The sequence below is a fragment of the Amblyomma americanum genome, chromosome 2 (assembly GCF_052857255.1).
Source record: "Amblyomma americanum isolate KBUSLIRL-KWMA chromosome 2, ASM5285725v1, whole genome shotgun sequence".
In the NCBI taxonomy this organism is placed as follows: domain Eukaryota; kingdom Metazoa; phylum Arthropoda; class Arachnida; order Ixodida; family Ixodidae; genus Amblyomma; species Amblyomma americanum.
Genome location: NC_135498.1, coordinates 181927593 through 181999681, shown reverse-complemented (window position 1 = coordinate 181999681; position 72089 = coordinate 181927593). Strand labels below are relative to the sequence as shown.

At 49.3% G+C, this 72089-nt stretch overlaps 1 pseudogene across 1 annotated transcript; it reads left to right on the top strand.

Moving 5' to 3' along the window:
* The first annotated feature begins 61053 nt into the window (after positions 1 to 61053).
* Positions 61054 to 63157, top strand: LOC144119350 (uncharacterized; annotated as a pseudogene). The gene is made up of 3 exons (XR_013312339.1): positions 61054 to 61490; positions 61559 to 61756; positions 62246 to 63157. The product of XR_013312339.1 is annotated as an uncharacterized LOC144119350 (transcript).
* Positions 63158 to 72089: the final 8932 nt, after the last annotated feature.

Genomic DNA, 72089 nt, shown 5'->3' with positions numbered 1-72089 from the left:
GGATGGGTGCATGGATGCATGGAGGGATGGATGGATGGATGGATGGATGGATGGATGGATGGATGGATGGATGGATGATGGATGGATGGATGGATGGATGGATGGATGGATGGATGGATGGATGGATGGATGGATGGATGGATGGATGGATGGATGGATGGATGGATGGATGGATGGATAAGGCTGAACCCTTTAAATCGGGCGGTGGTTCAAGGCACCTAGCCACGACTTGTGAACTTTGCTCTTGTCTTGATTTTAGCCACCAGTCAGATAACATTTGCTTGGTTACTGCTACCCGCTTAAAATCTAATTTTTCTTCACGGTCCTTAAACCCCAATGCTTTAAATAAATCAGCCCCGCTGCTTTCCACTATAGGGCTTTCCCCTGTACTTTCCCTTTACAGAAAAGTATCAAGTGTTCAGCCGTCTCCTCCTCCTCTCCACACACACCGCACAACGTGTCTATCTCATGGTACCTGACTATGTATTTGTCCACTAGTCTCCCGTCCTGACCTCGAAAAACAAGAAGCTTCCACTACAATTATCGTAGATATTTTCATTGGCAATTTCCTGCTTTAAGTTCCTATACGTTCCCAGGGCTGATTTCGTCATCATCCCTGTTTCAACAGAGCTCCCTCTGTTTCTTTAACCTTTTTCTGAACTGATAATTATCTCATACTTAGCGACAATTAGCTGACGACACGACACGTGCATCCGTGCGCAAGTGGCCCAGTGGTACGGAACATACTGCACATGCGCACTCGCAACCGGCAACGCTCCTGCGTACGTAAGCCCCTTCCGACGGCCAACTAAATGTGTCTATTGGTCTCTTGACGCGCGCTGCACTCCGTAAAGTCTGTCGTTCATTCCATTTTCTGCATATTTCATTTAATTCGTCGCTTTAACACAACAGGGTTAGCTGAATGTGCTCAACCGGCTGTTACTGGCGAATTTTTTCATGAACGGTAGTTTTACATGGATTAAAAAACGCTGAACTCCCTCTTAAAGTGAAGCCACATTCAGCTGCTTCTGATCAAGCTCAGCACGGCGCTAAGGGGTCCCGCACTGCTTGAGCTGTTTCTCGCTCATAGCGGGCCTTTAGCAACACGTTTCGGCACCTTACCACCTTCGTCTTCAGCAATATGAAGCTGCCGATGCGGACATAATCGACTCTTTTTATCTCTTCAAGAGCATTCAGTAGAAATTGAAGTTGGCTTGTGGCCGCCGCGGTAGCTGACTGGATGGTGCTCGGCTGCTGGCCCGAAAGACGCGGGTTCGTTCCCGGCCGCGGCGGTCGAATTTTGATGGAAGCGAAATTCTAGAGGCCCGTGTACTGTGCGATGTCAGTGCACGTTAAAGAACCCCAGGTGTTTGAAATTCTCGCCGCCCTTCACTACGGCGTCTCTCATAGCCTGAGTCGCTTTGCGACGTTAAACCCCCATATACCGAACCAAACCAAATTGGCTTGTATCGATAGAATACCAGCTCATCACAAAAACGCAACTCTTACTAACAACAAAGCTTTTGTAAGGTAGAAAATAGCAAGAAACAAAATACAGGTATCGCCGCCCCAGGCTAATCTCGCAAGTACAAGTGTGATGACGTCATTGGACAAGATACGCCACCTTGGAGGAATTTTCGTTCCTCAATGGAGCCACGAATCTCTGAGGCTGACAAAGGAAGGTTGCGCGGTTCAGTATTGAAGCAAGTTTTGTTTTGAAACCCATAGTGCACTTTCATCACACAAGGACGACAGACAAAAGACAACCTAAATGATGGAAGCAAAGAAAACCGATGATTGGTGGCGCCATAGGTGGCCAGGTGAGTGTCGGTTTTTTATGGCGCTTCGCGTCTATGAGCTTTGCGTGCCCGTTGTGTTGTATTTGACGTGGCTCGATTTACCAGCGCCGAACAGCAGAGGATCTACTAGCGCCGCTTCAAGGGCTGGTTAACCTTTGAAGGAGCCTGTTAAAGCTCGTCAGATGATCGGCACGGTCGATGAAAAACTATGATGGCACGATGGTCGGTGATCGTACAAGCCAGTTGCGAGTATAAAGAGCACTTGTGTCTTCGTATGCTCGCCCGGAGAAACGTTCCCGGCTGTGCCAGTAAACTTCAAACTACTTAACGGAAATCGTTTATTGGGGACGGGAAATAAGATACAAGGCAGTTAAGATGAATAAAGGCAGCCTTCATAAAAACGCAGCTGTCGCGATCGGCTTCGAACCCGGGAACTCCTGATCGGTAGCCGAGCGCGCTAACCACTGAGCCACCGCGGCGGGTGCACGCATTCCTTGAAGACGGGAGTTACGCGTCCGCGGTCAGAGGCTGGCTGGCAGCCCTTGACAGGTGGCGGCCTCTTCCGCCAGATGGTGCGCTGTAGCTCAGAGTCAGGGCGTGTTAGCAAGGTCTCCCAGGGTTCTCTACTGTCATATTTTTGCGTGCCGTGAGATAATTTCGAAAAAAATATATACACAGAATTGCGCATGTCTGTTTAATAATAATAATAATAATAATAATAATAATAATAATAATAATAATAATAATAATAATTTATATTCCATCACCATTAGTTTTGGAGGGGATTGGAATAAAAGCGGTTATCGCTTGATAAGGTCCCCACCCCCTGTACAGCAAGTGGGCAGTGGCATACGACAGCACTTCTGTGAACAAATACTCAACCACAAGTGTGTGTAGAAAATAAATACGGGTTGAAGCAAAAACAATAAAAGCAACAAGAAAAATAAAAAACGCTGTTACAAAGATTATAACAAGAGAACCAATACAAGTAAAAAAATGTTAAATTATGAATACTAGGCAAATGTGTCTTCAGAAACAATGTTGTCGAGGAGGTCACAGCAACTAATGTTTCCTGTGTCAATATTTGCAGCAATTAATCTATTCAGTAGTGAGGCAATTTGGAGTGCTATCATTTGGCGTCGATATTTTGTTCTCACTATAGGTACTACACAGTTTGGTTTTCGACGGCGTGGGCACGAGCACATTTTATAAAATAACTGAATCCGGGTTGTCAGATATATTTGTTATGAATCATATTTGTTCTATTTTGTAGGTCCGCAATAGTTTATAAGCATAGAGATTGAAAACGTTAATAATAATAATAGGCGGAAATGAAAAAGCATTTCCCTTTCCTCTCCTTTAGGCTTAACTATATCGACATCCATGGATGTTGTGACGTCAGTTTCCGAGGCAGGCAAATTAAGTCGACCTTCATCGTGACGCCCGAACGACCTTCGCAGGACTCAAACCCATCACCTTCACGAGACTAGAACCCACGACCTTTCCAGCTATCGCTATGATCATCATTACTATCAACACCACGATCATAATCATCGCTTCACCAACCATCACTATCGCAACTATCACCATCACTATCACACCTATCAGTATCGATATCATGAGGAATATTACTATCTACCATTAGCGTTATCGCTATTTCTAGCTCTAATTATCACTGTCGGCAGCTATCATAATCGCTATCTACCTCTATCACTATTTCTAGCGCTAAATAATTACCGCTATCGGCAGCAATCATTATCAACATCATTGCCACTAACTCAAGCATTAACTTTCACTTTCAGGAGTGATCATTATAACTACCTGTCCCTATTTTTTACAATCTATTTACTATCACTACTGCCATTACTTTATGTTGCTTATCAACTGTTGCTTCATCAACATTTACATTTTATTTTAATAGTCTTGTGATTCACAGTTCGTGCGGACACTTTTGCGGACAACTCCCGTCTACAACTTCCGACTGCGCCAATCATAATACAAGAAACGCGCACGCCTTAAAATGACACAGGGCGTACGGATCGTTATCAAACATGGATGGTGGTGGTGGTAGTGAGTTTATTAAAAATAATAGTAAAAACGGAGGAAAAGATTTTTGCTAGCCCCGGCATCTGCCATCGATACTGAAGCACCTGAGCTGGGGCAGCGGAAATAAAGGACAGCAGGCATAATGGAGAAATGAAATGAAAGAGGTGAGGGGACAGGAATAGAGGATAGGGGGAGAAGTAATATGTACAAACTATTTAAACAATAAGAAATGTGTCCAGGTTGTGCGCGTGATTAGTTCATTTTAGAGGAATTAATTCACACACGCGCACAGCACTGTGTTGGTTACAACTGGAGTTGGGCGTCCAGTTACTAATCGTTCAAGGTAGAACTCGCGGAGCGTTCGGTCACTGCGTGTAACTACCTGACGGAGAACAGACGGGACGTCACGCCCGTGTGTTCGAGGAATGCACAGAGGCTCACCAAAGTTCGCTCACGAGTGGCGCACTGCCCTGCGGCTACAATAGCGTCTTGATGGAGTCTGGTAGTATGCTCTGCGCCCTATAGGCCGCGAGCATATCGCGACTAGCATCGGCGAACGCGGAACTGCGAAGGAGCAGGTCTTCTAGTGTTTCCACTGCACCGCATCCGTCACACACATCACTCGTCGCGATCCGTGACGCACCCGTCGTTCACCGGGCCACACGCAGCCAATGCGCGCGCGGAGGATCATTGCACGTTGTGACCTTGTAAGTGCGCGACAGCCGGTGACACTGTCGATGCGCTCACCTCCCGCGATGCGTGGGTCGGGGTGCTGTTTTCGGAGATGGTCGTGGATGGCCGCACGCACGTCCTCCAGCGAAAGGGGAAGATCGCTGGCAGGTAGTTGGTGTGCAGTGGTCGACGAGGTCGTCAGCTTCTTCGTTGCCGGCGATGCCGCAGTGGCCGGGCACCTACTGCGCGAGGCGCTCGATGCGCGAGCAAATTTCCCGCACTAGTGGAGTACCGCGGCCGTTAGATTGCAGGCCGCTGAGGGCGGCGGGGGAGTCGCACAGCAGAGAACTCCTGGGCGGCGGAGGGCCGAGGGTGAGCAGCAGATCCAGCCAGAGCCCGATCCCCATCAACTCCGCCGTGGTGGAGGAGCCCAGGAAGGTTGCGTGTTGCTGGCTGTGCAGTCGTAGGGCGGGGATAGTAGCCGCCGCAGCAAGGGAGCTGCTGTCGCGGGCCAGTGAGCCGTCGGTGTACACGAGGAGATGGTCCTGCAGCTCCTCGTGTATGACGGCTCTGGCCAGCTGCTGCACTGCGCAGAGGGGTGTGCTCCGCTTTCCCGCAATGCCGACGATCTCTCGCTGTACCTCCGAGGCAGCAGGCCAGGGCGCGCAGGACCCGTAGGGGGTGGGCCTTTTGTCAATTGATCATACTCGAGCAGCACCGCGCCCATTCGTGAGCGCGGGTGCGAGCGCATACGCTGCAGCAGCGAGCCGCCGTCCGGTGCCCGGTGAAGCCGGTCGATGTGATTCAATGCAATGCGCGCTGCTTGGAGCTCAAGTGGCCGCGCTCCGGCCTCGGCCAACGTTGCGGCGCACTGCGAGTTTTTGGGCAGGCCTAGGCACACGCGCAGGGACTTGCGGTGCTGGAGCTCGAGTTTCTTCCAGCACGGCTTGCGCACCGTGACGAGTGGCAGCGCATAGAGCACCGCCCCCAAAGCTGCGGCATTGTATAGCAGCAGCGCGGCTTTGCTTTGAGGTGCCCTAGCCTCGAGCGGTGAGCTTGTGCACGGCGGCGGTGATCCTCTTCATCTGCAGACAGGCCTTGGTCGCCGCGGGGCGGAAGGAAAAGCGCCAGTCGATGTCTAAACCAAGGTACCACACCGATTTACGCCAAGGAATCGGAGTCACGTCCAGTGACAGTGGCGCAACGACGCAGGCCATGGCCACCGATTTGTCCGCGCTCAGCTACAGACCAAGGCCGCGCAGGCTGGCGTCGATTGCGGTCAGGGCTCCCTGAAGGCACCTCCACACGCGTTATGCCTCGCCCGGTGGTCCCGGCACCACAGAGCTATGTCGTCTTCGTACGTGGACATGTACACATGGTCTCGGCCGCTCGTGGGAAGGGAGGCCAGCAGCACCGGCATGGCCACATTAAACAGAAATGGTGATAAGACAGAGCCCTACGGCACGGCCATGTCCACCGGGCGAGGATTGGAGAGCTTACCCCCTACTCGTACGCGCATGGTGCGCCCGCTCAGGAAGCCATGAACGTATCGCAAAAGGCGCCCGCTCACACCGGCCCCCTCAAGCATCGCGAGAATTGGTGCGCCGTGAACGTTGTCAAAAGCGCCCGAGACCTCCAGTAGTAGAAGCAGCGCAACCTGGCCGTTAGGTGGTGGTGGTAGTGGTTTTATTAAAAATAATAGTAAAAAGGAAGGAAAAGATTTTTGCTAGCCCCGGCATCTGCCATCGATACTGAGCACCTGTGCTGGGGCAGCGGAAATAAAGGACAGCAGGCAGAATGGAGAAATGAAATGAAAGAGGTGAGGGGACAGGAATTGAGGACAGGGGGAGAAATAATATGTACAAACTATTTACACAATAAGAAATGTGTCCAGGTTGTGCGCGTGATTAGTTCATTTTAGAGGAATTAAATCACACACGCGCACAGCACTGTGTTGGTTACAACTGGAGTGGGGCGTCCAGTTATTAATCGTTCAAGGTAGAACTCGCGGAGCGTTCGGTCACAGCGTGTAACTACCTGACGGAGAACAGACGGAACGTCAAGCCCGTGTGTTCGAGGAATGCACAGAGGCTCACCAAAGTTCGCTCACGAGTGCGCGCACTGCCCTGCGGCCACAATAGCGTCTTGATGGAGTCTGGTGGTATGCCCTGCGCCCTATAGGCCGCGAGCATATCGCGACGAGCATCGGCGAACGCGAAGCAGCGAAGGAGCAGATGTTCTAGTGTTTCCACTGCACCGCATCCGTCACACACATCACTTGTCGCGATTCCGTGACGCACCCGTCGTTCCCCGGGCCACACGCAGCCAATGCGCGCGCGGAGGATCATTGCACGTTGTGACCGTGTAAGTGCGCGACAGCCGGTGACACTGTCGATGCGCTCACCTCCCGTGATGCGTGGGTCGGGGTGCTGCTTTCGGAGATGGTCGTGCATGGCCGCACGCACGTCCTCCAGCGCAAGGGGCAGATCGCTGGCAGGTAGTTTGGTGTGCAGCGCTCGCGAGGTCGTCAGCTTCTTCGTTGCCGGCGATGCCGCAGTGACCGGGCACCCACTGTGCACGCACGGCACAACCTCTCTGCGCGAGGCGCTCCATGCGCGAGCGAATTTCCCGCACTAGTGGGGTACCGCGGCCGTTAGATTGCAGGCGGCTGAGGGCGGCGCGGGAGTCGCACAGCAGAGCACTCCTGGGCGGCGGAGGGCCGAGGGTGAGCAGCAGGTCCAGCCCGAGCCGAATCCCCATCAACTCCGCCGTGGTGGAGGAGCCCAGGAAGGCTGCGTGTTGCTGGCTGTGCAGTCGCAGGGCGGGGATGGTGGCCGCCGCAGCTAGGGAGCATCTGTCGCGGGCCACTGAGCCGTCGGTGTACTCGAGGAGATGGTCCTGGAGCTCCTGGTGTATGACGGCTCTGGCCAGCTGCTGCACAGCACAGAGGGGTGTGCTCGGCTTTCCCGCGATGCCGACGATTTCTCGCCGTACCTCCGAGGCAGCAGGCCAGGGCGCGCAGGAGCCGTAGGGCGGTGGGCCTTGGGTCAATTGCTCATACTCGAGCAGCGCCGCGCCCATTCGTGAGCGCGGGTGCGAGCGCATACGCTGCAGCAGCGAGCCGCCTTCCGGTGCGCGGTGAAGCCGGTCGATGTGATTCAGTGCCCTGCGCGCTGCTTGGAGCTGAAGGGGCCACGCTCCTGCCCCGGCTAACGTTGCGGCGCACTGCGAGTTTTTGGGCAGGCCTAGGCACACGCGCAGGGACTTGCGGTGCTGAAGCTCGAGCTTCTTCCAGCACGGCTTGCGCACCGTGACGAGCGGCAGCGCATAGAGCACCGCCCCCAAAGCTGCGGCATTGTATAGACGCAGCGCGGCTTGCTGGGAGATGCCCTGGCCTCGAGCGGTGAGCTTGTGCACGGCGGCGGTGATCCTCTTCATCTGCAAACAGGCCTTGGTCGCCGCGGGGCGGAAGGAAAGGCGCCAGTCGATGTCCCGGCCAAGGTACCGCACCGATTTACGCCAAGGAATCGGAGTCCCGTCCAGTGACAGTGGCGCAAAGTGCGCGCGCGAGCGCGAAACGCAGGCCATGGCCACCGATTTGTCCGCGCTCAGCGACAGACCAAGGCCCTGCAAGCTGGCGTCGATTGCGGTCAGGGCTCCCTGAAGGCACCCCCGCACGCGGAACGCCTCGCCCGGTGGTCCCCGGCACCACAGAGCTATGTCGTCTGCATATATGGACATGTACACATGGTGTCGCCCGCTCGTGGGGAGGGAGGCCGGCACCACCGACATGGCCACATTAAACAGAAATGGTGATAGGACAGAGCACTGCGGCACGCTCATGTCGACCGGGCGAGGTTTGGAGAGCTTACCCCCTACTCGTACGTGCATGGTGCGCCCGCTCAGGAAGCCATGAACGTATCGCAAAAGGCGCCCGCTGACACCAGCCCCCTCAAGCACCGCGAGAATTGGTGCGCGGTGAACGTTGTCAAAAGCGCCCGAGACGTCCAGTAGCAGCAGGAGCGCAACCTGGCCTGCCGCCCTGGCATGCTCCAGCGCTGTAACAACGTCCGATATAGAATCAGCCGTGCACCGCATCCCACAGAAACCCGTCTGCCGCTCGTCAAATAAATCAGCCTCCCCAGCCCGCTCGTTCAGACGCTGCCGCCGATGTTAATGCCACTGGCGGTATCCGCTCAGCTCCGTAGGTGGGCGCCCTGCCTTTCGGATGGGACAAACGACCGCGGTTCGCCAATCCTCCGGTAGCTCCCCACGTTCCCACACCAGGTTGATCTGATGCAGGAGGATCTGTCGTTGCTGCGCATCCAGGTTTCGCAGCATCTGGTATGTCACCCCGTCTGGTCTGGGCGCCGAGCGGCGGCGGCAGCGCTGCAGCGCATTGTTCAATTCCGCCGCGGTGAACGGCGCATTACATGGACCTTCCGAGGCGACGGGCGAGGGACTGGCGTCGCTTCTGGTGCTCTCAGGAGCAGCTATGTTAGCGGCGTTTGCGAGGCTGGGCGGCGCGAACCGATCGGCAAACCGCTCTGCCAATTCTACAAAGCTGAGGCCGCTGGAGATTGCGAGGGCGGCCAGCGGTTGACGGTTTGCCTGTGGTTCGGTGATGCGCCGCAGGGTGTCAAACAGCCTCCGCGAGCTGACATCTCCCTCCATCCGTTGGCATAGTGAAGCCCGCTGCCGGCGGTATAGCTTGTTGGCGTGGCGGCGCGCTGCTGCGTCCAAGCGGTTGTAGACAGTCCAGTCGGCGGCTCTGTCAGTCCGTCGCGCCCATCGCTCTGCGCGATCTCTCTTCTCGCGCAGATTGAGCAGCTTCTTATCAGGTGTGGGCTGCCCTGCCCTTACCTCTGCTCGTTGGGTGGCTGCGAGAGCGCTTCGGACTAGACTTGAAAAGAAATCTGCGCCAGTGGCCGCCGCCTCGTCGACCGCCCGCCTGAACGCACTCCAGTTGGTAATGGAGTAGGCACGTTTGGGGCGCGCCTCCATCGCAGTGGGTTCAATTAGGATGGAGTAATGATCCGAGCCCCAGAGAGATGGTGATCGGCGCCATGTCGCCTCGATGCCTCTGGATGCGAAGGCAACGTCGATGCAGGAGCCGGATGTTCCGCGTCGTCGAAAGGTGGGCTCGCCGGTGTGCAAGGGGGTGAGTCCCAGCTGCGTTGCTGCGTCGTGCAGGTCGTCTCCACGCGCGGAGTGGCGCGCACTGCCCCACGCACTATGGTGGGCGTTAAAATCACCACAGATGATTTGGCGCGGGGCACAGCACGAAGACACAGCACGAAAACACAGCGCGTTCCACGCGACAGCTGGACGCACATAAACACTGGCCACCGACGTGTCAACACCACCGACGCGCACTGTCACCACCACGCACTCCTGGGCGTCAGATGTCGCCGCCGCCGAGCCGACGAGGGTGTGCTGGACGTCCTGCCGCACGTATATCGCGCACCTTGATTTCCCGGGGCGATGAGAAGTGACACAACAGGGCACTGCAGCACAGGTGCGTTCCTCGCACGTGGTGGCTGAGTGGTAGCCAATGTAGCCAGGTAGCCGCATCTGGGGCTCCCCGTCATGTGAACGTACGTATGTCTCCTGCAGCGCGATAACTTCCGGCGAATCCTGTGCGATGCGAACTCGCATTTCGGCGTGCCGCGCCGCAAGTTAGCGCACGTTCCACTGCAGGATGGATGGTATGCGGGAGGGAGTCCGGCGGCTAGCCATCATGCTGGCTTATCTGTGCGGGAGCACCCGCTGCTTCTAAGCAAGCCCGGTGTCCATCGGTGCCCTCCGGGAAAAGTGCGCTGAGGGCGCGCAACGCCAGCTTTAGGCGCGCGATCTCCGCGTCCCGTGCGTCAGGGGGCTGGCCGTGAGAAGCGGCCGCAGGCTCTGGCCGCGCTGTACGGGACGCCTGGCAACCGGATCGCCGCTGCCGCTGCCGGCGCTGCCGTTGCTTCTGTGTCTGCTGCTGCTGCTGCTGGAGTGTTCCCCTGACGACCTGCGCATAAGAAAGAGCGCGCGGCGTCTGCTGATGTTGCTGGGCTGGGGCCGCTGTCTCAGCCTGGACGACGGCTCGGACAACCCGCCTGGACATCGGTGCCATGGATGTGGCCATTAAAGTGGCCACGTGACGCTCTCGCTGCCAGTGCGGGCAGGCTGGGTCAATGGCTGCGTGCCGCCCCCCGCAGGTAATGCAGCGGGGCTTGCTCGCGCAGGTACCAGGCTCGTGCGGCCCGCCGCAGCGCGTGCATCGGGCAGGAGCACGACACGCCTCAGTGGCATGCCCCAGGCTGGCGCACTTGGCACACTGTAGCGGCCGGGGACGGCAGGGGCGGACCGCGAGCCTGCGCTTGAATATGGTGATGAACGCCGGGGGTGTCGGCGCCGCAAAACGGAGAGCGAGTGTGCTGCCCGACAGAGACGCCGACACCATCGGTACCGTTGACTCCGCCGCCGCTAGCAGCTCCTCCGCCGTCCTGCGCGCGTCGACACCGAAGACCAGGCCGGAGCTTTGATTCCGAGGACGAGGCTCCTTGGCGCAGACAGGCACGCCGCGGATGACGGCTGTGGCTAGCAGGGCCTGGAGAGCATCGCTGCTCCCCGCGTCCACTGCCACCACATTCCGCCGCATGTTTACCCGGACGGCGAGGACGCCCGGGCGGGATCGGATCTCCTCGGTCAACTCCCAGCCCTGTTCCCTGGTGAAGGCGGTGCCCCGGTTCGCCGGCCGAAACAGCACCGTCCCCACCAGGCTGGACGGGACCTCCACGGCAGCCGCGGCTCGCTCCAGGGCAGCTCTCCGACGCCGCTGCGCCTTCGTAGTGATAATGCGCCACGGGACCAGGCTGGCCCCAGCATCAGCGTCGCCGCTACCTGCGGCGCATTGCTGCGGCGCGCCGCGGAGTTGGGCGCGCTCGCTGCCATCAGACGAAGCCTCAGCCGCAGCCTGGTCTCGTGCGGCGGGATTTGGTGAGGTCACACCCGGTTTTCTTCCGGACGCCGTCGCCCCACCAGCAACAGCAGCAGCATCAGCAGCCGGCTGGAGGTGGGCTCCATGGGGCTCGTGCTGGGAACGCCCTGCTCCTTCGAGTGTGGAGGGAGAGGGAACAGTGACGGTGGGGGGCCTTCGAGCTTGGTGGTGGTGAAAACATTTATTACGGATGAATAGGAGGTATGTTTGGATCAGCCCGTAAGGGACCGATCCGTACAAGCACTAGGTGGAGGTCCCTAGTATGGGACCCCAGTGGCGGTTGCCGCCGCCCGGGCGCGCCCGACTAAGGCTTGTTGGGCCTGTAAGTCGTGGCAGCCGAGCAGGGTCGCCTCCCAGTCCTCCCGGGTTGGGTTGGGGATGGGGGGAATAGCGGGGTTGGAGGGGCAGGCCCAAACCATGTGATAGGTGTCAGAGAACACTGCACTACAGTGTGGGCAGCTGCCACTAAAGGAAGGGTCAAAATGTTTTAGCGCTGCCGGGCACAGCAATGTATTGGTGAGAAGGCGGAGAAGGAGCCGCTCATCCGCCTTCTTCAGGCCTTTACATGGACTAGGGTAAAGGCGATGACAATTTTGATAATATGTTCTAATATCTTTGAATGTATAGACCGGATTAAAATCGGGTTCCTGATCGGATGGGGAGGAGAAAACAGCCCGGTGAGAGAGCGCGCGGGCGGCTGCGTCTGCTGCCTCGTTTCCTGCCAACCCCTGATGAGCAGGGGCCCATATGAGGTAACGGTGTGCGGGGTCCGTATCCCGTATGCAATTTTGGTATATTCGATAGGCTAGGAAGGGAGTGCAGCCTTGTTCGACGTTCCGACAGGCCCCTCGCGAGTCGGTGATTATGTATTTTGAATTGGAATGTGAGGCCGCGAGAGCAATCGCGACCTCTTCTGCTTGTGTTACACTGCGGGCTCTGAAAGTTAGGCCGTTAACTGTGTTGCTGTTGTGAACTACCGCGGCCGTGTACCATCCCCCGTGGTGAGGGCCGGAGGCGTCCACGTAGTAGACACCTGTTTTGTTGCCATAATATCGGGCTAGCGCTTCCGCTCGTGCCAGGCGCCGACCATTATGGTCTTCGTGTGACATGTTTGCTGGAAGAGGCCTCACGTGGAGGGCACGTCTCCACAGTTCCGGGATGCGAAACCTGTCTTCCATTGGAGGGGTGTGTTGGATATGGAGTCGAGCAAGAAGGCGGCGACCCGACTCCGTTAGCGACAGGCGCGTGTACTGGTTTGTAAGGTGCGCCTCCCGGAGCTCCCGGAATGTGTTCACCACCCCAAGAGCCATAAGCCGGCTGTTTGAAGTAGTGATGGGGAGGTCAAGGGCACGTTTAACAATTTTGCGAAGGATGACCTCAACGGCGTCCTCCTCTTGTTTCCGTAGGTGGAGATAAGGAGTCGAATAGAGAATTCGACTAGTTACGAAGGCGTTTGCCAGCCGCAAGGCATCCTTACTTCGTAACCCTCCGCGTTTGTTGGAAACCCGGCGGACCATGCGGCCCACCTGGTCCCCCACCTTACGGAGTTTGGCCAATGTAGTGTCTGGCCGCCTGTGTTTGTGGATGTAGAGTCCGAGTACCCGTATCTCATCACTTTCGCGTATGGGACCGCTCTCAAGAGAGAGAGATATTTTAGTTGTGCACTTCTGTGAGGGGCGGAGGAGCACAAATTCCGATTTTTGAGGGGAACATTGAAGACCGCAGCGGCGGGCGTAGCGGTCTACTATCGTCGCCGCTGTTTGCAGGCTGGTTTCAATGTCTCCTGTGCTGCCCTGTGTGGCCCACAGAGTGATGTCATCGGCGTACAGGGCGTGCTGCACGCCGGCGACACCACTCAGCTGGGCCGGCAGGTGCATCATGGCCAGATTAAAGAGCAGCGGGGAAAGTACCGCGCCTTGAGGGGTTCCCCGCGTGCTGAGTAGGTAAGGACCATGGTCTCTATCTTGAATTCGAATGTAGGATTGACGATCCATTAAAAATTGGCTTATGTATTGGAATGTGCTGAGGCCACAGTCGGTGTGACTTAGGTTAGTGAGTATGATCTCATGTGTTACATTGTCAAATGCCCCTTTAAGATCCAGGGCGAGTACTACCCGGTCATTATGAGGGCGTTCGAGGGGGTCAAGGACTTCCCGATTGAGTTGCAGGAGGACATCCTGTGCGGATCTGTGTGGGCGGAATCCGAACATGGTGCTCGCAAAGACTTGTTTGTGTTCAAGATATGTAGATAACCGATCCCGCACCATCGTCTCCATTAGTTTGCCCACACATGAGGTGAGAGAGATGGGGCGGAGGTTATCTGTGTCAATTGGTTTGCCAGCTTTAGGAATAAAAGTCACCAAAGCCGTTTTCCATTCGATTGGCAGGGGGGTGTCCCCGCGCCAAATCGCATTGACGTATTCCAGGAGGGACTGGTATGCCAAGTCGGGCAGGTTCGTCAAAAGCTTGACGGTGACCTTATCCCGTCCTGGCGCAGTGCCCCGTTTCATTTTGGCGAAGCCGCCCGCAGATCATGGAGCTGGAAAGGTTGATCCAGCTCCGTGTTCTCTCTGCCTGCATAAGAGTACGCAGATCCACGGGGGTCTTGGGCTGTACACAGATACTGGTCCCGAAGATTCTGTGCCAGTTGAGTCGTGTTGCCAGGAAAATGGTGCATGGCTCGCTGCAAGTGTTTTTGTGTTTCGGTTCGTGTTTGGGTTGGGTCGAGTAGGGCTCGAAAGAGACGCCAAGTGTTTCGGCTGGACATTTGTCGCGCGGCCGTGTTGCATCTATCTACCCAGTTGGAGTCGGCGAGTTGGGCCGCGTACTCTGCCGCTTTCTGGGTAAGCTCGGCAATTCGAGCTTTAAGCTTTCTGTTGTGTTTGTGGCGTCGCCAACGGCGGACGAGGCTGCGACGGGCTTCCCAGAGGTGTAGAAGGTGGTTATCCACGTCCGTGACCGCCTCTGAGAGCTGGATGTGTGTTTCATGCGAGGAAAGGTGTGCCAGCAGCTGTTGGGACCATGCTGTGTAGCCTTGCGCGGAAATGGGTGTATTATCAAGTGAGTTAAAATTTTGCCTGAATTTCGTCCAATCTGGGATATGGGCTTGTGTTCTAGGACGCTTGAGGGGGCGTGTGCGTAGTGTAGTGTTAATGATGCAGTGGTCGCTACCGAGGGTCTCCTCGGTGTTGAGCCAGTCTGCGTGTTGTATGTTGCGAGTGAAGGTTAAGTCCGGACACGTATCCCGTGTCACGGAATTTCCTAGCCGGGTTGGGTGGACAGGGTCCGTGTGGAGGGTGAGGCCCAACGTGGACGCAAGCTCCGCCAGCTTACGCCCGCGTGACTCCTCCTTGCGATACCCCCATTGCTGACTGGGAGCGTTAAAGTCGCCCACAATAAGCAGGGGATCGCGGCCCGCTACTCTTAGCGCGCGGCTAAAGAGGTCCGCAAAAGTCACTCGCTTTAGTTTGGGAGAGCAGTACACGTTGAGTATATGCAACAGTGGGTCCCTGCGGCGGACTGGTAGGAGGGTCACCATTACATAAGAGTACTCTAGTGGGAGGTCGAGATCCACTAGATTTGCTGTGTAGTCTTTGTGGACAAGAAGACAAGACGCGGGATCCTGTTGGAACGTCGTGTAATTTGAAATTGTGGCGCCCAGGCCTGGCTCTTGGAGGGCAACCACGGCTGGTAAGGACTCGAAATTTTCAAGGTAGAGGCGGAAATTGGCCCGCTTAGTGCGGTCCTTAAAGCCTCTACAGTTCCACTGTGTTATTGAAGTTGACATGGCCGAATTGGAGATGGCGGCATTTCTTTGATTAAGGTGTCTCGCCATGATTTAAAATTCTTGGGGGGTGAGGAGGAGGGATTGGCTGCCTCAGAGCCAGCTACTTGCGCCATCAAGGGGGTGATGACGGAAGGAGCGGGGCAGTTGTCCTCATTGTCCGAATCAATAATCAGACGGGTGAATTTTGAAGGGCGGGATACGTCCCTAATGGGTCCCGTCCGACGGAGGAGGCGGGGGTTGTCCGAGATGTGTTTTGAGACCACCGCGGGGACGGCAGATTTGACCTTTGTCAAGATCTGGTCCATGGCGGTCTCGATCGTATATCGCAATTGAGAGGTTAAGCGCTCCTCCATCGCAGAGATGGCTGTCACGAGGGCAGGCGAGATCTCCGCGTCGCTCTCCATTGCGTCCGAGTTCTGCGGGCTCAGTGCGGCGGACGCCAATTTTGATTCTAAATTTTGAATTTTGTTGAGCAAAAGCTCATTCTGTGCCCGGAGCACGTCTATCTGTTTTTTGTATTCCGCGTCGAGTGCGGAGACGGTTACGGGGGAGGGTGAGGGATGGGAGGAAGAGGAGGCGATCTCAGCCCAGCTGCTCACCTGTTTGTGGTGTTGAGGCGCTGATGCCCGGGCGTCGGCAGCACCAATTGTCTTGAGGGCCGGGAAGTGGCCAGTGTCTCTGCCGCTGGGCGGTGGAGGCGCCGTCTTCTTCCCGGGCGCTGGTTTCACCGACGGTGAAGAAGGTGACGATGTCTTGTGGTCGGTGCCGTGAGCACCACGCGGCGTTCCGCCACCGGCACCTGGTTTTGAATGACTTGGCTGCTTGCCAGGTCACTGGTTTTTTGGCACCTCTGGGCGCTTAGCCTTGGGGCCATGCACCTTGAGCTGCCGGAATTTTCCCGTGCAGTCGCGGGAGTTGGTAGCGTGGGCTTGCCCACAGACTGCACAGGACAGACTGCATTCATGCTGCGCCTTGACTCCGTCGACGGTCGGCGCCGTTTGGCCACACAGGCCGCACTTTTCATCCGGGCAGGGGCAGGTGTCTGCTCGGTGGCCCACAGTGCCGCACCGCACGCAGGCCGGAATGGTTCTCTTGTACGGACGCACAAGGGTCACCTCAGAGTTGTAATGCACATATCGCGGCACCACTTTTCCCACGAAGGTGAGCGACGCGACGTCGGATTTGCCAAGCTTGCGGATATCGGCAAGCTCTCCAGCACGCCACTGGATCTTGTTTTGGAGGGACTCACTGGTCTCGTGCTTGGCCACGGTGATGACGCCGCGACACACGTCTCCAGTGAGTTTCAACTGGCCGTACATGGAGAGCTGGCCCTTCGGTGATGTTAGTTGAAAATCCCGCAGAAGCTTGTCCGCGACGTGCGGCTCTCTGGTGCCTGCGACGATCAGGTTTTGCTCCCATGTGGGGAGCAGGCTGAGGGATGCTGCGGCCTTGGCGCCCAGGTAGTCCGCGAACGCTGCTCCCAGCTCGCCATGTTGGTAGACATCCCTGAGAGCGACGGTCACCCGGGGCTTCAGGATGATGACGATGTCTTCTGGATGAAGACGCGGCAGTGGCTTTGGTTTCCAAGAGGGTCCGGTCTTAGACTGGGCCCCTCCGTGAAGCGCTGCAGCGCGCGCAGCAGCGCTGTGCCGTGTTGAGCGGCCTGCCGACGTGGCGTCCGCTTTCTTGGAGGCGGCGTCCCGCTTGCGGGAGCGGCGTTCCACTAGTTTGAAGAGCCTGGGGTTCTCGATGGGCGCAGAATCCGGACTCTCAGGCGTTGGAGCTGAAGGAACCTCGGACCAGGCCATGGCGTCCGGGTCGTAGCCGCGTTGTACTTTTTGGGCAGCCATCTTGACACGGGTGGGCGACTCACTCACGGCCGAGCGTCGGCGTAGGCGTTAGGCCTAGCGCCGTCGCCACGAAACGCAAGTGAGGATCGGCCCTAAAATGTGTAAATGTTGCCCCACCTGTGTGTGAGTGGTGTCCACAGGTAGCTGTCGACTTCGCGAACACAGACGCGGCTGTGTTGACGGGGTTCCGGCCGAGGAACCGTGGCTCCAGCCAAAAGTTGGTGGAGACGATGCGCTGGATGTCCACTCGCTTCGCGCGCTCACAGCGCCACACCTGGCCGGAGCAGCAGCGCCGTGGCGTGCGGACTAATTGAATCACTTGTGAAGAAGAATGCGCACAACTGCGTCAGCGATACGTCTCTCGCCTTATATAAAAGCGAGTCAGCCTTGTTAATTTATTTCATGTAGGGTTTGATAATGTTATCACGTTTACCAGGCATGCTGTGGGTGTATCAGCCGCGCATACGCCCACATGTTCTGTGTTTGGAGGTGTCAGCTTCTGAATAAACCAGTTCTTAGTTTGCGCTCGTCCTGTCGTGTCTTCTGTATTGGTGTCGTCTTTCATGCGCATAACTTTTGATGGCAGTACATGTATCCCGCCATTTATCCCGACAACAATTATTGCTATAGTATGTTGACTTTCTACACTTTTCCTTGACCTGAACTGGCTTACTTTGGTCGTACTATATCACATGACGTAAGTTTACGTGATATTGCACCATTTCATACTTGTACTGAGGTAGAATTGGTCATTTCCTGCATTCACAGATCTCTGGGAGATCTCATTTCACTAATGGCGCAGAGGTGTAGCGGTTAGGCTGCGCGCCAATGCCGTGCGATGGCAGGTGCTGCCATAGGTGGGGCTTGTGAGACCTATGCTGTTTCTGAGGAATCACTCGCGATTAATCATTAATTCAATTGCCACGCTGGTCAGTTTTCTCACAATCCGATGGGCAGCATGTGATGACGGCACAACGTCACTTCACCAAAGTGGCCCACGTGCTAGAAGCAGGCTTCAGACGGACAGACAACCGCTTTTCAGAGTGGTGGAAGCTCTAGGGCACTAAAACAGCATCCACTGAAATCGTTCACTCCAGACCCGGGGAGTTAGTGCTTACAATTATTCAGCCGAAATGCTGTATTTCAGCGACCCCTTTGATATTCAAGTGGCCTGAATAATGTTTTATTCTAAAGGACAGCATAAGAGCCTCTTTGCAGCGGAAGGCCGGTGAGGGAAGACACTAAAGAAAACTAAATACCTAGGGGAGCGGGATCCCAACCCGGGGCGGCGCTAAAAAATCAGTTCCGATGTCCACACCTTCAGATCACTACGTCATCGCACAGCTTTTTGTAGCGATAGCTAGCTACATCACGGTAGCATTTCAGGCAGCTGGAGAAGACAACGTTAAGAACTCTCTAATCCGCAACCTCGGTGATGAGGCAATCGAGCAGCTCACTACCTACCTAAAGGAATGGGAGGCAGGACTGGCGCCCATGGAATGGAAGCACTCTATGGTTGTAATGATTCCCAAGCCTGGGAAGAAATTACACATAGAGAACGGTGCAGACGGTGGCGGCCTCTTTTATTAGTTCTTATTCTTTGAGGCAGCAATCACTTTTTTGGGACTGGGACTGGAGCTCGCGTTAGGTTAGTTGGGTTTATCGGTGTGATAGTACGATTCAGTCATAACTTGGCCTCACCTCTCTTAAGTGGTAAACACGAGAGAAAGATGCACGGGGTATTCGACTGCCGTTAAAGAGGTCAATATGTCCGCAAGAAATAGCACCATGTGACGTTACGAGGCACGTGATGAAGTCACGTCATTCATTATAATTAGCAGTAACTTATGGTAATTCATGTAATCAGCAACGCACAGGCTAATGACAGAAACACCGCAGAAACAGTTGTGTAATCTGAGGTCATTTACCCGCACATCCCCAACACCTAATCCATGAAAGCGTCAGTGTGATGGCAACATTTCCGACTACATTCCGTCAAAATTTTCAGCAGCCGTTCGTCGCACAGCGTTCTATGTGATGCCATAGCATTTCGTTTTGCATATAGCTTACATGTTTTTGTCAAGCTGGAGGCTAGCTTGCGAGAGGGCTTCGAACCGATGACATACGCACCTTGAGTTGCAATCGTTTAGGCATTGTGTCCACCGAGATATGTGATGTGACAGCTACTGTGCCCTTTCGTCTCCTCGAAACACATGTTTTCGCATTTCACCTCCAAAATTTTTTACAAAGGCCCATTTGAATTTTTTTTGGGGGGGGGGAATAAACGGCGCAGTAAATGTATCACATACCTCGGTGGACACGCTAACTACGCCTAAAGGAAGGGGTAAATAATAAAGAACGATGCGCAGATTATTATTATTATTATACTGTGCCCTTTCCTCTCCTCGAAACACATGTTTTCGCATTTCACCTCCAGAATTTTTTACAAAGGCCCATTTTAACTTTTTTTTTTGGGGGGGGGGGGAATAAACGGCGCAGTAAATGTCTCACATACCTCGGTGGACACGCTAACTACGCCTAAAGTAATGGGTAAATAATAAAAAACGATGCGCAGTAGTGGAGTGATCCAGAATAATTTTGACCACCTGAGGATCTTTAACGTGCACCGCAAAGCACACGTGCGCCGCTTGAAGCGAGGAGCACGAGGAGGAGGAGAACGAAGAGGAAAGGCAGGGAGTGCAAGCTTCACTACGCTAAGAAAAGCAAATCTGACTTCACACTGGGCTGCTGGTTGACCTTCAAGTGACCCAGACGTCAAGTGCGGGTATAGGCCTTAATACACGTGGTCCACCATGGTGTCGGAGCACATGACCTTTGACCTTTCGATTCGCCGGTAAAGGGCGGTAGAATTTGCCGCACCGTTCATTGGGTGACCAACCTCCCACGATCAACCGTTCATTTAACAGCCACCTGCTAAGATGGCAGGGTGGCAGCGCTCCCTATCCAGTGTGACGACCCCCATAATGCGCAGGTCCACACGGGACGGAGAGGCAAAGAGACACCGTATGGCTCAGTTTAAACAAACAGATATATTCAATAATTATACATGATTATGATTATACATCAGAGGCTGGGGTGTCCGAGCTTACGTGCCGACGACTTCATGGGGACGATGGTGGGGCTCCGGAGTTGAGCTCGAACGGTTGCTGGCAGAAGCTGCACGCCGTCGGGCTTCGGCGCTGAAGGCCCCCTTGGCGAACGATGTCCTCCTGAGCGTGGTTTCTTCAGTACTCCTTGTCGAATTTTATATCCTTCTTATTCCCCACATTCCCTAGGTTGAGGACGCCCACGCCGGAGTGGGAGGGGCCTAGGGCTTTCACTTGGGCGCACAAACACACCACCGCACTTATGGTCTCGCCCCCGTCCCGTGTTGAGTCCGAAGGAAAGAAGGTTGTCGTCGAGGCAGCGTCGGCTGTGGTAGACGCTCTCGGGCCCGCTGACGGTTCCCGCGGGTCACCGACCTCCGTTCTCCATCAAATAACACTCGCCACTCAAGGCCGGAACGCGAGGTCACTAAAAGGCCGGGAAAGTGGTCCCTTGTCCTAGGATGTGCTCGGGAGTGTTGGTGATGATGCCCGCCGTCTTGTCACGGGGCCAGGCCCACCGAAACGAGGCCCTTTGTCCCCGGCACGGTCACGGCAATTGGGGAAGATAACGCCCGTCGCCCCGCGGCGGCGGCGTTCGACACGTGCCGACACTATGGAAAGGGGGTCCGGTTGGGCTTAAACCCCTTCGTTTTGGTCGTTCACTCTCAACGAGTATGGCTCGGTAATTGGACGCAGCTGTCACCTGGGTCTTCTCCGTGCGATCCATGGCGGCAGGCCCAAAAGCAATCCCACTCAAGTTGCTTGCAGCCATATACAGTAGAAACATGTGTGCTGGCTGCTTCCAAAACGAGACCGGCTGTCGCCGATCTCCTCTTTTCCAGCTGAATTGCTTTCCCTTGAGTGTTTTTGCTGCCACTGGGGGCTCCGTCTACGCCGCGCCGTCGAACGCGGACCCTCGTAGCACACACAAGGAACGTCACACCAGTGTGCGGTACGCACTCGTTACAGACGCCAAGCCGGGCGTCTATTTGCCCGATACATCACAGCTTTCGCTCTCTAACGAGGATCAGCAGTGGTTAAACCGCAGCTAATTTTTGCAAGGGCCCTAGAAATCGCCTAAAGCCACGGGCTCATGGCTACTTCATGGGGCTATAACCTCACACCATCTGCTACTTTTGTCGACAGATATCAAGTTTATCCTCCACCTACATTTCCATTTGGGTTTTATTTGGTCCCCTAGCATTTGTCACTGTTTCTCGGTGACCGCCTCGGCTTTCAAGGGTCTGTGGGAAGTGACCCGACCCTTGGCTGGTTGTCGACCAGACCTCATCATTATCGCAGCTAATACTAGTAAATTTGTTTATTTATGTCATTTAATTTCTAAATTGATTTTTATTTATATCAGTCTTTTCCTTCGGCCCCGTCAATGTAGGGAGGCGTTGCGTTGTTATTTCTAATAGTGTTCGCTTCCGGATTTCGTCTCATGCTGACATCAAGCGAAATCCGAAATGGACCCTTTAGGTGGTGGTGAAAAACTTATTGGCGGAGCCCTTATAGTCCAAAATTTCAGAGGTGGGCTGGCTCCTGGTTGTGGGTGGTGGCCGGCAGCCCGTGCCTAACGGCGACAATCTCCACCCGCTGCACCAGCCTCAGTTGCGAGGTCGGGTCGTAAATAGAGGACACGACCTGCAACCACTTCGAGTTCGACACGTGCCGACACTATGGAAAGGGGGTCCGGTTGTGCTTAAACCCCTTCGTTTTGGTCGATCACTCTCAACGAGTATGGTTCGGTAATTGGACGCAGCTGTCACCTGGGTCCTCTCCGTACGGTCCATGGCGGCAGGCCCGAAAGCAATCCCACTCCAGTTGCTTGCAACCATATACAGTAGAAACATGTGTGCTGGCTGCTTCCAAAACGAGACCGGCTGTCGCCGATCTCCTCTCTTCCAGCTGAATTGCTTTCCCTTGAGTGCTTTTGCCACCTCTGGGGGCTCCGTCTACACCGCGCCGTCGAACGCGGACCCTCGTAGCACACACAAGGAACGTCACACTCGCTCACCCTCCAGAAGAATGTTCTCTGAACATTCGAGTCCATACAGCTCCCCTCCGCTTTCTGAATCGCCCCGCACAGTGCGTCCGACAAAACACTTTTCGCTGCACTCAACACCACTGCACAACACCATATGCCTCAGCTGTCATAACTGGCGTCTCCAGGGGCAGCACTGATCTTCATTTACAGATAAACATGAAACTCAGCACCCAAGCCCCTCCTTTCTAGTCCAAACTGGACGAAATAAATTTACCACAGTTACAAAGGAGCTCCCACTTCTAGCACGATCACGGCACAGACAAAATATAGATAACGAATGAAGTAGGGCAGGTTCTCCATGCGCTCCGCATGCTCTCCTGTGACGTTGTTACTTAATGACAGAAAGGTTTAACTACCAACTCCGATATCTTAACACATAAGCACATAGCAATGTTACGAGCTGCGGCATTACACAATTCTAACCGGTTCACAACTCCGCTCTGTTTACGCCATTATTCCGACTTAGCTTTCCGATTTCGCAGCGGATATCGGCCTTCATGAGTCATACCAAGTAAGTCTGTGACCCTTTGTCGTGGCTCGTGGCAGGAGCCTCTCCTGGCGTTATCTGCGCGGCAACCTCGCGCGCTTCTTCTTCTTCTAGCAATGCATGAAGTAAATCCGGTGGCATTCCGGCCGTCACCTCTGGCGCCTGCCGAACAAATGCAGGAGAGGGCGTTTCTTGCGAACTATCTGCGCGCTCCGCTTCACTTCTGTCCCCATCAGAATCCGCGCTTTCCCTTTCCTCATTTCGTGAATACTGAACCGGTGCCGACTTGAGGCGATTTGCGTGTATCCTTATCAAGCGCCGGTTCACGTCTCGGACTCTGAAGTTTACCGGAGGAAGCTTCTCGACAACCTCGCACGGTCCTCTCCACTTCGTCTGGAACTTACGAGCTAGCCCAATCTGCCTTTGGCAGTTTTCAATGTACACGCTGTCCCCCACATCAAACGGCGCGTCTCTAGCACAGCGATCGTGCACCTCCTTCCTGCGCTTCGCCGCTTTCTTTAAGGCCTCCTTTGCGATGTCCCTCGCCACTTGCAAGCGCGATTCTAGCTCAACCTTATAGTCGTCCACTGAAGCGTATGGGACACGACGGGGGCCCTCTGGCACTTCACTAGGCTGGTCCGGGTCTCGGCCGTAGAGAAGAAAGAATGGCGATTCGCCCGTGCTCTCGTGTGCTGCGGAATTGTAGGCAAACATTGCATACGGGAGCCACAAGTCCCAGTCCCGCTGGTCGCGCGAAACAAAATGCGACAGGAACCCGGCCACGGTTTGGTTCAGTCGCTCCACCGCGCCATTGTAAGCCGGATGGTACGGTGTTGTCTGCTTCTTAGCGATCTTAAGCAGCTCGCAAACTCTTCTCATTAGCTGCGACACGAAGTTCGTTCCCCGATCTGTCAAGAGTTGCCTCGGGGGTCCATGTCGGAGCACGATCTGTTCGACAAATGCTCTTGCAACCGTGTCTGCCTTCTGATCTGGGAGTGCTACCGCTTCCGCGTATTTTGAAAGGTGATCGACAAATACTAAAATGTACCTGTTTCCGGAAGTGGTCGTGGGAAATGGGCCCATTATGTCCATAACTGTCCGCTCGAAGGGAGCCGAAACCTCAGGGAACGGCTGAATTGGAGCTGGTCTTCGTCCCTTGGGTGTTTTTCTTTCGAGACAGGAATGACACTTCGCACAGTAGTCTCTAACATCCTGTCGCATGCCATTCCAAAAGTACAAACGCTCCACACGCCTGCGTGTCTTCGCTACGCCAAAATGACCGGCGCATGGCGCATCGTGAAACGCGCGAAGAACCCTTTCTGTCCACGACCGAGGTATGACGACTCTCTCCCAAGCGGTTTTCTCTGGTCTCCCTTTCCTGGTTGGCCTCGTGCGCCGACACAGGGTGCCGTCTTTGCCAATGAAATAACCTAGCTGTTCGGGGTGAGACGGTGCGCCCTCTAAGCTTTCGATTATTCGCTTCAGGTCAGGATCTTTGCACTGCTCTGTGCGTAATTCGGCGGGGTCGACTACGGGGACAAACCCATCTATAGCTGCCACGGCAGCTGTGCGGCTGTGTGCATCAGCATTCAGATGTGTCTTTCCTGACTTGTGCTCCATTTCAAAGCAGTATTCCTGCAGGTGTAGATTCCATCTAGCGAGTCGCGAGCTAGGGTCCCTGACACTCATCACCCATTTCAGAGGATGGCTGTCTGTGACTAGCTTGAATTTGCGGCCGTAAAGGTTGCATCTGAAGTGCTTTACTGCCCAGACAACGGCGAGGCACTCCCTTTCAGTAGCTCCGTACTTTTGCTCTGTGGCGCTCAGCTGTCGGCTAGCAAAAGCAACGGGATGTTCTTTGCCCTCGATAACCTGAGATAGCACGGCACCAACTGCGAACTTTGACGCATCTGTGGCCATAACGAAGGGCAAATTAAAATCCGGGTGGCGCAACAGCGGTGCACTCATTAGCTTCCTTTTCAGGGCCCCAAAAGCATCCTCCGCGTTTTCGTCCCAGCGAAAGGCGACATTTTTGGCTGTTAGGGCGGTGAGCGGCTTAGCGAGCTTGGCGAACTCCTCTATGTGCCTTCGGTAGTAACTGATCAGGCCGAGAAACTGCCGGACCTGGCGGACGCTAGACGGAGATGGAAAATCCGAGACACACCTTAGTTTCTCGGGGTCCGGTCACACGCCGTCAGCTGAAACAACGTGCCCGAGGTATTTCACTTCGTTTTTGAGGAATTGGCACTTAGAGGGCTTCAGCTTGAGACCCGCTCCTCTCAGTCGCACCAAAAGCTGCTCAATATCGCGCAAATGGTTCTCAAAACTGTCACTGTATATGATTATGTCATCCATATACACGAAGCACAGCCTCCCCAGAAGACCTGCCAGGATAACATCAGCGGTTCTCTGCCAGACAGCAGGGCTGTTGGCCAGACCCATCGGCATTCTTTTCCATTCATAGTGCCCTGAGGGCGTGTTGAATGCCGTTTTCTCGGCATCTGCCGGATCCATTGCTATCTGCCAGAATCCCGCCGCCATGTCCACTACCGTGAAGTACCTGGCAGAGCCCAGCTGAGAAAGCGTCTCCTGTATATTGGGGATGGGGTATGGATCGATGCGAGTTACGGCATTTAGTTTGCGGTAGTCCACTACCAATCGATACGAGCCATCTGGCTTTTCCACCAATAGTGCTGGTGCTCCCCAGGGTGACTTTGAGTGTTCGACAATGCCACGATCAATCAGGTCCTGCACCTGCCGCTCCATCTCCTCACGTTGGGAGTAAGGAATCCTGTACGCACGCTGGTAAACGGGCGATGAAGTGCCGGTTTCTATCCTGTGCTTTATAACGCCACAGCAGCCCAAATCCAGGTTGGACGCGGCGAATACCTCCGAGTAGTCGTTCAGCAAACCAGCCAGAGCCTCCCTCTCCCTGGATTTTACGTGAGAAAAATCGAACGACGCCTTTGGAGCCGCCGAAGGACTAGCATGCTCTACAGTTACGAGCACCGTATCGGTGGGCTCACGTTTCTCTATCGCAGAGGTGAAGAAAGCCAATGTTTTGTTCTTGGGAAGGCTCAGTGGCTGCTGGCTACAGTTAACCACCCGTAGGGGCACTCTGTGGGCGTCATTAACTGTCACGAGGCACGCGGCTGCCTTCAGGCCATTGCTGAGAGAGTCGACCGGCTCAAGCACTCCCACGGCGCCGCTCTCTACATCTGAAGGCATACACGCGTACAAAATGTGCTCCGACCAAGGAAGGACGACCGCCTCATCGACCAGCCTGACGGCAACCCGCGAATATACCTTCTCCAATGATCCCACTGTTTGACGGGTGTGAATATCGGTAATGCGAATCTCAGCCCCTCTCCTGTTCAAAAACAGAACTTTTGAGCCGCCCGCATTAACCTCTTCCTCAGAGAATGAGACTACTACCTTCCCTTTTCTCAAAAAATCCTGCCCTAATATACCTGACACTACATTTGGCAGAAACACCGTGTCCGGGCATACGTAGCAGGGGTGCTCCAATGCAATTCCGCCGAGAGAGAAGTGTAGCCGGTAGAGTCCACTTATGCCAAGAGGATTCCCGTTATGCCTACAAATTTGGTTGCCATGCCACCAGACGCTTCCAACACCTCGCGGTCCCCCTTCCTTCGAAGCGTGTCAAAACTCCTCTCCTTAAGCAATGTCACCTTTGACCCCGTATCTATCAACAATTCAATGCAACAACCATTTAACTTGCAACGCACAACAGGGCATGCCTCGTCGGCCACACAAACCACCACCACCTAATCATCCAGTGCTCCCTCCCCACACCCCTCAGGATGGGGAGGACTATCTAGTTTTTTGTCTCGGTATCTGGAGCCCCGCTGTAGGCTTGCTTAGGGCGTGTCTCGCCTGCTTCTCTTTATGGCTCCCCACTGAGCACGTTTTGGCAGAACCTGGCGATGTGTCCGCGACCCTGGCAAGCGAAGCATACGATTTCTTCAAAATCTCGCATACCGCGCCTGTAGCTTTGTGGCGGTCTCCGGTTTCCAGCGAATGGGCGCTGTTGAGCGCGCGCTTCAACCTGGCGTTCCACCTGCTGAGATAGCAGCTGTTCTAAGCGATCTAAGCGCTCTGTCAAGAGCGCAACCTCAGGGTTGAGCACCGCTCTCTCTATGACGCGTACTCTCGCTGCGGCTGTCGTTAACGCCTCATTTCGTTCCTCATTCAATGCGGCCGCCACGGCTTGGTCGAAATTGCTCGGCTTGCGCGAGAGAACGAACCGGCGCACGGGGTCTTGCAGACCAGCCACGAACAAAGCGGTCATTTCCTCTTTAAGTAGATCCTCCGCGTATTTCTTCCTTAGCTGGTCTCCTTCCTCCTCCCTGCTTAACGTATCGCGTGCTAGGCGCTGAAGCCGCGTCGCAAACGTTCGCACGTCCTCCCCTACCTTCTGTCCGGTGTCACGGAACCTCTGTACCCGCACGTGACGTGGTTCAGTGTCGAAATGCTCAAACGCGAGTTTCTTAAATTCCGAAAATGATTTTGTGGATTTTACTTTTTCGTCTCGCCATGCAAAATCATGAGCAGCTCCTGCCATCTTACACCTCGCCATTCCCAGCATTTGAGCATCGGACCATCCCCCCATTTTCGCAATCTCTTCTAGCATGGAAAAGAAATCGCAGATTGGAACCCCTGTCTTATCTCCCGTAAACGTCGGAATGACGCTTCCTAATGCCAGCATGCTTGCTCCGAGCGACGGCTGTGAAGTGGGAGCTCCCTCAGATACAGACATTTTCGCTCAAGCCCTCCGGTGCCTCAAGCCTCTCAAATGGGGGTAAAAGTCCCACAATCAGTCCCGTGATTCCCTTTTGATTACAATTTTGAAGTCATGAATGTCGCAGCATTCAGAGGACATTTGCTTTTCAGACCCCACTTCTGACACCAGTATGACGACCCCCCATAATGCGCAGGTCCCCACGGGACGGAGAGGCAAAGAGACACCGTATGGCTCAGTTTAAACAAACAGATATATTCAATAATTATACATGATTATGATTATACATCAGAGGCTGGGGTGTCCGAGATTACGTGCCGACGACTTCATGGGGACGGTGGTGGGGCTCCGGAGTTGAGCTCGAACGGTTGCTGGCAGAAGCTGCACGCCGTCGGGCTTCGGCGCTGAAGGCCCCCCTTGGCGAACGATGTCGTCCTGAGCGTAGTTTCTTCCGTACTCCTTGTCGATTTTTATATCCTTCTTATTCCACACATTCCCTAGGTTGAGGACGCCCACGCCGGAGTGGGAGGAGCCTAGGGCTTTCACTTGGGCGCACAAACACACCACCGCACTTATGGTCTCGCCCCCATCACGTGTTGAGTCCGAGGGAAAGAAGGTTGTCGTCGAGGTAGCGTCGGCTGTGGTAGACGGTCTCTGGCCCGCTGACGGTTCCCGCGGGTCACCGACCTCCGTTCTCCATCAAATGACACTCGCCACTCAAGGCCGGAACGCGAGGTCACTAAAAGGCCGGGAAAGTGGTCCCTTGTCCTAGGATGTGCTCGGGAGTGTTGGTGATGATGCCCGCCGTCTTGTCACGGGGCCAGGCCCGCCGAAACGAGGCCCTTTGTCCCCGGCACGGTCACGGCAATTGGGGAAGATAACGCCCGTCTCCCCGCGGCGGCGGCGTTCGACACGTGCCGACACTATGGAAAGGGGGTCCGGTTGGGCTTAAACCCCTTCGTTTTGGTCGTTCACTCTCAACGAGTATGGCTCGGTAATTGGACGCAGCTGTCACCTGGGTCTTCTCCGTGCGGTCCATGGCGGCAGGCCCAAAAGCAATCCCACTCAAGTTGCTTGCAGCCATATACAGTAGAAACATGTGTGCTGGCTGCTTCCAAAACGAGACCGGCTGTCGCCGATCTCCTCTCTTCCAGCTGAATTGCTTTCCTTTGAGTGTTTTTGCCGCCACTGGGGGCTCCGTCTACGCCGCGCCGTCGAACGCGGACCCTCGTAGCACACACAAGGAACGTCACACCAGTGTGCGGTACGCACTCGTTACAGACGCCAAGCCGGGCGTCTATTTGCCCGATACATCACAGCTTTCGCTCTCTAACGAGGTTCAGCAGTGGTTAAACCGCAGCTAATTTTTGCAAGGGCCCTAGAAATCGCCTAAAGCCACGGGCTCATGGCTACTTCATGGGGCTATAACCTCACACCATCTGCTACTTTTGTCGACAGATATCAATTTTATCCTCCACCTGCATTTCCATTTGGGTTTTATTTGGTCCCCTAGCATTTGTCACTGTTTCTCGGTGACCGCCTCGGCTTTCAAGGGTCTGTAGGAAGTGACCCGACCCTTGGCTGGTTGTCGACCAGACCTCATCATTATCGCAGCTAATACTAGTAAATTTGTTTATTTATGTCATTTAATTTCTAAATTGATTTTTATTTATATCAGTCTTTTCCTTCGGCCCCGTCGAGTAGGGAGGCGTTGCGTTGTTATTTCTAATAGTGTTCGCTTCCGGATTTCGTCTCATGCTGACATCAAGCGAAATCCGAAATGGACCCTTATAGGTGGTGGTGAAAAACTTATTGGCGGAGCCCTTATAGTCCAAAATTTCAGAGGTGGGCTGGCTCCTGGTTGTGGGTGGTGGCCGGCAGCCCGTGCCTAACGGCGACAATCTCCACCCGCTGCACCAGCCTCAGTTGCGAGGTCGGGTCGTAAATAGAGGACACGACCTGCAACCACTTCGAGTCCGCGAGTGCCCGTTGTGCCGGTGGTTGCAGTTGGCAGCCGAACATAATGTGGCCGAATGTGGTTTTTGCGGCCGCACAGAGGAGGCATTCGAGGGTGTGAGTAGAAGGGAAGCAAAGCGCAAGTAGCGCTGAGGAGGGTGACCCGCTACGGTGGCTGAGTGGTTTGGGCGGTCGGCTGCTGATCCAGAGTAACCGGGCACGAACCAACAGCGGCGGCCGCGTTTCGATGGAGGCGCAACGCAAAGGCGCCTGTGTGCTGTCCGATGTCAGTGCACATTAAAGAACACCAGGCGGTCGAAATTATTCCGGAGCTCTTCACAAAGGTACATCTTTCTTCCTTTCCTCTCTTAGTACCTCCTTTATTCCTTCCCTTACAGCGCGGTTGAGGTGTCCACTGAGATATATGAGACTGATACTGCGATATTTCCTTTCCAAAAAAACAATTTTTCATTTCACTGGGGACCCGCCGCGGCGGCTCAGTGGTTAGGGCCCTCGGCTACTGATCCGGAGTTCCCGTGTTCGAACCCGACCGCGGGGGATGCGTTTTTATGGAGGCGAACCGCTAAGGCGCCCGTGTGCTGTGCGATGTCAGTGCACGTTAAAGATCCCCAGGTGGTCGAAATTATTCCGGAGTCCTCCACTACGGCACTCTTTCTTCCTTTCTTGTTTCACTCAATCCTTTATTCCTTTCCTTACGGCGCGGTTCAGGTGTTTAATGATATATGAGACAGATACTGCGCAATTTCATTTCCCCAAGAACCTATTATTATTATTATTATTATTATTATTATTATTATTATTATTATTATTATTATTATTATTATTATTATTATTATTATTATTATTATTATTATTATTATTATTATTATTATTATTATGCTGGGGAGAAAAATGTGCGAGTCTGGAGTTGTCGCCAGGTCGAATCCGGCCCCCGGACGACACATCTGAGACATGAAAGAGAGAGAAAAAAACGTTATTGGGGGAGAGGAATTGATGGGTCCCCGCACAACCCCACTGCACTAAAGTGTTTATATTCCTAAGGTCCATAACACTGGCAGTCGGGCCGGTGGCGATGGTCTGCACGGCTGCAAGAGCATGCAAATATCCCGAAAGCATTCCACCATTAAAATTCATACTCGTTAAACTCCACTGCCATTTCACGTGTTGAATCATACCGATACTTAGGTGTTATCACCGACAAACTCAACTGGTCTGAACACATCACGAAATCAGCGGCAGAGACATCCAAAACACTTGGTGTCATTAAGCGCTCCCTCTCTTAATTAATCCCCCAGTTCCATAAGAAAACTTGCCTACGAGGTGTACGTCAGACCGAAACTTGAATATGCCAGCGCAATATGTAGTCCTCACCAGCAATATCTAATTGAATCACTTGAAAGCATGCAGAATCGGGCGGCTCGCTTCATCTGTTCCGAATATGATAGTAGACGGGTTAGCGTTAGTGCCATTAAATCATCCATTAACCTTGAATCATTAGCGCATCGAAGGAAGATTTCACGGCTGTGCCTATTCCAAAATCTATATTATAATGGTCCTGACCTGAGAACCTTCCGACCGCGGCGGCTGCGTTTTTATGGAGGAAAAACGGTAAGGCGCCCGTGTGCTGTGGGATGTCAGTGCACGTTAAAGATCCCCAGGTGGTCGAAATTATTCCGGAGCCCTCCACTACGGCACCTATTTCTCTCTTTCTTCTTTCACTCCGACCCGCCGCGGTGGCTCAGTGATTAGGGCGCTCGACTACTGATCCGGAGTTCCCGGGTTCGAACCCGATCACGGCGGCTGCGTTTTTATGGAGGAAAAACGCTAAGGCGCCCGTGTGCTGTGCGATGTCAGTGCACGTTAAAGATCCCCAGGTGGTCGAAATTATTCCGGAGCCCTCCACTTCGGCACCTTCTCCTTCCTTTCCTCTTTCACTCCCTCCCTTATCCCTTCCCTTACGGCGCGGTTCAGGTTTCCAACGATTTATGGGACAGATACTGCGCCATTTCCTTTCCCCAAAAAAACCAATTAAAAAAAGAAATTCTTTCACTCCCTCCTTTATCCCTTCCCTTACGGCGCGGTTCAGGTGTCCAACAATATATGAGACAGATACTGCGCCATTTCCTTTCCACCAAAAACCAATTATTATTATTATTAGTACCACCTGTACGAACATCACGTCGTCTTTTCAATTCTATGAGCGTGCAACGTATAACTGGTTCGACAAACGCATTTAATAAGTCTTTCTTACCCTTGGTCATTGAAGAATGGAACTCGATTCCTGAACCAATAGTCCATGAACGTAACAACTCTAAATTCAGGCAGCTAATATCAGCTCACTTTGCCAAATAATATTCTTATCAGCAAACATTTCCAGGTTTACTCAGATACCAAACGCGAATTTAGCTTTGTAGCTGTTCCCTACGCCCATGTATATGTCATATTTTATGCTTTGTCTTGTATGTCTTTTCCTTTTCTGTGTTTGTAACAATTCTGCATGTAAAAGTTTGTATTGATTTGTAAAGATATGCGAAAATCAATCGCATGGTTGTTCTTTTCGTCTCTTTTTCGTTTTTCTCTTTCGATAACTGTGGTTTCATAAGGATGTGCAACGTTACTTGCCTCTCTGGTTTTTATTTCGCTTGATATTTATATGACCACGTGATTGCTGTACTTGTTACCCCCCCCCCCCTTATGTAATGCCCAACCCAAGGCCCTTAAGGGATAATAAATGATGATGATGAGTAGGAGGAGGAGGAGGATGAGGAGGAGGAGGATGATGGTGATGATGTCACACCAGCAACGGATGGATCAGACACCCTGTCCATATCTTTAGAGGGTGTAGTCGAGCTGCTGTTACTATTAGACGCAAAGAAATCGACACGTTTTGATAAAATTCCAGCCATTTTTCTTGAGAGATACGCACAGCTAATAGGTAAATTTCTTCTAATAATATTTGATGTCTTTAAAATCTGGTGAAGTACCGACAGATTGGCTCCTGGCTCGTGTTGTTCCGGTTTTCAAGAAAGGTAGACCGGCGGAAATTAGTAATTACCGACCTATTTCACTTAGATGTAGTATTTCTTGTAATGTGCTCGAGCATATTCATGTGAAATATCTCAATACCTTCTTAGATACAAACAAGATCATAAGTAAAGCGCAACATGGGTTCAGGCACGGCTTTTACACCAACCCGCAATTAATAGCAACCATCAGCGAAATCGTTAAAGTTCTAGATATGAATGGCCAGGTAGACATAATATTTTTGGACTTCTCCAAAGAATTTGATAGGGTGCCTCATAATAAGTTAATCCTGAAGATGAAAACAATTGGTATACCTTCCAAAATAATCAATTGGGTTATATCGTACTTGACGAACAGGAAACAGTATGTAGACATAGACGGCTCTTGTTCTGAAAATTTAGATGTCTACTCGGGAGTGCCCCAAGGATCTGTAATAGGACCAGTTTTATTTAATATTTATTTCAATAATGTGGTCGACTCTGTCAGACCAACTGTATCAGTTAAGCTGTTTGCAGACGACTGTGTCATTTTTAAAACCATAAATTCTGTTACGGATCAAATCGAGCTGCACACAAATTTAAAATTACTAGCAGAATGGTGTGATAAATGGGATATGATGATTAACATTGAAAAGACTGTTCATATGTGTGTTACTAATAAAAGAAAAAACTAGAATTTTCATATAACATGGGCGGTAATATGATTAAACGAGTAGTGCAATATAAGTATTTAGGCGTCACAATTACAAGCAGGCTTATATGGACGGCGCAAATCGATAACATATGCTCTTCAGCTCGTAAAAAATCAGGCTTTTTAAAACACAAATTAGGAAGATCGTCAAGTGAACTGAGAAGCAAGGCGTACAAAGCTCTAGTAAGACCTTCGTTGGAGTACGCTAGTATTGTGTGGGACCCTCACGCAACGGTAGATATAGAAAAAATTGAAAAAATTCAGAGGCTAGCCGCGCGTCTTATGTACAACCGCTACAAACGCCGGGACCCTCCATCTGCTATGTTGCAAGAAGCAAAGCTTGAATGCTTAAGAGAACGACGAAAAACGGCTCGAATTAAATTTCTTGGTCGTTTGTATTTTCAAAACTAGGCATAGACCCCCAGGATTTCATAACTAAACGGTCATCTAGGAAATCTCGTCATAAGCATAAACACTACATTGAACCCATTTTTGCCCGCACGAATGCCTATAAGTATTCATTTTTGTCTTAATGCGATTACTGATTGGAACGCACTGCCTCATGATTCTCCTTTGCTTGCCTGACCTGAGTAATTTCAACCGTCGGTTGGCGCTGCCTGTGACGCGATGTGTTGTCGACACTGCGTATTCTTTCTTTCATCCTGTGCCTCTTTAGCGTTGTATAAGTGTTGTCTTTTTTAGTACTTGTTTCGTCGTCATGTTTCTTTTTTTTTTTCAAGGTAGAATTTTTGTACTCTATTGTTTTGTACTGTGCCTCTCCAGCTTGGACCGTATTTGGTCCGCAGTATGTGATAAATAAAAAAATAATAAATAAATATTCCGTATTGTGCATTTTGTGGACTCCGAAAGTTGTGCATGTCTTTATGTGGAGACTTGAAATTCGCGCAAAATTTAACAGGCGACGCGGCTCCATCTGGAGGGAGACTGTTTTGGCACTACTACACTCTACCACCAACCTCTTGCTTGTCTGTGTTCGTGTGCGCAGGACTTTCTCAGAACTTGGGCGTACTTGACCGCTTTCTTTCCTTTTTTCTTGCTTCGGCTATACTTATAAAGTATTTCTGCTGGTACCTTCTGGCCGAAACTTTGACGAACACATCACTCGCTGTGGGACGCGCTGCGGCAAAGCCCCCCGAAGACGGCAAAAAGAGCGCGGCGCTCGTCTGTAAAGGGACATACGTTAGGTTACCCGCCACGTTCCGCAACAATTCAGAATAACCGGTATTGCAAGCATACCACTAACCTGTCCAATCGTGGTGAGGGTTCAAGGAGCGCCGAAGGCCAGCGCCTGCTCTTCTAAATGCTGAGGGAGTACTGAAGGGCCGCTGTAGCTAGGATTTTTACTCTCCGACTTAAAACAAAAATTGAAGGGGTGAAACAATTTAATAACCCAGCGACAGCTATGAAATCAAAGTCGAAACAAGGCGCTGCAAAGAGGGCTTTTATTTTTATTTTGCAGACTCTCTGCCCTCCCTTTCTCGAGGTCTCGTCGTCGACGTCTACATGAAAATAGGTCATCAGACAACAAGGTCACGCGACCGACTGTACCGTCGACAAGAACGGAAGAAGGAGACCGGCGCGGAAGGGGTCGCGAAAGTGTTTCGGAAACAGTCCCGAGACGACCCCTCCCTCGGCTGCAGCTGCTTGGTGCAAGTGTGAACGGCTGTGGTCCAATACCGAGCAGAAGGGGGTCGCGTACGTCTCCCTTAGGAGTAGAAGTAATTTTAAAACTAGTGACATATAGCTTAAATGTTCCTTGAGCCTATTTTTTTTTCTAGAATGTGGTTATGGTTCCTCACAAAAGATATACTTCTGTGAAGTGCTTACGAACGTGAACCGAGCAGCGATGAACTGGATTAGTTGCTTTCTTCTTGTCATTATTTTTTCATGCTTCATTGTGAACTGATAGTGAAAAGAAAAACGCAGTTTATACTTTAGCGTTAACTTGCATATACTAGAACTGGTTGCTATAAGATAGTTTTCCAAGACTCAACTGCAACGTACGGGCATTTTCCAGTGAATTGACGATATCACTTTAACTTGCTCATGTTTTATTTATTATTTATTCCGTATATAGTGCAATCCCAACTGAGGATTTTAGCAGGGTGGGATACAGTTAAGTAAACACCACGTAATAACATATGCAGGTTCTTGAATTTTTTTCCCTGCAGCAAAGGAACGATGGAAAGTGGCACAAGTACTGTAACGACCAAAAGCTCACGCTGAGCCCGCCAGTGGTCAAGAGAACTGGGCATGTATGCGACGAATTCTGCCTCTATATACAAATAAATACAACAACCTGAGAATTTAGGCAGAAGCGAAATGGGCAGCATTCCGAATTTTTAGTAATATGGCGCGAGTGTCTTCTACAGCGGCACGAAGGAGAAGCAGCGCGGAATTCGTAGGTGACGAGCACACGAACTGATAATGGCGCTGAAAAGAGCGTCGTCTGCTTGGCTCTTCTGCTTCGGGAGTAAAAAGTTTTATGGCCGAGTTCTGAATGCCCTTGGTTCGTGCTGTCTCTGCAGCGTGTTTGTGGTCTTGGATCGGTGCAAACACGTAATGTGCCGAGCACCACGCTAGGCCCCGGTTTCGTGTGCGGGTAGCACCTCGAAAGCGGCAACACCGAGGCTCCTCTAGAATTAGTATTCGCAAATATGATTGAAACCGGTTGCTTAGTGTGCATGCTAGGCTGTCTAGCGCAAATGTGCGCTCCTTTCAATAAGACAGGCGCTATATGCAGGGGTTAAAACAATCGGTGGAAGCTTCATGGGGCTCCGATGCATAGCAGGAGTGATGATGGGCAGGGGTTGCTTCGCTCGAATCAGTAAAGCCAAGCAGACGATGCGCATTCCAGCAGCAGGAACGTGTGGGCACGCCCTTGTCCTCCCATACTTCCTCCTCTCCGTCGTATTCTGCGGCAGCAGCGCCGGACGGTTGACGCTCTCAGAACATTGTTTGAAATCTGGAGGGTTGTACTTCCGAAGACCAAACCACCTGGGCACCTGCTGCGCATGCGCAGTTGCCAGACAAGAAGAGCGCACCTGCTACTGCGCACGAACAGGAGGCACCCGGCTGGTCCCGTCTACGCTAAAACTCACGATTTCCTGGAGGCTATATTCTAACGCACTCAGCAAGCCAGAAGCTTTCAGGTCGAACACGAGCATGCATCAATTGCTGAGCAGAAACTGCCCTCGCATATGTGCCAGCGGGGCGGATTCCTGCTGCTACGTCCAAACTGAAAGTATGGTTGCAGCCGGACTCAAGGCAACGAGCAATCGTACGCAGTTGCACCGCGGCCAATGCGTTGCACAGTTTCCAGATTGCTGTGCAGCTGTAGCGCGAACCTAACATGCCCAGCGATTGTCAGAGGGATGCAGTCCACCAAAAGGCGTAGTTCTGAGCCTTCGCATCGCCACCGCTCCAGATCTCTCGAGGGTGAGGAGAATTATTTTCCCATACCCCTCCCCTCATAAAAGGTGCTGGAAGAGCCCCTCAATGCCGCTAGTGGAAAACCTAGTCGCTTGCACTGATTGTATGAGGCAGTACAATAACCGGGGCTCGAGTAACAACACTCGAGATCCCAGCTTCTGCGCTCTTAGCAAGTGTTAGTGAAAGCACAGAACAAACCTTAACATCGAGCTTATGAGCTTTTTTTTTTTTTCAACACCGAATGGAATAAGAATTTACCGATTTTTGCGGCCAGCTGGGCGGAGTAAAATACTAATCCAGCAATCTTTGAGTCGTGGCCTACTGATACGTCTGGAAGCTATTAGATGCACTGAACCCTCTCTCCTAAACTCTGCGATAATATCTGAGATTTTTATTCCATCGTCAGAGTTCGCGAAGGGGATGCGATGTCAGTCCGGAAACAATCGGCCACTGTGTCACACGCAGCATTCAAAAACTATTTAGAATATTCATTACCTCCGAATAAAAAATAATACACACCTTGAATAGCTTTTGGTAGTAGGCGAATATTTCAACGAAACGTACACGATAATATTTGATTCGGTATTCGGCAGTGTCTAATACGGGCGCTTCACTTCCCGTTAAAGGGTCCCTGAAAAGGGCGCATAATGTAGGCTACAAAATGCTCGCATTATGTAGAGTACAGGCCAACGAGCGTTGATGCCCCGTACAAGACCTCAAAAGCGAGCAGACAATTTACAATTTTTAAAACACCCGCTTCCATGCCTACAGGCGATCTGCGGTGCTGGGCTTTCGTCCGAATCCGAGCTCTTTACGTTATCGTTATCGTTACGTTATCGTTATGGTACGTTATCGTTACGTTATCGTTATTGTTATAACGTTATGTTATCAGCCAATTTCATTAACTAGCACGATTTGTAAACTCATTGAACACGTGATTCATTCGCAGGTTTTTAACTTTTTAGAACAACACAACATCATCTTTAAATACCAGCATGGCTTCCGTAAAGGGTACTGGTGCGAAACGCTTATTGCTGGTTTCATCCACGAACTTCTTTCATCTGTTGATGCTGGAATTCAAGACGACTCCGTATTTCTTGATTTTTTCAAAGCTTTCGACAGGGTACCTCCTAACCGGTTATTAGCCAAATTAACACTTCTTAATATTCACCCTCTCGTTATTGCATGGGTTAAAGATTTTCTCTGTTCCAGGTTTCAGTATACCAGTGCCAATGACCATAATTCGTCTCTCAGCCAAGTACATTCTGGCGTCCCACAAGGAAGCGTGCTTGGACCCTTGATCTTTTTATATATTTATTAACGATTTACCTAACTGCCTTTGTTCCCTAATCAGACTTTTTTCGAACGATTGTGTAATTTATCGCAAAATTTATACTAACAAAGAACGCCTAGCCTTACAATCCGACCTCGAAACAGTAACAGCATGGTGCTCTACTTGGCTTATGCAACTTAACCTTTCCAAAACAAAATGTATGTCTTTTACTAACCGAATGTCTCGACTTCAAACAGCGTATTCTTTAAATAACACTCCAGTCGAGTTGGTAACCACGTATAAATACCTCGGTTTTCACGTTCATTCAGACCTAACATGGAACCACCACATTAACCTTATTCTTGCATCTGCTAATCGGTCATTAGGCCTCTTAAAACATAACTTAAAGCATGCTCCCTCTCACCTCCGATTACGTGCTTACACCACTCTTATTCAACCTAAAATTGAATATGCTTCGGCTATTTGAGACCCTCATCAAGCATATTTGATAAATAACATCGAATCATTGCAGAATCGCGCTGCTCGTTTCATCTACTCTCATTATTCACGTCGTACCAGCATCACAACCTTGAAGAAACGCGCTGATCTGCAAGACCTATATCTCCGTCGTAAAGTTCCACGCTTATCACTTTTTCATAAACTGTATCATCACTCAACCCTTCACAGTGACTTTTTTTCTTTGCCTTCCTCCATTTTTGACCGCCGCGACCATCCGTTTAAACTTACGCGCTTGTCATGCCGTACATCTAACTGCACATTCATTCATTCCACGCACTATAACCAACTGGAACGCTCTCCATTCAGATGTTGCTACCACCACTGATCCGGAAAATTTTTAAAAACTAATATCTGCCACTACTTCTGCGTAACATCATTTAGTACATTGTTAACTTGCCAGTGCATTAGGTTTTTGTCTTTTATTTCTGTTATTGATAATTCTCATTGTTTTATTTTCATGCCGTTGTGGATACACATTGTTTAACTTGTATTAACTTTACTCTGTTAATGTTTCTGTTTCTTGCCATTTATACTTCAATGTTTAATTATGTCGGTTTTGTATTTTTATTCCAGCGATCCATATGCTTTTATGTTTTTTGTTTGTAGTTTGTTGAATTTTTGGCTTATTTATTTATTTCTTTTGATTACTTGCCTGTACCGTCCCCCCCCCTCCCTATGTAATACCCTCAAATTGAGGGCCTTTAGGGGTGTTTTGTATAAATAAATAAATAAATGCGACGCTCGTTACGTCAGCAGCGGACTGCTATCATTTGCTCGCGCGTGGGCAGCGGCGGAGGGGACGAGTGCGAGGGGCCGGCGGAGGAGCGCCGACATTTCAGCGTGCAATAAGGACGAGAAGAGAGGGGAAGGCGCGAAGACGCGGAAATTCAATTTTTTACTACAGATAACTCAGCTTCCGCAATCTAAAAAAATTCTTGCTGGAGGATATTTGTGATGCGGCGTCCTTTAGCATCCTAGGCACATGGCATCTTTGTTGAGACCCCGCTTCACAGCCCCTTCAACTGAAAAAGGCGCGCGAATGGTAAACCGGACTTGGCATTGGCGGTGCGTCGCTAGTGCCTGAAGTCAGCGCGAGGCGGCGCAGTAGAAAAGTTGAGGTGGGAAAGGTGCAATAGAACAAGATGAGAGCAGAAGGGGTAGAGGCAGGTACTTTGCTAGGTCAAAGAACAAATCGGAAAAAAAATGAAGTCCACTAACAAAGGAAAATACTAGGTATCAGAAACAATGGCCGGCAAAAGCACATGACTAAGGGTAAGTTGTTTAGGGACAGGAGGCAAATACAGACAAGAAACTAAGAACCTAATTAACACTCTTAATGACAATATAAATGACTTGAAGATCTAGCTTGATACACAGGTTGTAACGAGAAGTAAATGCTAGACCTCTGTGAGCCCCGCAGACTGGTTTATTTATTTTACAGGTACTGCCAGCCTTATTATCAGGCCTTAGGCAGGAGTGGACAACACAACTCAAGAATTTCAAAAACATCAAAATCAGCAAACAAGATACAGGGCGCTGAATAATAAATCAGAACAAAAACATTCGTAATAGTGAAACAAACTGTGACGGGCAAATCACATGGGAATTATGTAGCAGGCAGACCGCCATTGACTACTGCCTAATGTCGCAGGGACTCTATACCAAGCTTGTAAAAACGGAAAAAGACGAAAAGGCGAGCAGAGTCTGTGAAGTGATCATAATTGTATTCGTCTGCAGAAGGGTGCCCTGATCAACATTAAAATGATGAGAAGTCAAAAAGCAAACGCAAAATTATTCGACGAACAAATAGCGCTAATAGCAGCTGGCGTTAACGAACCTATAGGGAAACGACCCATGGAAATGTGGAATTATAACAAGTTAGACCTACTCATTAATACGAAAGGAAAGAAATAACAGTGCCAAATCGCTCGAAAGGAAACAGGAAGCCGCGAAGCTGATGGAAAAAGGAAATTGAGGAGGCCATCGAACAACGATAGCTGGCTTCAAGGGAACACAGAGAAGCAAAGAAGGCGCAGTTATCTCAATTTGAAACAGACCGAAAATTCGAATCTTATCGGCAACAGAGTCTTGTCAGCAAAAGATCAACAGCAAGTGCGGCTCCTCGTCCAGGCTGAAATAAAGCAGTCCACTGATATCTCAAGAAAACTCCGCAACCATATACGCTGGCTGGGTAAAATGAATCAAAGAAAGCAGGAACGGACTCTGAGGAAAAATGCTTAGAAAGAGACGACGCTGTGAACTAAATTAAAGCTACATTACTTTACAACTACATTACATCATTGCATTAGCTGAGTCATTAAGGAGCGACGACAGCTAGGGCTATGTCCCCAAATAAGGGAGCAACACTGGACATCAAGATGAAAAGCAGGTTAGAATTGAGCAATCTCAACTGGAAAAAGGCGGACGAGAATATTCTTAAACGCACATCCGCAGGGATAGACTAAATTCCAGTCAAGCATATTAGTGAAATTAGTCCAAGAAGCAAGGAAAAGTAGTTAAGAGCTTTGGAAGCAGTAATAAGAAAGAAGCGAATATCGGACCGCTGACGACAGAAGAATGAATTTGATTTGCAAAAGGAATAGAGACAGGACGTACATGAAATCCTTCAGAGATATTACGATAACATCTGTCACATGTAAGGTGGCAATGCAGGCGGTGAAATTAAAAGCGCAGTCATTGGTAGAGAGCAATAAGATACTCGGAAAACTTCACGACGGGTTTAGAAGCGAGAGGCGCTTACCCAATGCCTAGAAACATCTAGGACAGAAAATGGACCTCTGTATTTAGCCTTCCCGGGCATAAGCTGAGCATACGGCCACACGGACAGGGAACTCCTGTGGAACATACAGAATGATGACGATATCGGTCATGAGATCATTCCTTTCCTGCAGGAAATATACCGAGATAATAAAGTTGAAAGTAAATGGGAAGGGTAAGAAGGGTACAACCGTCTAGGTACGCAAAGGAGGGCAAGGTTCTCCTCTGTCACGACTGCTGTTGATGCTTTAGTTTGTCATAAATATGGAAAGAAGGGTACAAGAAAGTAGCCTGGGTCATAATCTGTCCTACAGATGAGGCTGAAAGGTCACGACTCCTCGTTTTACTGCGTTCGGGCGATATTGCACTGTCAGCAGATTGCCAGGAAGGTTTGCAAACTCTCGTTAATTCATGTGAAGACCAAGAACGACGTTTTAGGCTTCACATTTAGCTCAGTTATTCAGATCTGATGATTTTCAATGATACAGCTGATCAGGTGCTTACAATAAAAGGCCAGAAAATACCCAGAGTGGCCGAATGCAAATATGTTGCGGTACGTGTAAAAGATGGACAGACATACATGGAAAATCACGAACAGACTATTAGGGCGAAAGGGCGAAGAAATGCCGCGTTAATGAAACGTGGGGTATTAGGGAGGTACAACAAGTATGAAGTACTCAGATGTATTTGGAACAGCATAATTGTGCCAGGGCTTACTTTCGGGAGCGCGGTTTTGTGTCTATGGACAGAAGTTCAGTCAGGACCAGAAATAAACCAGAGAGCTGTTGGAAAAGGCAGTACAGGGAGATATGGGCTGGTAATGCACGAAAAGGTCAGAGTAAAATATTAGGTGAAGAACAACTGAGGAAATTGGACGATAACAGATGGGAAGCTGACGTATTTAAATACGTATACAGAAAGACCGTTTACTAACAGTGTCAGAAAATAGCTAATAAATTAACCAGTAAGTATGCAGGGCACAAGGACGGAGAAATAAAAAGCTTCATACGACAGGCAAAAATGAAGAAGGTGGAAACTGGCTTAATTCAAAAGAAAAGAAGCAGAGTGTAGAACTACGTCAAAGTTGGAAAAGGCAGATAATGCGGGAAACACGGTTTGATAACTTGGCAGGCAGCGTCCTACTCTTTAATACTCTTTAAAGCTAAGTCAGGGTGTCTTAGAACGCGAGGCTACAAAAAGAAATTTAACCAAGATGGCACATGTGCAGCGTGTGGGAAATCTGTAGAAACAACTAAACATCTTACACTAGAATGTGGAGGTATCCAAGCGCATGTCTATGCAAACACAGTCACTCTTCCCTGAGGTTTGGAGGTAACAGTTGATAGTCATGTGAATGATTCTGTGGCGGAAGTTAGCCGGAACTGATGGGAAGATTGGTGGCTCAAAAGCCGATAGGTGACATAAGGCTTGAAGTGTAGGATTAAAAATGTTTTTAAAGAAAATTCCGAATTTATTCACCGATTTATGTCCTTAAAGTAATAGCAAAAAAAGCGGAGTATGGTGGCAACTAGCATCACCCTGTTTCAAAGGGACGCTCGTTGAGGAATGCCAACATAAAATAGAGAAAGCGAACTAGAAAACTGACGAGCAGATATCTGTACAGTAGTTTGGGGGCAAATCAGGAATTATTGGTTGAAGCATAAGCCGGCGGACTCACTCAGGCTCATTGCAGATCGTGATCTGAGTCGTGAGTTAGTACGTACTCAGATTCAGATCATGATCTGATTCCTCAGTGAGGTCAACACCAGTTATTTTCTGTTTGCCTCCGACTGGACGTCAGTTGTGGGCAAATCAGAAATTATCGGTTAAGAAAAAGGAACAGAGAGGGCGCTGTCGAAAACAGGGATGTTGACAAAATCGGCACTGAGAACATACAGAATGTTTAAGCAGAAAAATGCCAAAGAAAATATCTACGATAATTGTAGGGGAAGAAGACGCCGCGGTGGCTCAATGGTTATGGGGCTTGCCTGCTGACCCGTAAGACGCTGTTCGATCCCGGCCGCGGCGGTTCAATTTCGATGGAGGCTAAATTTTAGAAGCCCGTGTACTGTGCGCTGTCAGGGCGCGTTAAAGAACCCCAGATGGTCGAAATTACCCCCTCACGGCGCGTCCCTATTTGTCCAAGTTGCTCTGAGACTTACCCCCCCCCCCAACTAAACTAATTCTAGGGAAAACTCTTTGTTGTTGCAGGCCGGGAGTATAGTGGAATAAGCCATGTCCAGTCAGGCACCACGAGATAGACACGTTATGTGGTGCGTGTGGAGAGGAGGAAACGGCTGAACACATTATTCTTTTCTGTCAAGGGCTTCACGCTACAGTTGAAAGCGTTGGGGCTTAGGGACAGTGAAGGCAAAATAGGTTTTAAGCAGGTCGAAATAACCAAGCGAAGGTTATCTGACTGGCGGCTAAAATCAAGACAAGAGGGAAATTTCACGAGTCCATCCAGCGGGTATTAGCCGAAAGGTGATTATATCGAAGAATGCAGAATCAGTGAAGGAAATTGATTGCTTAATTAATAAATCGCTTGTGCGAGGGAACAAATTGAATGCGAAATTCATGAAGCCTCTGAGAGCGAGATCTGGCCCTGACTAATGCACAACTGAAACTGTCATCCTACTGTAATGTAAGAAACTGGATTTTCCTGGCAAATTTATTAAGCGTTCAGTGGCATTGCGTTCTCTACGGCGGCCTTAAAGCCCGTGTAGCTTTGGCACGTTAAACTCCACAAACAAAACTGAATATCAACAATGCAACAGAAACCCGGAACGGCGGGCTCATGTTTGCACGCGCACAAGCAAACAACAAACCCATGCTTGATAAAATTAACAGCAAGAAGGTCACAATGACTCTCTCATTCGCCCATAAAAAAAACTTTCAAATTTGAGCTTCAATCACCCCACATGCGCGATTTTACTCCGCTGCTCAAAATGCAGTGGATTTTAAGCTGCTCGCGTTGTCAAAAGCTGAAGCATGAAAGAAACGATAATCTACATGAAATTTAAATACTCAGCAGTGGGCCTCAACATTTAAGAAAAATTTTTAAATTTTTTTCCTGCCTAGTAAGATGGCTACAAGGTATACTTCTTTTTTTGTTTTGCTGCGAAGCCCGAGCGACAGTGTAGCTCTTGCTTTACATGACTGCAATGCGCATGCGCACATAGAAGGGCGAATAGACATATATACAGGAGAGCTTTGTAATAAGGGGCCTGTTGGTTAGTTTAATAACGGGGCATCAGTGAGCATACGCAGGATAGTCACGGCCCTTGTGTTATTGTTCTGCACAGGCGCCCCGCTAATCCCCTTTCCTTCTAACCGATAGCATCACCCTATGCTAAAGCTCCTTAAAAACTAGAAAGCAGGAGAGAATCAGCACACTTCCTAGTTGTGTTGGATCCTGCTGGTAAACCTGAGGAGCTCCCTGAGGAGCAGCCACCTGTGCAGGTCCCGTCGACGACGCAGCTCCTGGATCCTGAGGACGGCCAGCGCCTTAGCTTCGTTGATGTTCAGCGCCATGGCGGAGCCACGAAGACAGCAGCTGCAGCACCTGCGACGACACGGACACACCGTCACAGCGACAACAGAATAGAGAGTTTTAGTTTCACGTGCGTAGAGGCTTCACGTCCGTAGAGCTCTTACGGGTGACCGGTGCTCATACGCAGAACGCAAAGGGTATGCGCGAGTCTCACGTACGTACGTGAGATTCGGATTTTTACGTTGCGGACTTTGCGTTGCTTGCGTACGTAGCGTTGACAAACATGACGGCGCCCTGCCCGCCGCCTCACAGCGATAAAAGCGTCGTCGCTAATCCCTCGAGGCGATATGGTGTTCTAAACTGCTGTATTCGCCTTCGATTTGCCCATTCTTACCCTCGCATAAGGTTTCAAGCGACAAATAGCTTTGGTTTTTCAGACAGAAGGGCGACTTTTCAGCTGTTAAACCTGACGAAGTAGCGTTGGTCGTCGTCATAGCAACGGTCTCGCGAGATCTCGAACTGAGAGACCCCCAAACCAGCCAAACGTAGCCAAACCGCCAAACACGAGGACAGACCGAATGGCTTGGCTTAAAGACTTGTTTTGGATGATTTAGGCTACAACCAGTGTCTGTGTTTCTTAGTAGATGGCGCTAGGAGTAACGCGCGGTGTGCGTCGCGTACTGGTAACTATAAGGGTTTCAAACGACCTGCGTGCAGGCTACGTAGACTTCTCAGGTTTGCGTACGTGAACCCTCGACGTACGTGAAACTAAAACTCTCTAATGAGCCGCTGGACTTGGTGAGCACGTAGAGCAAGGTTTTGCGCATAACCTTCGCAGCCAATCAGCGACGAGGTTGGGGAGAGAAGGAGGAACGCCCCTCCCTCTAAACTCTGAACTATTCCCAACAAGCCTTTATCCCGAGCTTGCCATTTGTAGAAAACCGTTGTGCCCTCGATTCCCTCAGCCTGCTTGCCATCTTCGTGCCGGGAATTTTTCTGTCTTGCTGAATTTTCGTGCAAAGCTGCAAAAATCCTTTGCTACAGCTTTTTTCAAACTACTTGCTGTCGTACCGCGGTTAGGATGGCGCGTCTTCTCGGCCTCTGCAGCTCTCCTTTCTTCCGCCGCTTGCTTCGAAGTGCATTTAGTGACCGTTACTCTTTTAATGGTAATTGCAACTGGTAACTAAGATAAATATCTGCACTATAGTCGAATGCTACTCAAGGACGCAGCGGCAAATGCAGTCGTCCAAAAGACGCAATAGAGTCTACCGATTATCATGATGTCGCGGTTAACCCCGTTTTACGTAGGAATCAGAAATTCAGCGGCCATGTCATGTTTGGGATTAGCCGCGATGTCACGAGAACTGGTCAACGGCACTGGCAGGACAGCGTCCTTTAAGAGGCATTTGCCTCTGCGTTTCTGAGCTGCATCTAGCTTTAGGCATCTATTTTTATAGCGCTAAAAATATCATTTAAAACTCTATTGTGGCTATATATTTAAGAGGTGCAAAAGGTATTTCGAAAAGATTTTAAGCAACATCGACCCTTTTCTTTCTTATTCTTATCAACAATGGCCACTTCTCGCAATTTTTCACACTCAGCAATTCTGGACAAAAACATTTTTGAGCGGAAAACCGTTTATGAACGCAATTTTTCCCTATAATGGAAGATTTCATTAGAAAGATCAGTATGTACGCAGATCACCTGACGGCGCAGTCTTGTGTTTTTTTTTTTCTATGAACGATTTCTCAGTTGTCAGAAGTATTCCACATTGGTTTTCTATGGGGCACTTAAATGTTCGATCCGATTGATGGAAACACTTTAAACGAAAGATATTGCTACATGTCAGCAGGATGGACCATTGCGTTCAATAATTATCTTAACAAATGTCTTACAATTTTCCAATTTTCAAAATTTTTGCCCGAGAATGCTGGATATGTTCCACCAGGTGGCAACAAGCAACTGAAAAAAAAAAACTTACGGATCTAGTATGTAAACATTTTCTCTGGCTGTCGTAGGAGGAAGCGACAAATACTGGGTAAAAGTTATAGCGTAAAGCCATGTTTGTTCTAGTTCGATTATTTACATTATCACCTCCCTTTACTACTGCGTAGCTTTTTCAGCGATGTTTGCGATTTTTCTTTCCTGCGAAATTATAGGTGGCAAAAACGTTTTTTGCACTCCTTCAGACAGAGCAATTTTCGTGTAATTGCCCAGAGAAGAATCAAATTCCACAAAATATTACGCTTTGTCTCTTCGCGTATGCAAACTTGCAACTTTGCGAAATTGCCGGAGAGGTTTTCCACGTATTGTGATGCATGATTTTTCTTATCAAATGCGCCGTTTCTCTTAAATTTGAGGCCTATTCCTTTAACTCGACACATTTGTCCATTGCATATAAAATTTTCGTTATGATAAAAATATTTAACGAGCGTAATTATCGTCCATATCCTCATACAAACGCGTTTTATCGACTCATGTCCTGGAGACTTCAAAACACGGCAAAATAGCAATCGAAAAAAATAAAGTTATGGTTAACGGGTCTGCTTGCTTTCCTACCTTTTAGTTTTGTATTACATTAATACAAGTCATTGTAGAAGCAGAAGTGGAAGCGCGTGCATTAGTGGAGGCAGGAGTTGCTTGCATCTGGTAAGCGCACTGGGACCACTCAGGGACCGCCGCATTTTTTCGGCTCTGCTTCGCTGCTTCTCCTTCGCGTTGCACGTAACAATATCTGTTATTTGTTTTGTGCACAACAGTTGACAGCCGCGCGGTGCGGACGCAAGATTGCACGTGGCGAGTGGGACCGGAGGGACTGACGACAGTGGGACCGAAGTGTAAATGTCAAGTACATGAGTCTTCTCTTCTGATGTTTTAATAGGTGTATTTAGTTGCAGGATATTCAGGTCAGGCGAATGCTGTAGAGAGAAGGATTAGCTTATTGTTCTAGCAACAATTTGTGCAGGCAGTTGGCATTTTAAGCACTTATTTCTGTATCGTTCAATTAAAAAAAGAGAAAAAATATCGTGACCAAAAGTAAGATAATTCTTTTCCATGTTGCCGGCTTTTGGCGTAAAAAGAGTTTATCTGATACATATTTGCGCCCGGTGTTTGAACCTGCGGACATTTTGATTATTTTTGTGGCATTAATAATCAAGTGGTGATAAGATGGTCAAGCAAAAGAAGGTTAGGCAGAGGGACTCTGAGTGGTTGGTTGACTTAGAGGAAACGTAATTTGGATCGGTAGAGGACGCAGAAGGCGCTGATTTCATGTGCAGATGCTGTGCATAAGTGCACGGCTGCACAAGTTTGACGAAAGAAACGCCACATAGCATCGTCATCAGCAAATGCCCCGGAAGAACAGATCGAGATGGAGATGCAGGAAACCGGAAACTCTGGGAAAGGTTGGCAGAAATGAAGGCGTAACTGGCTACCACAGCCATTGTAGATGACAATGGCGGACACACCAGCGCAGGCCACAAGGATGGGATCTGTGCTGGCGCTGGCAGCGAAGAGAAGGAAGTAGCTCAAGAATGCTTGAACAGGATCAGCTATTTCCCTGTGGTACCTATGAAGTCAGGAAGCGATGGAGGGAAGGGGGAGAATGTAAATCCAGGAAACGAGGTCACGCTCAGAGCAAGCCTGCAAAACAGGGCAAAATTACCTGAGTGATAACAGCAAGCAGACACCGGAATTTAGGAGAAGGAGAAAGCAGCCATGGTGCTTATCGCCGGTGACTCTAACATGAGCGGGTGCGCAGGAGCTATCACAGAGCCAGTAAAGGATGTGGCGGTATCAGAGGCAGTTTCCGACGGTGGACAGTGAAACGCCATGCTAAAGGTGGATTTACACTGGCGAGTCGCAGAAGTCGGGCGACAGGTTTAAAACTATTCGTTACGCTTCATCCCTACTCTCCTATGCTTCGCGAACTAACTGACCGAAATCGGTCCCGCGGTGTTTTCGACTCCAGTAATGCGGCGAGTTGAGTGAGTTGGTACATACTTGAATAAAAACAGCGCAGGAACAGGGACACGAAAGAAGAAGACGGGACAAGTGCTTGTCCCGTCGTCTTCTTTCTTGTTCCTGTTCCTGCGCTGTTCTTGTTCAAGTTTTCGACTCGCCAGTGGGTATCCACCATAAGAAAGATGAAAAGCAAACTGACAAAGAATGTGGCGAAGGCGAAGTGTCTCTGCTAAGGTGGCTGCGCATCGCTCAAGTGAAAAATCTCGCCATCCGAGTAAATATGTTCCTTATATCAAGAGAATTGACTTCACACCGTCTGAGGAAGCTCCCGGAGCTCATGCGCCGTCTGGCTGGGTGGCAGTCAGCATATGTCCTTCAGTAATCCCGGCAGCTGGTCTGCGCTCCCAGGCTATGCCTAGAGCCACCGGTGACGCGGTGACTTTGCCGGCGTCGTTCACGACGGCTTCAGCCACACCCCTTTTGACAACTGAGCCTGGGTCCCAGCTCCTGGTTCCTGCTCCCGGTCCATCAGCGGCAGCGCACATCCCGCCTTCTCCAAATGCATCTAAGCCCGTGAGCGATCTGCCCTCTGGGCGGAACTCGGCAATGCCTGCCCAGCCTCCGCTGCTGGATGGGACTTCAACCATGCAGCGTGAGGAGGAGAGCTCTCCAATGGACCTGTCTTCAGCACCTCCATCCGTGCCACCGGCTTCCCGCAGTTCTCGAAAGCGCCCATCAGGGGACACTGAACAGGATTCGTCTTCTGCCAACTGCAGCTCACAAGGCAAGCGTTCCTGTCCAGCGTATGCCCCCCCGGTGGTTGTGCCGACATCGGGATCGGTATCGTATAAAGTGACCATTAAAGCTCTGGCAGCCAAAGCCTGACAGACATTACGAACAGGATTCTTCATGCGAACCTGGACTCGTGTCTTAGGAGCAAAGGTTTTTCGTGGCTTCACGGCTAGAACGAAATCTAATACCATCGCTGTGTGGCTAACCACTTTGGCTGCTGTCGAGCGTCTGCAAACGCTCAAGTGCATATCGATTACAAGCGAGATCTCGGTGCCGGTCCAGGTGCACCTAGCAGAAGGTTCGCACCTGTTCCCTGTGTACGTCCTGTTAGCGCACGCTGTTTAATTAAGATGAGGCTCGGCCACAAGGCACACCGTCTTACAGGTGCGGATTTTGCAAGACTCACAGCCACGAGATCACCTCTCGAACTTGCCCCACAAAACAGAAAGCAACTGAAAAGTTTCGGCGTGGGATCCGTTAGCAAGTGCCTCCGAATGAAAACAGAGCCCCGATACAGACATCCAACTGGTTTGCGGCTCTCCAGTGGGATAAAGACGACTGGCCGGAGCATACTGAGCCCACTCCAAATGCAGCCCCTGCCCAACATTCGTACAGTGATAAAGTGCGCAAGGATTGCCGTCGCCTTCAAACTACACAAAACCACAGCATGCTGGAACCTCTGCTTGAGGATATGGCAGCAGCTGACGACCAAATTGCCCGCCTTTTAGCCGAGGTCTCTAAGCTACGGCAACGCCGTGAACTGCTTGCTCGCCGTAGACAACCAGCGGAATCCCACTCAACTCCAGTCAACGATGCAGCGCCTTCGACTACGTCCGGCCCTCATGCGTTTTTCGCAGACTCTTCCAGGTCTTCTGCAGCACTGCAGGATAATTAAACAACATCCCTCCTCCGTTTTATGATAAACCAGTTATCTAACCTGACATCAGTTCTATTACAACGCTTGGAAGCCTAATCGAAAGTGGCGAGTACACATTGCTGTGGTGTGCTCCAATGGAACTGCAGAAGCCTTTCCACAAAGCTGGGAGAGCTCAGATCTCGACTTCACATGAACAAGCTCCTGGTATGGGCCCTGCTACTGCAGGAGACCAATGCCTAGCCATCCATTCCGGGCTTTAATGGATACATGTCTCCTTCAATGAACAACCATCGTGTGCACACTGCTGCCGCTCCGGGAAAGGCGGCGGTGTAGGATGATGCGCGTTTACCTCAAGTTCGCCTCTCTCTAGAAAACTGGTGCGCCTCATATCAAGAGGTAGTCGCAGTGGCTGTGAAGCTTCCCAAGACAACTGTTGTGGTCGTGTCATACTATGCAAGGCCCGCCGGTGGAGCTCCCTCTCGCATTAATCTGGGGTGGTTATTAACTCTTCGACGACAACACCCAGGGTGGCCTATTTTAGTTGTTGGTGACTTTAACGCCCCTCATCAGGACTGGGGGTACCTCACTTCAATCCTCCGTGGTCGGCGTGTGCGGGACGCATTCGCGGATGCGCTGTTAGTTTTACTCAACCATCCAGATTCAGCAACGCGGACAGTGCGCCATGCTTGCCGTCCAACATATGCTCCGTACCTTACGTGGTGGTCAGGACCCGGCACTCCCTCGTGGCGCCTGGAGCTAGACTGCTGGGGTAGTGACCACCATCCTATCATCATCGGTCTCCATCCATCAAGGGCCCGCTGATTACGCCGTAGGTGTTCTGTGGTCAATTGGGACATGTTTCGCACCAACGTCGAATATCTCTCTCTGCAATCGTCTACACTACTTGCGGACTGCATACAAACTGCGCTGAATAAGGCTACTGCTCTCACCTGGACGGACGTGAATCGCCCGGCGCCGAATGTGGGTCTGCTTAAAATGTGGGCTGCTCGCCGACAAGCGGAGGTGGCAGCTTCCCGAGACCCAACTTCTGCGCAAGCACGGACAACGATGAATTACCTCACTGCTAAGGCTCGCAGATATGAACGCGATCTTTCGCGACGGCAGTGGCATGCGTGGTGTGAGCAATTCTCGACAAAGTCATCGAATGCTGCTCTCTGGCGAACGTTCCGTGCCATGGAACATGGTTCCCGTCGTTCTGCCGCTGCGGCCACAGCATGTTTTGCAGCTAACTTAGCTGTGGATGATTTCGACAGAGCGGCAGCGCGGAAGTTTTTTCTCAAGTATGATGTGTTGACTCTAACGGTCATAGGAGCCCAATGGCTGTCATTCTAGCATATGTCGATAAGCTCCCATCTACAGCCGAAGCCGAGGGAATTTCAAGCCCATTTTCAATGCCCGAGTTGCTTGCAGCAATAGACGACGTCCGTAGGAAGACTGCGCTCGGTCCTGACTCCATTCCGTACGAGGTTTACAAGAACTTAAGTTCCGCTGTACTGCCTCAATTCTTCGCCACCATTAACAAGGTATGGATAGAAGGCGTCGTACCAGAAACTTGGAAATCGGCTATTGTGATCCCCATACCAGAGCCGGGCAAGCCGCCGACAGACCTCGGAAATTTCCGGCCTATATCGCTTACGCCAACACTATGCAAGCTTACCGAAAAAATGCTTGCCACACGACTGTCGTGGTGGCTTGAGCACCATGGTCTCTACAACCCCGCCCAAATTGGCTTTCGTACGTCCATAGGTACAGAAGATGGACTGGCTGTCTTGGCGTCAGCAGTTCTGGCCTCAACTTGCAGCCACAATGTACGTACTGTACTAGCCATGGACGTTGAAAAGGCGTACGATAATATCAGTCATGCTGCCATCCTGGAATCGCTTGACATGCTGCATTTACCCGTTAGAGTGTGCAATTCTGTTAAATCCTTCCTTGAAGGACGACACTTTGCCATACGCCTCAGTGGTGAGGCCGTCGGATCATTTGTGCCTCTTCGCGGCGTTCCCCAGGGATCGGTGTTATCGCCAACATTATTTAATATAGCTTTTATCCCCCTTACTTGGAGCTTACATGATGTCTCTGAGATTAAGTTCTTATTGTATGTTGATGACATAACGGTGTGGAGCACTCACAACGACCTGATGACTCAAGCAGCAGCCCTACAATCAGCCATAGATATTACGTCGACTTATGCTTCTTCAATTGGTCTTCAGCTTTCAGTGAGCAAAACCACGTTCGTGTCAGTAGCCAACCGCTGGAGGTGCCGTAAATTCGTTGCAACACAAATTCATCTCCATCTATCCAAAACTCCAATTCAAGAAAGCTCGATCGTAAAGATCTTGGGCTTGACAATACGCGAGTCAGGAACAGGTACTGCTTGGCTTTTTCGGGCTAAAAAGCAAGCAAATCAGGCGTTGGGTCTGATTAGACGCATTGCACCTAAAACAGGCGGAGCCTGCTCTCATGTTGCACGATAATTGGTGCGAGCGGTTTGCAACCGCGCCTCGTTTACCAAGCCCAATTTCAGCATTTGACGAGGGCTCAATGGGATCGCCTAGAAGCTGTTAATCGAGAGGCAATGAGGGTCATCACTTGCCTTCCCCGCATTACCCGATCGTGGCGCTCCAAGAACATGCGAAGCTGAATACACTAGGTTACCCCAACCTAGTCTTGGCCTCGAGTCCTCACTCTGGATGACACCACCCTCCTTTGAACAAGAAAGGAACACCTCCGGCGCCGCACACGTGCTCTAATCCCTCCGTGTGCGGTAACCCTCCCCCGCGGTCTTACCCGTGCAGAGGAGGTTGCGCTTCGGAGGCTACGGGTCAGGGTTGCCCTAACTGAAGCTGTGACACGCAAGTGGCCGCATTTCAAAGATTTATATCCCCGCCCCGTGTGTCCAGTCTGCAAGATCAGAGACTGTGAGGCGGATACCCACCCCCTGTTGTGGGTTTACCCGGCGCTGAAGAAGACGAGAATTCGGCACCTGGCGGCGGTGGGTCTCTCACCGGAAAATCCGGATTCTTATATTGTCTTGGCACAGGGTCCATATTATTGTTCACTACTTGATTTCATTAGATCAGCCCACTTTGTTTCATTTATTGAACCATCTTCCTCATCTCTCATTTCATAACCTTTATGCTCTGAGGCCATAAACATCGTTTGAAAAAAAGGATTCGGCAGGGTGTAATCTGGGAGTGGAAGTACGAAAGCACGAACTGATGGGCGAGTTTGTTATGTATAGCGTACGTGAAGCAGCACAAGGCTTAGCAACAGAGCAGAGGAAATGAGGAAACGGACACAACGCCGCGCTGAACTAACAACTGACACTTATTTGGCACGCTATGCGCATATATACATTTTAGCACCAAAATACAAAAACACCACAAAGAGCACACTAATGTGCCCGGATCCCAGCAAGACAACACAAGCTGAGATGTGCAATTCCGGAAGCGAAATTCGTTTTGTGATAAACATACCGATGAGGCACTTACAAAATAATCACCGTGCTTCTTGATAATTTTGGCCTCGATTACTTCACGAGATTGTTTTACGACACAGGGATCCGGGCGCATGAGTGTGCTCTTTGGGGTGTTTTCTATTTCGGTGCCAAAGTGTATATATACGCACAGAATGCCAAATAAATGTCACTTGTTTGTTAAGCGGTGTTGTGTCCGTTTCCTCCATTTCTCTGCTGTCTTCTTAGGCCTTGGGGCCTGCGCTGCTTCAAGTATATCAATTTGGGAATGGTAGTGGTGGGACTGAATGGTGTCCTCAACAGTGACGCCGCACACGTCGTGGAATGATTATTACGGCAAGTTGACGATATAAGGCAGAAGAAGAACGGCAGATTGGGCTAGTTGGTTTTGCATAGTTAAACCTAAAACAGCGCTTCGGACATAGGACAGAGAAGAAAGGACACACACTGCGCTGACTTTCAATTGGATTTTAATAGGAAGATCATGCTTTAATAGGGAGATCAAGCAAAACATCAAGCTTGCACGCATGCGCATGGTCAAACAAATACAGGCACATGCACTTTTCACATCTAAAAATTGTCTCGTAGACGCACGTCTGAATATTTCCGTAGTTCACCCCTGGTTAACAAGCCCGTTTCTATAAATAGCACGGTAGGTGCAGTCTGTCATGTGCACAGAACCAAGAATGCACCAAGGTCGGCGGAAGGGGGGGGGGGAGGGGGGGGACAATGCGTGCGTTCGGGCACACTCGCGATCGCACCTGCCTTTAAATGTACGTACTAGAAATGTATTTCCTTTTCCTGTGCTACGGTGCCGAAAAAGCTGTGCGTTAACTAAACCGGTCTTACACTGATAAAAAAAATACCATACGATGTGAAAGGCAACTCGGAAGAATAAATTTTAACGCTCTCTCCTTTGAAAGAAAAAAAATCCATTTAAAGCGTTTTTTTACTTATATTGGCGAGCAGAGAAGAAATATAGACTGTGGTGAAAATTGTAAATTAAAAAAAAAACCTGTGGCTCCAACTTCCGCTGAGAAGGTGGTCGGACAGCGAAGTTGTCAAACGACACTCAATTACTCATTGCGACGTCACTTGAAAATTCATACACGTGGCTCTACAAAGAGTGAAATCAGAGACAAGTGAAATGTACTTATATTGCCTTTTATTGCTTGACAACGACATACACGACTGCTTTATGATCAGTATGCTATACACTGAGATTTTCAGTTCTAACTGTAGAGAAATTCTTTGCTAAGGTTAAATCATTGCATGAACCATAAATGGTGATTGGTTAAGCTGTACTGGTGGAACACATGAGTGCGAACCCTCCATCGTGAATTGGATGAACCACTTGTTTTGCGATTTTGATATATCCACATTAAAGTCCCCGACAATTAGGACGGTTTAGAACTAGCCCCCTTTAAATTGGGCAACTTATCAGCGTGGTGCTTGCGTCGTTTCGCAGAGTTCTCTGCTTCACGTCTCTCCTCGTCGTCTCGGCGGGCTTGTCGCTTGCCCTCGGCTTCTCTGGCGGCATATACTGGGTCCTGCATAGCCTGACGCTCACACCTGGCGCCTTGTGTGTGAAAGTGTGGTGACATCATTACGGGATTTCTATGCTGTTAGGTACCTTTTCACTCGGAGTAGCTTACGCAACCGTAATATTTACCGTGAAGCACACGCGGGGAGAAGGAAACTGGTTCGCATTGTTTGCCGGTGCCGTTATCATGCATTATGCGGTTTGCACTTTCCACGAGGGCTTCGAATGACGTAAGCCCCTTTCGAAGTAGCTGCAAACCTAATGTTTACCGGAACGTGTCGCACGGTGTTCCCATTGTTCACACGCGCATTATAATCCGTCATTTAGTTTTAGTGCTTGTTTTATGTTTTTTTTTCTTATTGAAAACGAGTAGTGAGCTATGTGCTGTATGCCTGATTTCAAAGGAGATATGTTGTTTGCATGCAATTTGTAGCCTGGTGTTGTTTTTTTTTTGCTTACGACAACGACACGAAAATATTCTTGGACGGTAGAGGAATACAGCTTCGCTGTAAAATGAATTTCCACCAGGAATGAAAACTTGTGCTGCGTAAAAACGTTTAAGAAGGCGGGAAATTAAAGAAACGTTAAATGTAAATATCTTCGCATGATTTAAGCATGATCCTGGATGGTTTTTTTAGCGCTGGTTGCTATAAGGAACGATTCCCTGGTGAAGAACCTGTTCTGATGAAGACGGCCGTTTAGCGATTGAATGTCAGCCTCAAAGCAGTCTTACACAAAAGGGTGTGATTCGCTTGAACAGCGTGCTTGTAGAATGCGTTATATACTTTGATAGCACAGTGCCTTCACCACGATTTGTCCTTTGAGTAAAGCGGAGAAAAATGTAAACCAGATGGAAATGAAAACTGCTTTAATAAAGGAAATGGTGCATAGCGTATAGACGTATACCTGTTTACCGGATGCTGGTTGCGCACGCGCTCTGGCCCCGCATGGCTCTGCCCCCGCCACTGCGCGTGCGCCGCCGGGGTCCGGTAAACCGCTATAGATGTATGCTTGTAAGCGTGCTCTACGCTATGAGAAAAATGTATATTGTCACAGTCAGTCACGCCTTTTTGATGATCGCAGAAGTTAAGCAGCTCTGCTTTCATTCAGTGCTTTGTGCTCCAAACACCGAAAGAAAAGATAAATGCTGAGCGCCCTGTCTAGCGCAGAAAACAGAAGGCGTTGAACACGGTGGGCGCAATTCACTGAAAGCGGCAAAGGAAGGCAAGGGCGCTGTCCAGCTGAGAAAGGCTGCTGACGGCGGAGGCTCCTCAAACCGCGAGAGCAGCAAGGGCGGTATGCGCGCTGCCCACTTCGAAGAACAGAAGCGGGCGAGAACGGGGACACGTTCAGCAGCGAGTAAACAAGTACAGATGCCAGATTACAGCTATCAACAGCTGTGAGCCATCCAGAGATGCGCTAAGCCATCACCAGCAAAGAATTTCGTGCTGTGACCTACTGTGGACGACGAGGGCGAATTAAGAATTACGACTTCCTCTCATATCCTTATCCCGCGCACATTACGTTGCTCTCTTTCGCCCCCACCCTCAACGATTTTTCTATGTCGACCTCTATGTCAGCCTCATCTTACAGCGTGGGACTGGTTGCAAATGATGGAATTCAGCTCCGGTCGACCGTAGTCCAACACACATCCACAGACAACGCTCTCTCTGGCGCTTCAAATGCTTTTACTCCTGGGGTCTATACGCTTTACTGCTGTCGTATCCTCCACAACGGCCGAAAGTGTTGCTATTGAGGCAGCTTTACGGAAGTTAGGGTTATGTCCGGCTCAACCTGTTGTCATCCTATCTGATTCATAATCTGCCCTTCAGAGGTTAGAGCGCGGTTTCCCTACTGATGTCTTGTCTATAAGCTCTCTACTCTTGGTGCAGAATCTGCACAGCAGAGGCTTTAGTATATTTCCAACGGGTGCCCTCTCACATAGGACTCAGAGGCAATGAGGTGGCAGTCTCGCCCATAAAGCTCTGTCAAGGAATCCATCGAAAAAAGTACCTAAAGATGGAAAAAGCCTCTTCAGAAAAACGGTGCTCGATCATTTTAGTACCCTGTGGAGTTCTCCCCACAAGCCATGTGTGACCAAGGGACTGAGAAGAACCCAGACCACTCTACTACATCTAATTCTCGCGGGCTCTGCTCGTACTCATGCCTGGATGCATAAGACGGGCATGGCATTGTCTCCGCTTTGTTCTGGTGTCTGTGGGGATATAGAACATTATATTATGTACTGCCCAGTGTATAATGAGGAAAGGTATGTAATGTTCGCTTCCTTCAAGAAGACAGGAGCCTTTCAGAGTACAGTCAGAGTCCTTCAATGGTTTTTCTGGTCACGAAACTCCCCCGTCACGCAATGGGAGAGGTTCATATACCGCCCACGCCTGCCGCGCCGCGGCGCCACTGGGCACTGAAGGGCATCGTTCGGCGAGCCAGACGGCGAGCTCGCACTGTCGCGACCGGTCGGGAAGCGTTGCCGCTAGTAATTTGAGTGCGAATTTCGACGTCTGCTATTGTGTTGTGCGTTGACATCATGTAACTCGTGTGCGTGGCACCATGCCGAACACTTGTTGCGTACCAGGATGCCGTTCCGGCTACAAAGGCGTTCGCTTTCCTGCTGACAAAGAGCTGTCGGGAAAATAAAAGCGTGCAATACCTCGGGAAGAAGCTGGTAACTTCAGTTTTGATTCTAAATATGCGCGTGTTTGCGAAAAGCACTTTCACGCTGCGGAGATCATTCGGGTCGAGGAATTTGCTGTGAACGGCGACGCGGTATCATTGCAGCGGGGGAGGCCGGCGCTGCGCCCTGACGCTCTTCCAAGGATTTTTGAAGGTCTTCCAGGATATTTGACAAAGTCCAAACAACGTAGGCGGTCGCCAGTAGCTCGGAAACAGGTGAAACGACGTCGCGAGTCATCATGTTACAGCCTGCCGACTCAAGATGCCGCCGAAGCGTGCTCGTCTGCGACTGATCCTGCACCCGCGGGTGACGACATTGACGGTAAGAATTGCTTGTAGGCTTATTTTCTGTTTGCTTATTGTCTCGGCAGATCAGTGGCTTCCTGTCACGAGTTCGAGAGGATTAGTTTTAAGCAGTATTTTAATCCTTTTGCAGTGGTAGCACTGACGACGACCGACAGCGGTCGGGACCGCACCTCGGACGCGGCCTGCCAAACAGATCAAGTCGTCGGCTGTGTAACTTGTTTTGAAGTACAATCATTGAAGCGCCAGCTACGTGCCGCAAAGCAAAAGCTTGAGCACTGCCAGAAAAAGGTGGCGACTTTGAAAGTGGAGGTTAAAAAGCTCCAGAGGCTTCACCAGAGCGTTGGGAATCTCTCGGAAAGCGGAAAGCTGGTATTTCATCAGAGCGTGATGAAGGCAAATGCAAAGTCTTCGAGAGCTGTGCGGTAAGTGTCAAATGCGCACCGTGCGTAAAATATTGAAGGAGTCTCCTGCTTTTTACTAGTTTTTGTTACTATTTGGTCATGGAAAAAATAATATGCGTAATCTGTATTATTTCAATCTGAAACCTGCCAGATTTCAGTCGAGCTAGGGAAATGTATCTTCTTTCAATGTGAAATGGCATCTTTTGTATTGATAACTGCGTTCATCATTTACCACAACAGTGAATGTCATCAGAACATACATGCACTCTGGTAAATAACTGATGGTGTAGACTGAGGCACTTGTTTGTATTCACGTGTCCACATCATGTTAGCCTCTTTTTTATCCTATGTAGTATGTACTTCCGAATACATGAAGAATGCTTTTTGTAGCTAAAGAAAATAATGGATTCTTGGCGACATATTTGCAAAATTAAGGAATGCTGACAAGTCTCCTGTGTACTGTGGTTTCCTTCTCTAGATTGCCAGCCCAAAATGGCTTGTGTGCATGAGCTGGTATATGTTAGAACCATGCTTTCAAAACCCTCAATGTAGCTAACAGACGTGATACATTAAAGACTTTGGTGCTTTGCGGTCAGTTCTATGATGCACAGATCAAACATATGTGCTACAATTCCTTCAAGGCGTGCACTGAAGCATTGTGGAGTTTAATTGGCATGTTTGCCCGTCACTTATCTGGTTGCCTTTATGTGATATTGCATTGTGTATTGCACTGGGCAAAATTTATAGGTGTCTGAGTTCACAGCATGCCTATTAATGCGAAATAATTTTGTAGATTTTCTGTGTAAGGCTGAAAATTCTCTACTTTGATTTTGGTGGTGGGCCCCTGCTTATTATAGTGGCTTGTAAAGGGCACATATCGTGGCATACGCATGTGTTTGGCCTCTCTGCTTATCTCCTTAATGCATTTGCATCTTGCATGTACATGCATTTGATTGTATGATCATGAATGCAAAACACACTGCAACCTTTCCCCACCAGGTATAAGAAGGAATGGCTTTATGACTGCCTGCTGTTGAAAATTAAGTCAACTGCTGCCTATACTTTCCTTTATGAAAACGACTTTCTACCTTTGCCCAACCCACGCACCCTCTACTCATATATGAAGAACTTAAAGGCAGACTTCGGGTTTGATGCTAGCTTGTTCACTCTGCTGAAAGAGAAACTGCAAGAAGTCCCCGAGAGATAACGACGAGGTTTGACGTTGTTTTTCATATTTGATGCTCTGCATGTGCCTTACTCAAGTAGGCTTCTATAAAAACATTTTGCTTTGCAGGTGTACTCATGTTCGACGAGATGAGTGTGCGAAAGAACCAACATGTTAGAGAATCTGACATGAAAGTCGTGGGGAAAGTGAACTTTGGGGAGCACACCCGGCCAGGGGACCAAGAAAAAGATGCTTACCATGTGTTGGTGTTTCTGTTTCGACCTTTTCTTGGTGGATGGTCCCAAACAGTTGGAACATTCTGTGCGTCTAGTGCTTCTCCTGGCTCTGTCATTGCAAAACTACTACTGGAGTGCATATTACACCTGTCGAATTCTGGTGCTGTTGTTGATGCAGTGACATGTGACAACTCAACAAGCAACCGATCTGCCTTGAGGTCCCTGGGTAATTATCAGACATCACATTAATTTCACTTGTATGACAGCTTGTTGAATACTACTGTGAAACTGGATTCCATCATAAAACTTGTGTGCTTCTTGTAGGCATAAATGGTGGAATGGAACACCCGTCAACATCATTTCAGCACCCTTGTGACTCGTCAAAGGATATACACTGCATCATTGATCCACCCCACATAATAAAGTGCATCAGAAATAATTTGCAGAAAGTTGGAAAGTTTCTGGTATGGGAAACATTATTATTTACGCCATATCGACAAGCACAGAATATTTTTTCACCAGGAACTCTTTTCTCACTCCATAGCTACCGCAAGGACAAGAAGTATACCATTATTATTATAAGGAACTCTTGGAGTACGAGGAGCAACAGGCTGGACTCCGTGCTGTCGCAAAGCTCACAAAAGCCCATGTACACCCAAATGCCTTCCAGAAAATGGGTGTGAAACTTGCGGTTCAGGTGAAACCTTCTTCATGCACATTTTTATGGATGAATATATCTAATTACTGTTTGTCTCTGAACAATGCTGGACATGTAACCTGGATGAGTTTTTTTCTTTCCAGCTGTTCAGTGCTTCCAGTGCCACAGCTATGGAATTTTACAGCAACCATGATGCCTGCAAAAAGCTGCATGGGTCTACAGCGACATCAGATTTCACCAGGAGAATGAACAGCCTTTTTGACGCTTTGAATTCTCGAAGGCCAGAGCACGTCCAGTACAATGAAGCTGAACACATTGCTGTAAGATATACATATGCCAATCTTTTGTGGAGAATAGTTCTCGTGTTTTATTATTGAGCTTACACATGTTTATCTTCCAGATTTTGAAAGAGAATGTCGCATGGCTTGATAGCTGCTGCAAGTACATAGAAGAGCTTCCAAAACAGAGGCAGGTGTGTTTTCTCAGCAAGCCCACACGTGAGGCTCTTCGAATAACCCTTATAAGCACTCTTTCACTTGTTGAGAACCTCCTGTCATCTGGGTTTCGCTATGTATTGGTTGGAAAATTTGGTCAAGACCCGTTGGAGGTAAATATGATAGTTACCTTACTTTTGTTTTGAGCAATATCAGTAATAACGAAATATTTCTATTCCAGAGATTCTTCGGCATAGTGAGACATGTTGCTGGTGATGGAGGGCAGCCAACAGTCCAGCAGTTTTTGTTCATTTATAGAATGCTTTCAGTAAACAACTTAGTCCAGCCACCAAAGCGAGCATCGGTCAGTGGAGATAGACCGCAACTGCTTCTCAAACTGCAAGACCTCTTCAATAAACAGCGCTCTACTACTAACCATGTGAGCAGTGCTATATTTAAACACTTCACATTAATATTGAACATGCAGTTTTCGGGCTATTACTGCACTGTTGAGCACAATGATGTTGTAGCTCTGTTGTGGGCATTGAAATCAGCTGGACACTGGCAGTCTTATAAATACAGCTATTTAAAATTTTCACTTCGTCGAGTTTGTATTTGTCGTGCTTGTAGAACAGGGTTTTTCTGTTCTTTGCTATGAATGAGATATAATATATTCTCATGCTATTAGGCTCTGAGGGCCTTCATAGTGTGTCATGCAGTCCAGTACCTAATTTGTGGATGTAGATAGCTGCATTACTGATGGAAGTGTAACTGAAATAAAATTGTTATTGAGCGCAAGGGCAATCCACAAAAGTACTAATTTTGCTAACCAAAATTAGTACCGTTTTGGAAGAATGGTAGTAATTATTTCTTTGGCCTTTTCTTTAACCAGCACTCCATCATGAAAAACTTGCAATGTAAATTTCAGGTTGACTCTCTGGCTGTTCTTCTGGATGACATCCTTTTGGAGCCTGGTGACTTCACATCTGAAGCCGCAGCTTCCCATCACCAGAACACCCCAAAAGAGGGTATACTTGATTACCTCGCAGGTTACATCACGAAAAAATTCTCAACACTCAGCTGCTCGAGTTGCGTAGAAACACTGAAAGCTGCCCAACAGAACCCTTCTGGACTGATACTTGTAAGGTCAAAGGGATATCTGCAAGTTCCCTCAAACCAGCTAATCTCCCTGCTCAAAATTGTGGAAGACCACATCGAATCATTTACAGTGGACAGAATTGCTTGCGGTAACGTGTACATGAACATTATTGAGAAGGTTCTGCTTGACAGCCGTACTGCCTCAGCTGCTGTTGGGTGTACATCTCACTTTGTGAGTACGACAGCAGAAGTCGTTCATTTCTTTCTGAGGACACGCTTGCATTTTTTCACTAGAGAAAAGAATAAGCAGATGCGGGCAACTGGGCGTGCCATATGTCCAGCAGGTGGTGGAAGAAAGCTGGCGTCGTAAATGCAACACTGAAAGAAGCCACATCACAATCGCCAACTGAATTGCATTTTCTGCCAATGAAGACCTTTTTCATTGACTTCCAGTTAACCTTGTCCTGTGCCTGCTGGGGCCCACACTATGGCAGTCTAGATAATAAGCCCATCTCTTCATCTGACTGAAGCACTCTGCTAAAATTTTATTGTTATCTACTCTGTTGTAAGACACGGGTTGTCTGCTCTCTCTATTACATGTTCATTTGCTCCTCTTGACTTATCCTTGATTCCACTGTTTGTGACTGCTGTGTGTGTGATCTTCATTTTTGCTGTGTGCATCATCATCCCCTATGTTCTTTGGCAAACGCACAAGAGTATGTAGAAATTTGCCCATGCCTTGCTGCCGATGCAAGCTGCTGTATCTGTTTATTGTTCACCACAGCTCGATGTATAGGTATCGCACATGCGCCTGTATGCATAAGCGCTGAGTACTTTGTCCAATGCTGCTTGGGCCACTAAAAGGCGGCTGGCAGTATTGTAAAATAAACATCAGGTTGTGTTTGTTTTTCAGTTCATGCAGCTCCTTGTTTTGTCTTGTAATTACCACTATCATTTTAATTTCCACTGCTATTTTAAATGTTCCTAATCTACTAATTGAAATGTTCTTAATCTTATCCTAACACTTGTTAGCCTCCAAGTTTCCATGTCATAAGTTGGTGCTAGCACCAACTGTCCACTTCCTTTTGGGGAAGGAGTTCTAATGGAGACTACCGGCTAATCATCCTGCAGCTCATTCTTGTTTGGCTAGTTTTATTGTCATGGTCAGGTATCCCTGTCACTATATTGACCTCAATAAAAGCATTGCCAGTAGTGTCCTTCAATGCTCTGGCATCGTGAATCTTTTTTCTATGCCAGTATATTGAACATTACTCTCATCTCTATATTAATTGTACTACTATTTTTTTATTTAATTTCATCTTTTATAATATTTACACTGTTACTCAAGACATTCTATTTTTTCTCTGCCTGCATACACGGGTCGAGTCACCTGGCAGTTTTGATGATTGCTTTATTGTGCTTTGTACTTATGAGGTCTACAAGACTATCGCTTCCCTGCATTGCCACCTCCTGTTGCAATAGTTACTAAATCTCACTGATTTATTGCTACATATGTGTGCTTTCGCTCCCTGTGAAGCTCATGTCTTCAATATTTTATCGTGTAGTTAGCAAAAATTTTGTTCTACTCTATGCAGGAATATGCATCATTGATGTTCAAAAAGTACTTTCTGAAAAGTATTTGTGCGCTGTTTGCTGTAAACGTTGAAGAATGCTTGATGACAGCTGTGTAATCATATTTTCCTCTCTTTACATATTAAACATGGCTGTCTGTTAACACCGACTTGCTATTGCTTTTTCATTAGTTATTCATATTTAGTTTTCTTATGCCTACTGTGTATAGGTCCATATTTTTGCAGATTGGATGCGATGGTGCAAAAATATGTAGATACCTTTTGTAATTCTTTATAGCTTTATGATGATGTGAGCATTATAAATAAAATTTAGTTTGTGAACTGCATTATAAGGAGCATTAAAAATAGGCTGGGTCAATGGTAAATTGGCACCTAGGAATTTGCAAACTAATTAGGCCAATGCGCCTACTGTGGCAATCACATAGAATTTTGGGGTGGGAGAACTACCTACAGTTCCTCTTAGCATCGAAGAAAAATTAAATTCGGACACACAGACCAGAGATATGGCTCACAACTGATGAGCCGCTGACCGTATGCATGAGGTGTATGGCAGTTAGTAACACAGATACCTGCTAATAACAATGCAGTTACAGCAGCTTAAAAAGGAGCCTAAGTTACAGAAGATGGGGCACGAATGAATACACAACTGAACAAATGCAGACGAGTTAAATGTAAGTTTGGGGTATGAGACATCAGAGTAATAACAGAGACCTTCAATGGTAATAACTACAGAACTAGGGACAACAATAAGGACTTAGAAGGCGTTAGCTCGCAAAACAATTGAAGGAGAGGTATGTAAGGAAAAAAAACAGAGGTCAATATAGAGGGGAAGCGGGTGCTTAGCTGCTGGGATGGCGATCTCCTATTCGAAGGAGGGTAGGGCTGCAGGTAGGTCCAGAAAGGTGAAATTTTGGGCGAGTTGCTAAGTGTTCATCATTTTTGCGCACAGCGAAACAAGAACGGGACAAGAGACGAAAGACTACCACAGACGAGCGCTTGTCTGTGGTAGTCTTTCGTCCTGTGTCCCGTTCTCGCTGCGCTGGGAGCAAAAAAAAAAATGTCTGCAGGTAGGTCGTTGCGGGGCTGATTCAGTGTCGAGGACGTTGGGACCAGAGCCTGGCGTTGGCTCCTCGCGGGGGGGTTTGGTGTAACGAGGGTTAACATGGTAGGTTCTGATCGGTGTCGCGGTCGCGAGCCGATCACATGCTTGCCTGATGCACGCTCCCATCCGCACGCATCGAGTAGCCCGAACGCTCTGTCCGGCCCTGCGCTTCCACTGCCGGCTACATATACGCGTCTTGAAAGCGGGATTCACGCTTGAGCTGTCAGACCACAGTTAGGAGGTGTTTAACGAGGACTACGGTCATGTTTCAGGTCGTATTTCGCTAACTGCAAGCTAGCGGTTACGCGTTTCAAGATTTGAGGTCGAAAACAACGATGCGAAAGCAGCAGACAAGCAACTGTCCTCGTAGCGCGTATCGCCTCCTTCTGGCAACATCGTCAGCGTTATATCTCGTCTACAAGGCCTTAGTGCGCCGCATCACGTTCAAAAATGTATAAGGGGCCGTTCAGAATAAACAAGAAGCTGCGCAGTTGTACACAAATCGTCTGCTTCAAAGAAGTATCTGTACGTCGTTGCGTCATTTCCTTCCCTGCGCCTTTCTGATGGAAGGTCGTCATATTGTTGTTAGACTAGATTGGAAGGAAAACTAAACCGACTGTCGCTGAAATTTTCGACTAATTGGGTGCAAATACCTCCCGTGATGCAAAGCCGGCTGGACCGGGCAGGCGGCTCCGCGGCGGCTCGGTGCCCTTCAGTGCCCAACGGCGCCTCTAGCGGCCAGTGCTGACCCTATATGAAACTGAGGCGGAAGTTTCGTGACCAGAAAAAAAGCATTGAAGGACTCTGGTACAGTTCAGGACATTGTCTACCCAAGTGGAAACCAGACGTGCAGAAGGGAGGCTGCACGTGTTTTTTTAACATTTCTGCAGGACACTGATCTTGTGTCTAAATGGTGGCAGCAGGAACAGACTATGGTCTACTGTGGTTGAATGTGTGCGTAGATGGTGTCTTCCGGAGTGGACTATGTTATACTGTGAATGAATGTGTGCATGGATGGTGGCACTGCAATGGACAATGTTCTATTGTAACTGAATATGTACATAGATGGTGACTTTGGAGTGGACTATGTTCTGCTCTGAGCTAATGTGTGTATATAAGGTGACTGCGGAAGTGAAATACACAGTATAATAAGTGACTGTGCGCATAGCTGGGCACATCCTACAGGTTTTTGGTCATTATTAACATATAGGTGACGCTACGGTGGAGCAACTGCCGGCAGAATAAGCAAGGCTTATCCCACCTGTAGCATACAACTCAACTCAACTCAACTCAACAGCAAGGCGACAGCATTCATTGGTACGTCGATCGCCTAACGCGCAATTACCCACTTCAGGTTAGTGTAAGCACCACAGAGGTGGCTAACACGGTAGGCTACTGGTGTCTTCTCGGAGCCGTTAGCCGTGGTATGTGGCGGGTATCTACTGGCTGCCGGCGGTATTGCAACCCAGGTCGGTCTTTGTGTTGTGAGAGTTCGGACTCTCCTTCCTTGCTCCGCGGAGGAGCGGAGTGAGGGGGAAAGAAGTGGGGCGCGCCTATCAGTGGCGCACGATGCGTCCGGTTCGAGTGCGGTGCATCATGCACGTGGTGTGGGGCACTCCACCTGCCGGACGATGCAATCGGGAAGTTGCTGGTAGTGCCCTTCTCAACCTCTGGGACGGGGCTGCCTATGCGGACGGGCAGAGGATGCGGGGTAACCACTCCACCTCTGTGACGTTTACAGAAGGCAGTGGCGCTGTCAACACTGTGGAGACAATTGGAATCTACTGTTGTCCTCTCTACTCTGCGAAGAGTGGCCTCCTCTCAGATTTCTCAGCGCACGATCTCTCACTGACGGCTGCTCGCGGACGGACTGCGAGGGAAAGAGTGTAAATCCGGACTGCGAGTGAGTGGTGGATGGTTCGACGCATGCCGTTGTATTTTTTTTCTTGGTAGCCAAGGTCATCCTGCTGTTCAGCGAGACGAAATTAGCTGCCTCTTTGCATACCGATTTCGAGGATGAAAAGCAGTACCATCCCTGGTCACTTCCATTAGAGGAGAAAGACCTCTCTAATGAATTGGCAATAATTAATCCGCGCCAGTCGTTGTCATGCCGTCCCAGGAGTTCCTTTCGTCATCTGAGCAACTCCCTCCCGTCCGCGGATACACTTCTCTTCGCTCCCCATGCACTGCGGCATTTGGCCTCAAATGTTCACAACCATTTCTCGGCGCTGCATCCTGATGTAAACGTGGAACTTTGGTACCGCCTTGGTTGGAATAGTTGTGAAGCGGGATTGTGTCCCCGGCGCTTGACGACACGTTCACTGCTCACCTAGATGAAGTCTCCCTTTTAGCAGCATAACCTGGCCGCTAATCATCTTCTTGTCCGCTGTCTGAGCGCGTGAATAGAGTTATACGTGCACGTGCCTAAGCCTCGACCGCCCCGCTCTGTTCCTTCACACGCACAAAAAAGTAGTAGTAGTAGTAGGAAGTGTTTAATGTAAAATAAAAACTAAAAAGAAGGTAAAAGATTTTTGCTAACCCCGGCATCTGTCATCACTATGGCGGCGGCACCTGAGCTGGGACGCCGGAAATAAAGGAGAGCAGTCAGTTTGAAGAAGCGAAATGAAAGGGGTGAGGGGACAGTAAGAAAGGATAGGGGGAGAGGTGGTAAATATACTATGTTTCAGTCCACTTTCGGAGCGGCTCTGGCTGGGAACTTTAAGCAGGACGGTTTTTTTTTTAACGCAATAGCATAAGGAGGGCCATGAAGGCGAAAACTGTCTGGCGTCAGCGTCGATGTGAATCCTCCACCACTCCACCTCCCAATATTATATTTTTGTATATTACCTCTCCCTTCTATCCTTTCTTCCTAGGCTCTTTTATTTTTATTCTTCTTTATGCATCACCATAATTTATGTCCCTTCACCTCTTTCATTTCATTTCTCCATTCTGCCTGCTATCCTTTATTTCCGCTGCCACAGCTCATCTGCTTCCGTAGCAATGGCAGATGACGGGGCTAGCAAAAATCTTGCCCTTCCTCTTTATTGTTATTTTAATAAACCACTACTGCTACTACTTCATTTGCGGCAGGTCGATAGAAGAAAATTCTTATCCTCTCCACATGTAGGGAAGACGAGGGAGAGGGCGGACAAAGAATATTACTCACCAAAAATGAATATGACTAAGAATGACTCACGGAAAATGAATATAAGCAGCGACTGCGAAGATAAATGTGATAAGAATAGCAGCAAAAGCGGAGTAGAGTCCCGAATGGAATACAATGTGAACTTGAATTGATTGGTGAGTGAAAGAAATGGAATCAGAATTACAACAGAATCACGATTGGAATAAATTGGCGAGTGTATGAAAAATGCTATCGCATGTCCACCGCCTCAGTCCAATTGCTCTCCTCTTTGTTTTCCTTCTCATAGCACAAATTTCCCTTAAAAGTTGAAGGAAAGTGCAATGGCTGGATTCGTTGCAGAATATCAACAGGGCTCGATGCTCAGGCCAGCGCGTGTCTGGCTGGCGGACGTCTTGGGTGGCAGCCTTGGCTTCGGGGCAAGTCCCCGAAATGTGATTCAGCGTTCCCTCCATGGCGAGAGCGACGCGGAGGGACATTTTAGTGCAGGGATACGCGATCTGGACGTCCAGGACGCCCTGGCCGCAGGAGTCACCGCAGCGCACACTCGGAAGATTTACAATAAGGCAACCCTAAAACCCCTTGATAATAGGAAAGTAGCGACACTCTCCTCCTCGCCGCGCTTTCCTCCTCGATTCTTCTCGCGCGGCGAGTGCGAGCTCTGCGCACGACACGCTTTTTCTCCTTGGCGCTCGCCGGTCGGCCGCAGCAGTGAGTGAAGCGCGTGTTTTTGGGCCAGGTCTGCTCTCCAGGAGTGCGCAAAATATTTGAGAAATTGCGAGAAAAGCATTCAGAATGCCCAAAGTAACGTTCATGAAGAGATCGGTTTCTTCTTAGAACTGTTTGAATGGGGAATACTGATGTAAACAAAGCTTTCAGGCGAGTTCGGCACTGCAGACGCTTTTTAAGTAACATGACAAGGTGTTTTACTTTGTGCATCTGATCTAGTACTGCCTCTGACTTTGTCCGTGTTTGTTTTTTTAGGGCGTGAACTCCGTCACCGCGGTAAAATTTCGGAAAACGACCCAGGCTGGTGTGTTGAACTTCAAGATCAGAGGTCAAAGTGGGACATGGTCTATTTCGCTACTGCCAAGCTATCTCTCTAAGCATAGTATATGTCACGTGATCAATCGTTAGTTTGGATAATTGGTTAATTATACACTTATTTTGACCAATTACCAAGCCAAATTAATTGATACTTAGTAAATTACAATAAAAAACCCAAATTTGCGCTGCAGCATAGAGTCATATATCGTTGGAAACCTTAGGCCAAGTGTAGTGGCACTGTGCTGGTTAGCGATCCGCATTAATCTGAGTTAATTAGTTAATTTTGTACTAAACCAAACTTTAAGCTATACGATCAAGTCATATACCGTTGAAAAGCTTAAAATTAATGCAAATGCTCTGAATCAGTTAGCGATCCCTATTAATTAGCGTTACTTAGCTATATGCAATCAAAACTACCCTTGGCATTATAGCATCGAGTCATATACCTTTCGAAAGCTTAGGTGGAATGCAAATGAGCTGCGCAAGTTATCGACCCGAATAAATTAGTGATAATTATTTAAATGCAGTTAAATCCACACTTTCCACTATAGATGGAAAACTAAGGGCAAGTGTAAACGCATTATGCTAGCTAGCCAAACTTAAATATAAACTTCACAACAACACAGCTAAAACACTAACTAGGTTTAACATGAACTGCTTCGAAATGTTTCTTTGCTTGTGCATACTTGGGTGCAGCAGGTATTATTTAGCGTGCACCCGCTTACAATAAATGAGTCATGAGTGCATCTTCCATCCATATGTTTGTCTCATCAGTGTGAAAGTGGTTTTTTCACTCTAGTCTGTTCACTGAATAAAACAGTTGCGCACTTTCAATGCGCTCAAGGAGCGCGGACAACCATTCATCGACCGCAATTCATCGAAAATTATTAGGAACTAGTGTCAAGGAAGCTCAAGAATATACCTATGAGAGAATGCACTCTATATCCATGGGCAAGATAAACGCCTCTCGATAATGTAATATTATACTTGACGCCGAAATTTCGTTCCAGTATGTAGTAGGGGATATAAAGCTGGTATTTTGATTAGGCATCACAAAAAATGTATCATTAAAGAAAATGAGAGCGTGGTCAGCAGGATGATTTAATTTCGCGCACGCACAAGAACGTCGATTGACAAGATAAACGTAACAGACGGGAGTATTACATAATATTCAGCATCTACTCTAGTACAGAAATGTGCTATGCAGTATTGATGACAGTTGAGAAAAAACATGCTCATGGAAATACAACAGTGGTGTATGTCATAGCTCAAATCAACATCACTTTGTACATGTATACAGCAATTTCATGCAACTGAAAGTTGACGGACAATGGGGTCTTACGCTAAAAGCTTGTCGGTTAAAAACTGCGGAATTGTTATTACAAAGGCGACGCTGCAGGAGCAAGAACTAGCACGTTTTTAGTTCAGACGCTATTTGCAGAGAAGATGCAATGCGCGGATGCTTTGGTGATTCGTTGCGCTCTGGCCTCGCTTGCAAAATAACCTAAAAACGAAGCAGCAAACAACCCTCGAAGGATGCCTTCCAACCAACGACGTCAACCATTTGTTATGACGTCGTGGTTAATCCCCTAACGTGACATCGCATGTGGCTGGTAGGTTTCTGTGTGAAATAGGATTAACCGCGCCGCCATGGTGATTGGTCGATGTCATTTGCCGAAGGGTCTCCTTCTGGTTTCTTTTTTGAGCTCTATCTGACTGTAGCAGATAAAACGCGCAAGTGATACTTAGAAAATAGCAGTATATCTGCAGTGAATATTGGTAACCTTGGCTTCATACACCACGCAAAAGTCTGCCTTAACCAATATCAGTGGGTAGCGACTGTGGCGTTTGACTTTTATGCCCTCTCCTAAGGCTCAGGTTACGTACAAAACTTTACAGATGCAGTTGCACCCCATTTACGTCTTGCGCAACTGCTTACTGCCACCTCACCAGATGGTTGACACTGCGGCACGCATGCCAATACTCTTGCTGGCGCATCTCGCACTTTCAGCCGCAGAAAATCTTTTTGACGCTTCAGTTTTCACAAGAATCTGCATTCGCAGATTGCAGAATATCTGAACAATATTAGGAATCACGTTGTGGCGCATTATTGTAATTGGGGATTTTAACATTAACTTTATGGAAGATATTCCTTCAAAGATCACATTAAGTGAAATATTCCTTTCTAATGGTTGCGAGAATACTATTGATTTACCCACGCGCATATCAAATTACTCCGAAACACTAATTGATCTATGTTTTACAAGTATTCCGGCAAACAGAACTACATCAGGTGTTTTTTCATCAGGGATCAGCGATCATCTGCCCATCTTTTCACTTGTTTCAGAGAAAAAGAATCCTGACGGTCTTTTTCGCGTGCGGAGAATTTATGATGATAATAATATTACCCGATTTTGTAACTTGATGTCGTCTACTAATTGGATCGAAGTATATCATGAAACAGACCCTACACAAGCGTATGAAGTATTTATTGAAAAACTGCTAAAACTTTACGATGCAGCCTTCCCCATTATGACTATAAAAAAGCATAGAAAGGCAAGGAAAGAATGGATAACAAGTGCTCTCCAGAAACGAATTGATGAAAAGAATGAAATGTTTTCTCGTTTTCTAAGAACTAGAAACCCGGAGGATTTAATTGAGTTTAAGAAGTTCCGAAACAGACTAAATATGGATTTAAAGAAGGCGAAGTCTTTATTTTATAAAAACAAGTTTTCGGCAGTCTCGCACAACCCTAAATTGATCTGGCAAGGTATCAATGCAGTCATAGGGA